This window comes from Nannobrachium achirus (assembly GCF_963921795.1).
Source record: "Nannobrachium achirus genome assembly, chromosome: 6".
Classification (NCBI taxonomy): domain Eukaryota; kingdom Metazoa; phylum Chordata; class Actinopteri; order Myctophiformes; family Myctophidae; genus Nannobrachium; species Nannobrachium achirus.
This window is the reverse complement of record NC_137815.1, coordinates 34,623,804-34,685,550: the sequence shown is the minus strand read 5'-3', so window position 1 is coordinate 34,685,550 and position 61,747 is coordinate 34,623,804. Positions and strand designations below refer to the sequence as shown.

Here is a 61,747-nt window from a genome sequence, read left to right as displayed (position 1 = left end):
CCAAGATGACAGTGAAGTGACAATTTAAGGACTTTTAAGACCTTCTTAATACCTAAAAGGGGGGGGGGGATAACCATTACTTAATCAGGAGTAATCAACAAACTATAACAAAAAACTATCAAAATGTCAGATAATATAACCGGCGGGGCCCATCATGTGCACCACTCTCATCTTAAGGAATGGACTTGGAGAGCGATGATGACAGATGGGACCCATGATTTACTTGGGTGACACTCAGCAGCTGTGACAGGCGGTTTAGAATGGGTTGCAGGGACACCCACCAGAGGGAACAGAGTGACAGCAGGATGGATTCTGCTCTTTTGTTTACCTCAAAGAAGTGTCCCCGTCCGTCCCCCCCGCATCACATCCTCCAGCTTCTCATCCACCGTCTCAGGGGAGAACCCTGGGAAACTATGACTTCACTGTTTTTTAGAGGCACAAAGATTCCATTGTGAGCTCTCTTTACGATTCATGAAAGAATGAGAGTGGGAGTCGTTACACTTAAAAGATCTCGAGTGTTCCTTTAACTCTTGAGAGTGTACAAATGGACCCTTTGGGTACATGTGTACACTCTGAGTCAGGCACGTGCACACATTTAGACATCAAAGGGGGCTTGAGCCCCTGCCCTTTTATCCATCTGTAAAAAGTGCCCTCTCCACCACAAAGACCACAAATGCAATTTTGAAAAGAAATGCAAATGGTGAAAGAAATGCAAATGCTCCCTTTCCATGCCATACCTGAAGGCAGCATTCAAGAGAATTGCCTTGTCCAAACAATCCTGAACTTGAAGGCAGCATCTTATGTTAAAAGAATTGCCCTCACTGTGTAGAAATCCATGCCGTTACGCCACATCTCCATTATTGATTTGATTATGCTTAGTTCAGTGTGGTATCAAGCACCGAAAATAGACGACCTCCGAGCTCACAACGCATCGCAGATTCGCAGCGCGACGCATTGTGAGCTTGGAGGTCTGCTATTTTCGATACTTCCACTAAAAGGCCCTTTTAGATATTTCAGCCCCTGCCTCTCTAACATTCTCTGCACGTCGAGTTAAATGAACACTCAGGGGTTTTACAGTGTATTATCTACAGAACACTGAGACAGAACGAATGTCCAGTCAGGGCCAGGTTACAGAAAATGTGTACTTTACCTGAGAAAGAAAAGGTTTGTGGTAGCCAATAAAAGAGAAACATTTGAGTTAGTAGCCTACACAGCTGAGTTGTTTTCATGGACCAAATGAAACACTCTGGCCGTGACCCCCCAAAAGAATCAAATTTGAACTGGGGACTGGGACCCCCCAACCTGACAAGCACTTGGAATGTCATTAGGCCTACATGTGACTTTGTTCCACAGATAATAAATATTGTGAAATAACCGATCTACAAGCTTGTTAATCAGCTATTTAAAAAAAGTGCATCTTTCATATAGTCTATTCTTTGACAATTAGGCCAATGTTTGATCGTTTTTTATACTATAGACAGTTTGTTGATTATTGTTGATGCAGTAATGGCATTTTTTCTTTCATTCTTTTTTTAGATATTAAAAAGGAAAAATGTTCACTTCCCTGTCATCTGGGAAATCTGTGGGGACCCCTGTGGGGTCCAAGTTACCAACACACTTGAGAACCACTGATCTAGGCCAATGGGTTCTCAACCAGTGGTCCTTGGGGGGGGGGGGGGGGGGGGGGGGGGGCTTTACTATTTATGTTGGCTTAATGTGTAAGATTAAACATAGCAGCGCCAATACCCAGAGATGTAAAAGAGTCTTTGATCTCGAGTCGAGTCCGAGTCACAAGGTAGTTCCAGATGGGCCCTCATCGATCTTTAACTCTTGAGTGTAAAATGCAACAGTCCTATAGAACATCAATACAGCATGGAATTGTGGACAAAATCGTATCCAACGACAACAAAATATTATACACATAATAATGCACTGATATGAAAAAGGTTGAAAACCACAAAGGTCATTTTGTTTTGTCCTTAGTTTTGGTTGAAGCCTCCCATGCAGAGTTCTAGCAAAAGTTGTATCCTGACGCCCTCTATCGGTCGCTTGCTGTAAATGTAAACATGTACCCGGAAGTAGTATGCAGGGATTGCAAGCAGCTTGTCAAACTGTTGCCTCGTGTTTGACAGTCTGAGCGGTGTGTGTTTATATCTGCGATGCACTGCATACTGACAACCGTTATCAAACTGAAAGGAACTGGTACCCAACAATAACATCAGCTGCATCTTCTCCAAGTCAACCGGTGGGTTTTGAATGACTATTATGGACATATAGGGCTGTTGCTACCTTTAATTCAATACTAACTTTTCAGCTCCTTAAACAGCTAACGTTAGCAGGGTACAAAATAATGCAAGCGTCAGTATGGTCTTCTTAAGTAATATTTATCGATATCCCACGACTATAATAAAACGCCTGAAACCGTGGAATGAACAGATACTGTGTTTGGCTTTGGAAAGGCAAAAGCCTTGACAGACTTGTCTGTCATTTAATGTTGTATGAATTGAAAGGGACCCCAATTTAAACAAGCTTTTTCTTGAGGTCTTTATCCTTTTAGTTGACCTTGTATCAGTGAACTGTAGCTACTGTCCTGTATCTTTTCCTTTACAAACTTCTAATAAAGTGTTCAATTAATCAATATTGACTAAGTTGAATGTCCTCTCTTACCTCCTCCAGCCTCCCCAGGTAACAGTTACTGCAGGTGTTTGGCAGCAGTGTCCAGTAGAGGCAGCCAACATTCCAACAACCATGTCATCATCCCAGGACTTGGAGGAGGACGCTCCCCAGAGCCCCATGGCAGTGGAACCTATCTCTCTCACCACTGACATTGACAACGAGGCCACCAGCACCAGCCGCAGTGACACCTTCATCACAGCAATGATCGGTGCCACAGTTCCAACCGGGTTCGAACACACCGCAGCAGAGGAGGTCCAGGAGAAGATCGGCGTCGAGGCACGAATCAGCAAGGACAGGGGTCGCATCTACTTTCAGATAACTACTGACAAGCTTTTCCAGGTAAGCTGTGACTGTATATTCCTGTCAAGTTATTGTAATTACTTGCGCCAGCAGAGTGCGCAAGTACTGCGTTCGGCTGTGTATGTACGTATGTCGGTGTCTGCCCGTGTTTAAGCCCGTAGCCCAATCAGGGACCAGCATTTCTGGCAACGTCATCATTAACAGCCAACGAGGGACCTGCATTCCTGGTGATGCCAGTGGTGATGTCACTGACATCGCCAGTGCTGATGCCAGTGGTGAGCACACTTCATTGCGCGCTATCATTAATAATGATTAACGCCCACTTAAGTGGCGAGGTCGCTTGTCGCCCTGAGGTGTTTTACTAGTAGTTGGACCTAAAAGGCCACCCTAAGAGTGCTCTCCAGTGTGCGTAGATTTTTTTCTTAACATAAGAACAAATCACCCAAAACATTTGTCTATGCCAAATTTTCTTTAAAAACGTCTTAAGAGGGTCTAAGAAGAGATTTCTTCGTAAGAACGTTCGTAAGTAAGTTGGTGAATCAGGCCCAATCATTGTAAAGCGCCTTGGATAAAGGTCAGCGTTTCCGGCAGCACTTTACAAGCCAGGCGCTGCGCCTGGTCTGAAATCTTTAGCGCCCGGCCAAGACGCATAGCGAAAAGCCCTAAACGTCACCAGTGCATGCTTGTTTTCATCACATGCACACGTCCAGAGCAGCCCACCGTCACAAATGTTCACCGGGGCTTTAACGGTGCAAGGAAGAGATGTAGATTTCTTTTAAAACCACTATAGTACATTTTGCGATTTTGGACTAATACAGTAGATGGACTTCACATTTCGCCTACACCGCGCAGCGCTGCGCCGCTGCCCGCGAGCATGTTTCATATCACGGAGGAGAGGAGGAGAGGGTGGCTGGCACAATGCAGCCCTGCCCAGTGCCCTGAGCGGCTCAGGGCTGAGCCTTTACCTCCGCGGTGGAAATCCTGGCTGTTACCCGCGACTCACGTAGAAAAACTTGCAAAAGTATTTAACTCCAGCACGGGAGGGATGTGTTACGTGTGTAGGCTACTGCATGAGAATCACGCACCACTCCGTGAGTTAGTTTCACAGGACTTTGTGCGGGTGCTCATTGCTCAATAAAGCCTTCCGTGTGAAAAGCTTTACTATTTATGTTGGCTTAATGTGTAAGATTAAACATAGCAGCGCCAATACCCAGAGATGTAAAAGAGTCTTTGATCTCGAGTCGAGTCCGAGTCACAAGTCTTTGATCTCGAGTCACGAGTCGAGTCGAGTCTTTAGTGGGTCAGCCCGAGTCGAGTCCGAGTCTTCATCACAAGTCGAGTCACGAGTCACACACACACACACATATATATATATATATATATATATATATATTAAAGGTGGGCCGTTATCGGCGTTATCGTGCTGCGTTATCGCGAGACTCTTGTCGGCGGTAAAAAAAAATATCGTCGTTAATCGCGGATCAAAGTTGGGTCTGGGAGCTGCATGCGCAATGACATCACACACAGGACAGCGCAGGCAGTCTGCTGCCATCTTACCTGACTTAAACATCTCTGAATCAGAGACGTCTTCTGATTGGCTGTCACTGTGTCACAGCACTGTGCTTTACTTGTACACTCTTTGGGAACCCGCCCCTCTTTCAGAATGCAGGCTCACAGCTGTGACGTGACAGTGTGTTTGTTTCGGTTTTAGCGACTTAGCGTTTGACACGTATTGAAGCGCGTTTATCTATCTGGATATGAAAAAATGAACTGCAGGCAGCAGCAATCAGGTAAATAAAGATTCAACTTGCACTGTGTGTTGTTTAACTTGTTGTGTTGTGCGTTTCAGCCACGCTGTTGCGTGCTGGTGTTTGTTGTGTAATCTGATCTCTCTCATCATCCCTTGCTGCGGCTGCCTGTCTGACTCGCTGCAGTCAGCGACTACAGTTGTGATTTTGTTTCTGATTTTGTTTGGTTGGTTTTTTAGGTCCAGTTTGTTTGTTGTTGGTGCTGCCTGCAGCTGCTGCTGCTGGTTCTTAGTTGTTAATTTGAGATTTTGCAAAAACGAGACAGAGTACACTGTCAAAAATATTTTGTTCACCAACATTTTTTTTCTTTTTTTTTAATTAAATAAATAGGCTACAAATAAAATAAACATGCAGCTGTTAATATGGGCTCATTGGGCTGTTTGCAGACAAATACATTTACTGCACCCAGCATTTAGCTTGTCAGAGTGGTCTTGTTGGAGCGCCTTAGTGAAGCTGCAGAGTTCATGTGCAACTTCTTCCAGAGAGATTGATTGATTGATTGATTGATTGATTGACTGATTGATTGATTGATTGTAGTTTCATGACAGTACAGTTCACTGGTACAAGATCAACTCAAAGGAGATCCTAGTAAGCTTTTCGCCTTATTTACACAGGAAACCTTTATGTATCTCATATAACATTGAATGACAGACGGATAGAACTCCATTATCATTTGCAAAAGGGCTCCTGCCCCCATCCTTGCAGGGGGGCCCGCGATTTTCAGGGACGCCACTAATTTTGAATGCCTTCGGCAGACTTAAAATGAGCCATTTTAATCGCGATTAATCGCGATTAACTCCAGGATTGAGTGCGATTAATCGCGATTAAAAAAAAATAATCGTTGCCCACCTCTAATATATATATATATATATATATATATATATATATATATATATATATATATATATATTTTTATTTTTATTTTTTATGTAGCCTCCGGTTGAAATACAGTTATATTACGCATCACAAATCACCCGGTACGACTCACACTGTCACACAGATACAGCAGCAGCAGCCATGGCAGGCTAAATTAAGACACATGAAATTCAATTCATGAATGTATGTACTCACAGTCACGCTACGGAGGCTGTTAAAAGTTCCACGATTAATAATAATGGATCCATTTCCCCCAGAAAACATCTCTGAAGTAGACCTCCTGCCTCTCCTTCCTCGGTGAAAGTTCCTTGGAAGCAACGCAGTTATGTCCAATAGTAGCAGGGTCCCCGGCCGTCCCGATCATCATCCGACGACTTTCTTTGTGAATAAAATAATCCCAAAACCAGCCACACTTGCTTCAGTTGCTTGACTTTTTTGAATCCAGTACGAAAGGACCCCAATGACAATGTAAACCAGCCATTGTGCTTTCTTGTGTTTAAATCCTTTTTGTAGACCTTTGTAGCTATCTGTACTGACATTTTCCTAAGAGAGCTTGAGCTATAGACCTACAATTCAAATGTTGTTTTAAATACGAATTGCGAAGCAATCATAATTTCTCTATTTGAAGAAGCCGCCAGCTGAGCTGGACAGTAAGCAACATAACACTTTACGGTAGTTACTGCCGTAAAACGTATCGCTACTGGTTACCATAGCGACGTGTACTCTTAGTGGGGATTGGACTGGGAATACATTTTACATCACTGTCGTAAACGTTTGTTGCCGGCGTATATTAATTAAATTATGTACTGGCAAGTGCATGATTGTATTCATGATCACTCCTTTACTGTATTAATATAAACAGACAGTATGTCAGGATTGATACATTACTTAGTCATTGATACAGCAACATTTTCAACAGCAGTTTTAGTTAAGAATCTTGAATCACAGGAAAAGGGTAGGCCTACAGTAATTCATTTCTTTGCTTGATACTATAAATCTCCTTATTTGGGGGTTTTACAGTATTTAGTCCCTTGTATTAATCTATGTGCGACGGTTATCAAATGTCGGGTGGCTGTTTGATTGACACAGTGTCACCGTGACATGCTGCTGCGCTGAAAATCACTTGTGCTTGATTACCTCTTCTCTGGTTAGTTATTTTAGTGAAATGGCAGTTCCAATGTTCTATAAGACAAGTGATGATGATACATTTTGATGATGATATTGCTTATAGGCCTATTGTTTAGCCTATACGGCTCCCAAAAAATCAGAGTTGCAAGCTATTAATCCACCGTGTCATGGCGCGTCGGCATCTAGATATAGATTGGAAAGACGCACTATATAGCCTACGCGCGAGCGCAACAGATAAAAAAACAATTTAATAATCCTCTAGCAGTGTAAGAGTAGGGCTACTGGGCATGGTAACCTCACGTTAATGCTTTAAACAATAAGTTACGAGGGGTTAATGAGCTCAGCTGTTATAGCTGCAGCTGGTGGAAGTTGGAACATTATCAAGAGAGGAGGATGCGCTCGCCGGGAAGAAACCCGACATTAGATAAGCAGGCTCTCACAGATAATCCTATCATTTTATCAAATTATTAAACAAATGCCAAGTTAGCTGAAGTAAAATAGCTGATGATGAGCTAAATATGTTTGTTTTATTTTGCCGTTTTAATATTTAAATCTTACAATGAAAGGTCCATGCAGACGGCTGTGTCTGCCACGCTTTGCGAGACAGACTGCGGTTTTCCCAACGGCCCTGAGCGCAACGGTGGGGCCGCTCTGCACGGTCCAAGTGAACACAGCAAAGCGCTCCTGGCCCCCACCATTGTACCGGAGTACGTTGGGGAAAACAACGCGGTCGCCGCTGTGTCCGTGCGCAGCGCTCAGACGCACAGGGCAGGCACAGCAGCGCTCAGCCGCGCACCAGAGAAAGAAAGAAGAAAGGAGAAGGAAAGGACAATATGTGTCGGGCTTGTCATGCATTATAGTGCTTAAAATAAAGATTGTTCACGAGTCTTATGAGCTCGAGTCGAGTCGAGTCTGGAGTCTTTGAGGGGCGAGTCCGAGTCGAGTCTGGAGTCTTTGAGGGGCGAGTCCGAGTCGAGTGACGAGTCTCCAAAAACGTCACTCGAGTGGCCGCGAGTCGCAAGTCTTTAACTCGAGTCCCCATCTCTTCCAATTAGGCGTGGGGCGGTATCGACATTTTGTTACCGCGATTACCGTCTTCCCATTTACCGCCGGTATTGCGGTAATTACCACCTGTATCTATTAATTAAGGTTCGGCGATAAGCCAAAATATTGCAATCGTCTTCCCAAAAGCCGCCTCTCCACAGCCTGACTGCCCGAGTTATACTTCCCCGTACAGCACAGCAGGTTTGGCTTTGAAAGGAGCAGATCTACAAGCTCACAACACGTCGCATCCGCGACGCGTTCTGAGCTTTTAGATCTGCACTGTCGGGTTACCATAGTAACGGTAGCTACTTGGGCTTTTAAGACACAGACTGCTGTGTGTGAACAAACCAGAAGAGAGACGGAGACGGGTAATCAGATCGTGTACAGTGATTAACTCACGTCTGAAATCGCAGCGATTGAGTGCTGATATATACAGGTTTTAGTGACAAGACTTGACAGAAAAGGTTATAAAATCGGCGACGGGGCACAACGGGCGAGTCGGCGGCTCGGCGCGACACGGTGGGAAAAGTAAAAGATAGTTTAATTTTCGCTTTTAGTCCACGCGGTCCGTGCTCCGCCTGTAATCCGTATGAATAAAAAACAAAATGCCACAAGGTACTACTGCCACAACACAAGGTATGTATTAACATACTTGTGTTGTGTGGATTACAGTCAGAGAAAGTTTACGCTTCTCCGTGCTCCCTACTACGAGGCTGCTGCTGTGTCTGTGTAGAGTCTCCGAGTCGAGTGACGTATGTGGCTTCCAAACCATAGACGTTCCAAACCTGTGGTACGCGGCCCAGAGCAGAGCGGCATGGAGCGCATGCGGTCCTCGCCTCTCCCCCGTTTTAAAACTCGCTTGTTTTCAATAAAAAAATAGACTATTTTGACCGCGGTAAGGACCCTGACACCGCGGTAGGCCTCGGTATACCGCGGTACGGCGGTACGGCGGTTACCGCCCCCAACCCTACTGCCAATACCACGTTACCTAACCCTACGACGATAGTATAGCGTCCGATCACTGGTCATCACTCATCACCAGCACACAGAAGCACTAGCAAGCTAGGTAGCTATGTTATTGTTCGTCATGTCAGACCAACGTAAACCTGTTACCCCGGTCAATACATAGGCTTCAAAATAAGAGCCTATCGGTGGACTTCAAAACAAAAATAAGAACGATTGGTACTTAACACTTTGCCGTCCGAAATAGAATGGTTGTTGGTAGTTTAGCCGTGAAATTTCTATTATTATATTATGATCTGAACCGCATTCATTTTACCAGACATCCAGCGCTATATCACGTGGTCTTCATCCCCCATTACCATTCCGCGATCCCCCGTTGTTTTACTCACCCCAGTTCCCAGTGAAATTCTCAATCTGCATTGGCTTAGAGTGGGAGATTCGGCTGACGCATCATGTCCCCGTGCGTTTCGCGTGCGTGATCCGTTCACGTAAATGTCCCCTCAAATAATCCACGTGTGACTCAAGAGTAGAACTGAAAAGTATCGCTAGCATAGCCACCAGCACGGCTGCAGTAGAAGCACTCGTGTACAGACAGTAACCGAATGGGGAAAGGTGCCTTGGAGAAGGAAAGGGCCATGACATCACTTCTGCTTCATGTCAGACCAGCCATGAGCTATCAATGCACGAGTGGTGACTAGGGAAGGTTAGACGATCGCCGATTTTCGGATGAAAATCATTTATTTCTGTAAATACGGGAAACTACAGGAAAAGACGATTGGCTGCCCCTCCCCCCCTAGGAAGTCCGATATAGTACGGTTTTAATATTAAGGGGCTCCCCGTGGCTTGGAAAGGGTTAAATGTAAAGTAGCCTATAAACAACCTCGCCAACGTTTGGTTTAGCTGTGTGATGCTGTGAGCTTGTAGATCAGCTATTTTCAAATAGCAGATGTACAGGGTCAAAGTAGCTAAACTGGTTTTGCTACACAATGTTAAATAAATGTGAATAATGATAGCATATTGTAGTTGCATTTTCCTTTTTCACACCAACTCATTAATATTTTGAGGGCAAAAATGATAACTGATTTAATCAAAAATCGAAATATGTTTTGATTTGTTTGTTATAAGCAACTTCTCTCTCTTATTTAACTTCACTTAATATTTTGAGGGCAAACATAAGAATTAATATAATAAAAATTAATCAAGAAATGCATTTTAATTAAGCAAATTAATTAATTAATTAAGCAAAATTTTCCTTGCCTATGCTTCTCCCCTGGTCAAGACTTTTTCCTGCAGGAAACCCTGAGTAGGTGCTATATACAGTAAATGCATCATTTACCATTTGTTTTCTTATGTGTCTTTCTCTCTCTCATTTATAACATACCACAGGTCCATCTTCTGAAATCTGTAGACAACCTGTTTGTTGTGGTTGAAGAGTATGACAATTACCAGTTCAAAGACTCCAAGGTAGGCATCATATTCACACACAATTCAACCCTCCCATTGTACCAATATCATTAATCATTAATAACATAATCTACTATGTTCTACTTATACTCCTGCTAAAAATAATGATTAACTCCCAATTAAGAATATAATTCTCTTTATTAACCACATAAATGCTAGCTCAGTTAAGACACAACTTCTCTGTCCTGTTTTAGGAGGAGACACTGAAGGATCTGATGCAGCTGGCCTCCGAACTCCCGTGGACCGATGCTTTGGCGGTGTGGAAACTGAACAACAACCTGAAAAAGAAAAAAGGTTTTCGAAGAGGAAAGAAGGGCACAAAGGTCAAAGCTAACGGCAGCGAGGCCACAGGTGCAGCAGACCTGAGTGAGACGTTGCAGCAACAACTGGTGCTGGAGACGACCGCTGAAGGTGGGCATGGGACAATGATAAAAACTGATTACAATAATCGTATCGCAGAGGTTTACATTTATATTGAAATCGTCCTCTGTCATACACTAGGATTAATTAGCTTTTGTTGAGCTTCAGATTCAGTACTACTTACTTAACCCCTCTATATTTGATAAAAGATACCTATATAGAGTACATTTGGTACGCTCTTATTTCACTCTGCACAAATCACTCTGCCAAAAATAGCTGATCCACGTTGTGAGCTTGTAGATCGGCTATTTTTGGCAAACATTCCCACCAGAATAGGGATGTTGGGGACTCAAGTGGTTAACCAAAGTGTACTTTTTAAGTTTTAAGCATAATTTTGCCTTTGCATTTATATCTGCCACTATAATCGCGTAGGGCTGTCACGATGTGACATTTTACATGACGATTAATTGTCACTCAAATAATTGGCGATTAACGATTTAATTGTGTTTTTGACGTTGATAATTACATTTCTGTTTGGCTTTTAGGCTTTGAAGCTGCACATGGCAATCATGACACATAACCTAAATATACAAAAAAATTACTGGCATATTTGACAACTTTATACTTAAAAAATAACATTGATAGTGGAAATAGCAGATCTACAAGCTCACAACGCGTTTTTTTTAAAAATATATGAACATTTTTCAACATGGAAACGATTATGACGATTATGAAAAATAATCACGATTATTTAAAAAAATCACGATTAGACGATTATGTAGTAATTGTGACAGCCCTATAATCATGACATGTCATCGTTATATAGTCTCATCCCTAGCTGAAGGCCAGGCAGAGGGCGAAGAAGACACTCCTGATGTGTTAGACGCCAACAACAGCCAGGACTCGGGGGACGCGACGCCGGCAGAGGAGACCAAGCTGATCAAATTCCGTGTGACGTGCAACAGGGCTGGGGACAAGCACAGCTTTTCCTCCAACGAGGCTGCCAGGGACTTTGGCGGTGCCGTGCAAGAGTTCTTCCAGTGGAAAGCAGACATGACAAAGTTTGATATCGAGGTGGGCGCGGTGCTGGTTTCAACTTGAGACATGTAGTGTTGCCAGCCAAAACAAATGTCTGCGTCTGCGATTTCTTTTGTTGGGAATTCCTTACTGATTACTTTTTTAGGGGAAACACAAGAAGGAATAACACATTCTGGGTGTCAGTAATGCCAGTTAAAATAAGGCGAGGCCAAGTTCTGATTACATTTGATAGTACTGTGAATAAGGTGGAGCTGTTATTTCAATCATGTCATCTCATAACTTACCGTAACAAAGAGTTGTCGATGTATTTACGGTGTGGCTCTGTAGGAGGCGAGCCATCTAGAAGAGGGTCGAATAATAGGAAACCTTGATGTATGGCGTCATACGTCATAGATGATTAAAGCAGTGGTTCTCCAACCTTTTTGACTCGGGGCACCCCTGTAAATAACCTTTTCACCCACGGCAACCCTGGATTACATTCCTACTTTTTCGAATGTCATATTACGCTACGAAAATATGCAAAAAATGATTGAGTCTTTCAGCAATACAGTATTGTTATGCTTAATTTATGACCTTTGTCGTATGAATGTGGTGCCTGCCAAAAAGAACAGATATTCTGCAAGAATATACGATAAAGCATAAATTAGGTAATAAGATCCTTGCTTGGAAGTGTTATTACTATGCACTACCCAAAGCACTGATTTATGCTGGGGGTTTTCTTTTCTTTTTATGTCCAATTCTGCTGCAGGTCCTTCTGAACATACATGGTCAAGAGGTGGTGATAGGCATTGCACTGACAGAAGAGAGTCTTCACCGAAGAAACATCACTCACTTTGGGCCTACTACCCTGCGCTCCACACTGTGCTATGGCATGCTCAGGTGGGTCACAAAAAATACAGCAACACCAAAGTTACTGTTATTGCTGGCAGTTTAAACACTATGATTCCTTTAAAGGGGAAGACCACCCATTTTCAATATTGAACTATGTCATTAATATACCTTAGAGGAGTTGTGTGGAAATAAAAAAAAAAGTTCCCCCTCTTCTGTGTTGCCTAGAACTGGAGGATTGATTTTGGGGTTTGTATTGCAAATTACAACTTGATGACATCACACATTGTACTTTACAATACAAACCCCAAAATCAATCCTCCAGTTCTAGGCAACACAGAAGAGGGGGAACTTTTTTTTTTATTTCCACACAACTCCTCTAAGGTATATTAATGACATAGTTCAATATTGAAAATGGGTGGTCTTCCCCTTTAATCTTCAGATTTCTTTGTGTAATAATAAGTCTCACTATGTTAAGCTTTAGGCTTAGTTTTGCAATGAAGCATTTTATTGCAGTAGCTCTTGAATATTGCTTAACAATGCAGCTGTTGAAATGAGTTTTAATTGAATATTATTTGATTTGATTTGACAAGCCAGTTCACCATTTGGGCTACAGGGGGCACTGATGGCATGCAGGGAAGTCATATTAACTATTAACTACTACATTTTGAATGTGATTATAATTTTCAGATTGTGTAAACCTCAGCCTTCGGATATAATCCTTGATCCCATGTGTGGAACTGGTGCTATACCCCTGGAGGTAAGAGGCATTTTAACTAAATGTAGCTGAAACAGGTCCAATGTGTATGCAAGTAGTAATGATATGTTAACTACTTATATGGGATGGCAGGGGGGTTCCCCCAGATTTAGTGTCGAAGTGTCCTTGAGCAAGACACTGAACCCCTAATTGCTTCCGATGTGCTGGTTGGGGTCTTGCATGGTTTGCTCCGCAATCTGTGTATGAATGTGTGTGTGAATTGGTGAATGTAATGCACAATCTATGTAAAGCGCTTTGGATAAAAGTACAATTTATCACGATTTTTCTTTCATTAGGGAGCCATAGAATTTCAAAATTCCTTCTACATAGCCGGTGACAACAACGACATGGCAGTGAGCCGCACAGTCCATAACATATGCCACGTCCAGAAGAAAAGGCACGACAAGGGCAGGTGAGAAGCTGGAGCAAAAACATTTCTATCCTCTAAACATTAAATATGGAGTTTGCTTGGATGTGCCAAACGTCATGCCATTATGACTTAGAAACCACTATGTTGAAACAGTGCACCTGGATTGCCCATTGACACGCTGCAGTGGGACCTGTGCCATTTACCAATAAGAACCAGCTCCGTTGACATCATCATCACAGACATGCCCTTCGGCAAGAGGTAACACCTACGTACCTGGAGCAATATTGAGTGATTACACCTAGCAACTTATTGTTGCCCCGAGGTTATTTCCTCTAATCTATTTATAAACAATACCGTGACATAATTCTATATAAACATTAACCGCTCCTTAAAGTTCTCAGTCGCCGCAACTTATTTCAGTCATTTTTTGATTCCTTTGAAGCCGGTATGTCTTCTATGGAAGCGTGCAAAAATAGCCGATCTACAAGCTCTCAATGTGTCTACACTTGTAATGTAGATAGGCTATTATCGGTTATTATTGCTAGGAAAGCAACAATGAATATTATCCGATGCTGCAATTCTAGACAAATTAAGATACCGTATTAATGAGAAAGTACACCTGTTCTCTGGAATCTGGGAGAAACCACTGAACCTGTTGGGCATAAAGCTCAAAGAGGTTAGAGTCTACTGGTTGTCACTGTCATGGTCATGGTTAAAAGGTTTGTCTATTGCCCTAAAACCACTGTTTTAGGACAATAGACAACATGTACAGTAACGACTATAACTATCTGCAACTCTATGCAAACTCCTAGTTCCACTGAATGCTGTATATACCCCTATGAACCAAATATGTGAAAATGCAAACATTGTAGTTAAGAACCTGAGCTGTGTGTGTGTGTGTGTGTGTGTACTGTACGTATGTACTTTTTGTAAAAAAAAGAGAAAACAAAAAAAAAGTCACATGCTTTCTCTTGAAGAATGGGCTCGAGGAAGAAGAACTGGGACCTTTACCCCTCGTGTCTCAGAGAGATGGCCCGTGTGTGCAGACCAGGCTCGGGGACGGCTGTGCTGTTGACTCAGGACAAGAAATGCTTTGGAAAGGTAAAGAGCGACGTGAATGACTTGCTGTACATGACCTACTGTGTCTAACCCATTCAATCCGGGAAAGCATCTGTGTAATTTTAGATTTTAACTGTATACATTTAGCACATTGTTTGGCTATTCCAAAAATAGTAGATCTACAAGCTCATAGCGTGGCACGAAGCAACAAGCTACAGTATGAGCTTATGGAAGGTGCTGATAATGTTTAGGTGCCGACTCGACCTGCATGCCAGGCTTTTAGTTTTTTCATACAGTCATGGTAAGGTGTCAAGTGCACAGGGCATGTGTCCAAGATAATTATGTTGGAATAAAGTACCGTAATAACAAGCTGTGTGATTTTCCACAAAGTTTTCATAATATTCCTCACTGTTAACACTTATGTTGCAATGATTTTTTCTCTTCAATGTCCCGCGATGCCATGGTCTCCATAGACCTCCATGTAATTTATAGTGCACGGATTGTGCACGCCCATGCCTAGATGATGCACCACGTGTGTAGATGCTGTTCACAGCTTTCAAACAAATAAATCCGCTTGGAAATCCGTTCAGGCATTCATGATTTATGAGCCATTATGTTTTCTTCAGATGTAAACAAACATGGCTGTCATGTTTGAAAGAATGGGTTGGTATGGGGGTTAAACATGCAATTTCGCGATCGCGATCATGCCTAACACATTTCTGGAGGTCAAAAAAATATTTTTGAAAAAAATAAATAAATAAAAAAACGGCCCAAACTCGGGAAACTCTGGGTTGGCACAGCGGTAGTACCAATACAAACTCGGGAAACTCGGGGTTGGCACCATATGTGTTAATGTTGAGTCACAATCCACAATAATACTGTAACCTAGAGCATTTGCATATCAAAGTAAAATTAGAGATGAAATCAAGAAATGAACCTGATCTCTATTCTCTATGAACACAAAGCCTGATGTTGTCTTGGCGGTCACAAGCATTCCCAGATTTCCTAATCCATTGTGGAGCCAGCTTCCTCGGAAATCAACTCGCATCTGAACAATGTAGTATTGAATCAGTACTGCTATTGTGACAGAAGCTTTTATCGTCTTAATGTCTCTGAGTAGACTACTTATATCACTTAGAACAGATGTTTCACCATCCTGTTTATGTTCTGAGAAGGTTTGTGTTTGTTGCTTCCAGGCCATCTCCAGAATGGGAGGACTGTGGAAGAGGTCCCACACTGTGTGGGTGAATGTTGGAGGTCTCCACGCTGGGGTGTTCCTCCTCAGACGGACCGGGGCGACGTTTGGCCAAACTCCAGAAGATGTCTACGAATCGCCAACAGGAAATGCCAACAACGTGGTTGTTGGAGAAGAGAAGGACAAGTAGCACTCCAACGCTTCCATGTTTCGTTGTGACGTTTTGAAGCTTTAACACACAGTTTAGATCCATTTTGCTACTTGACAGTTTTACAGACTCTGTTTTCTAAACTCAGGTCTCGTTTTAAGTTATTTGTCATTGTTATTTTTAAGTTTTAACTAAACACGGTTTAGAATACATTTTTGTTTCAGTTTTGCCAGTTTTACAGACTTTTTCTTTTCTTTTCTGGGCTTGGGCCTCATTTTAAGTTATTTGGTGCAGTTTGCTGCCAAAATGTGCCAAGCATATTTTGCTTCCCATCTTTAGGTTGTTGTTTTTTGGCCACTGGTTAATTGAACTATACTAACTGGAAAGAAAGAAGTGTTGATTATTTTGAGTGTATTATCTTCAGCAGTGTCATAATTACAACGGTTTAGAGTGAAGCTGTTTATATTGGAGAAATCTGCTTATTGCTGTCTGAGCGAGCTTACCAATGAGTATACTGTTCTTTGTTCTGATTAATAAATGTTATTTCCAAAATGATGTAATCCTTCAGATTAATGAGTGTGACACACGCCAAAACATGTCGTGATGATGACACCATGTGCGCACACACTTGGCAGAACAGGAAATTCGATCCTTAGTTTCAAAATAAACGTTTGTGTTTTCAAGAAAATAATGAAGTCATGGAAGTGTGTGCATGTCATGCAGCATGCGCAGTTTATGGCTGCTGATGAAATAAGAAGTGTGAGTCATGAGCAAAGGAATACATCTCGTATACAAGTGGCCGTAATGAGTTTTCTCAGACGGGTGGGTGGCATCTCCCTTGGGTGAGATGTTCAGTCATCCAAGAGAGATTCGGAATAGAGCCGTTGCTCCTTAGGTGATTTGAGCATCTAGTACGGATGCCTCCCGAGGGTCTCCCTATGGAGGTCCTCGCTGCTCGTCCCACTGGGAGGAGACCCCAAGGCAGACCAAGGACCAGATGATGGGGGATTACATCTCCCCACTGGCCTGGGAACAGACCCGGCGGCACGAGGGGGGCGGCTGGGGTCGAGCCCCATCATGCAGACCACCCAGCCCCAACAGTGAAACCGGCAAATACTCGAAAACAAAGGCGAAACACTAATATCTATGCATATTAGTGTTTGGTTGCAACCTTAAGCTCACAGAGTCCTACCGCCGGCTCTGCCTGGGAACGCGAGGATTCACCAGGAGGAAGTGGCTAATGTTGCTCAGGAGAGGGAAGTCTGGAGCACTCTGCTGAAACTACTGTCCCCATGACCCGACGGTTGAAGATGGATGGATGGAAATAAAATCGCACTACATACTGTACAGATATGGGTTACTTTATAGGGTTATAATTTGTTCTTGTTACAAAGATTTATATAGATTTGTTTTTTTTTACTTAACTGGAATATTAGCATTTTTGTACTTCTACTCCACTATATCTCAGAGGCAAATATTATACTTTAACTCCACTATAATTATTTGAAAACTTAAGTACCTGTAACTAGATACTTTGTGTAGATTTTTATTATTATTACAAAACATACATTAACAAAAACATTTGGGCCATTTGACAATAGAAATGTGAAATGGGACATTCTGCATAATGAGTACTATCTACTTTTGGTACTTTAAGTACATTTTGATACCAATACTTTTTAACTTTAAGATATTTTGACTTCCAGACTTACTAACAGAGTAGCCCATTTCAACATTGCAGCAATGATACGTATTAGGCCTATACTAGTACTTTTTCCACCACTTGTTGTTTTTGTCACCTTATTGGTGTGGTATCATGGTCAGTTAGGCCAGGTTGAATATGTGTAAATCAGGAGAGTATAGTCCCAATTTCACACTCTTTTGAACAAACACTGTAATTATAATAATTAACAAACCTGCCATACTTTTATATTTTTTTGAACAAATACACCATAACTAACAAACCTGTTCTGCAGTCTTAGATGTGTTAGCAATTTAACATGCTTGAACAACCTGCACATTTTTTACACACACACACACACACACACACACACACACACACACACACACGTGACATGTGCGCATACACACACACACACACACAGGCTGATACATTCTTTCCATCACAAGCAATGTATTCAATTGTAAATCTGCAGTTTTAAACTCATTTCATAATGTACCTAAAAATAATTTACCCTTAGCCTATATGCAAGTAGGCTATAGGCATTACATTCTTAATTTTGCAGAATTTGCTAAATTATTTGACATAGATTTTTCTGACTGACTTGTACAGTTGATGTGGACAATTTTCTTTTTGTAATCACCCTGATTGTGGGGTCTGAATGTGGATTTTCTTTTTAATCACAAGAAGCCAAAAGTAGCCTATTGATAAAACAGTCTGCAGAGTGTATTCATCTATTTTGACAGAGAGGGTTCTTGTTGTGTTGTGTTCAGGGGCGTCACAACAAGGGGGGGGGGGCGGTAGGACTGAGTTACTATAGGGCCCAAGTTGGAGGGGCCTTAACTATTTTATTTTATACTTTGCTATTGAAAAATAGCAGATAGGCATATACAAGCTCACATGGGGGGAAATTGGTGAAATTCTGCTTCTGGGGGGTCCCTGGAACTAAATATTGAGATGGGGGTCTGTGGCCAATACATATTTAATATTTTTCACATGAAAAGGTTTGAGCACCACTGACAATTCTGACATAGAAACAGGTTTTTCAAAAAAGGAGGGGGACAAAGATAGCATATCTACAAGCTCGCAGCTGAGCTTGTATGTCTGCTAGTTTTAAATATTTAAAGCACACAATAATGCGTCTAATTAATACATTTTGAATTCCAGTACTTTTTCCACCACTGTAGAACAGATATGGGTTAAACCCCCTCCCCCTATGAGGGGGGGACCTATTGCAGATTTTTTTTTTTTTCACCCCTGGTTGTGTTGTGCCATGACGTCATGTGCATGTGGCAGTCAGTGTATAAAGCAGCACTCTCCGGGCAGGTTGCTGCACACATCATCAGTCAGACTGCCTCTGTGTGGGAGTCACTCAACAGCCACAGCACAGCGACACACAAACATGATTTGGACTGTATTTCTCCTCGTGCAGGCTGTCCTTCTCTACTTTATTCTGGCAAAGAGGTCGAGGTGAGTGATGTCCGGAATTATTGCGCACAGCTGCAGACCATTCTGTTAGGACACGAGGAGGTAAAATGAAATTTAAACTAGGCCTATCGCTCTTTTTATTAACTTGGAGGATATGTAGGCTTTATGTTTACTTGTACTTTCATGTTATTAAATACCACAATATGGAGCACAGCTCGAGCTACTATTTAAATTGGCATTCCAATTCTAAGCCAATAGAAACATTAGGCTACCTTTGAAAATAGAGAGCAAGTTAATTGCATGGTCATTAACTAGGGTCAGGTCAGCATTGCTACCAATGAGGATAGAAGCAGCAGATAGAACAATCAATATCTAATGCTGTACACAATATTCTGTTTTAATGAATTGAAGTGAGGAGGATTTTGTATGGACTTAAATGTATTTGTCTGCCATGAGGGAATGACGTTTCTGCATTCTCAAATGCATCCTAAAATTTGAGGCAAATTGACTCGCATTTTGTTAATTTGAAGTTTTGAACACTTTCTATCCATATTATGGTACATATTAGAATAAACGTAATGACAAAAACTCAGAGAGAGAGAGAGAGAGATAGGTCTGGCTCTCTTTACTTTAAAAAATTAAATATTACCAGCATTTACTTTTACTCCAGAGTCTTGATATTTACTGTAAAGTATCTTTTTTTTTATAGCAGATAATGTTTTTTCTTTTACTTTTTTTTTTAATTATCCTTGTACAGGTAATAGACTTTTACTTGAGAGTTATTCTAAAGGGTGCCAGAGTCATTTGGTCTGCTGTGTCTAGGCCTACTTGGCCTACTACTACTTTTTTTAAGATTTGTTTTTGGGCTTTTATGCCTTTATTGATAGGATATTGTGGCAATGCCTAAGTGCTATGGCCTGGACCAGTAGGGTGCCCAGCTCACCCCTTCAAGTGCTTCTTTACACTAAAATGGAACTATCTGGGGGAATGCCACATTTGTGTTTCACATGTTTCTATTTTTTGTTTTAATTTTATTTTCTTTAGACCCATCTTACCATTTTAGAGACCAATTGGCATTGATTTTAGTTATAGTTCTTATATTAATTTGTGGCTGTGGTGTCTTGATTTTAGATAGATAGATAGATAGATAGATAGATAGATAGATAGATAGAGAGACAGTGTTATCAGAGGTTTTAATATGCTGTTCCAAATCAATTTAACCTCCTAATCAATGTTCGGAATGTAATAAAACTACTAGACCAATAAAGATGCATTACAGTAAACTTTGAATCTTAAAAATATAAGATGCTCTCGTGTGGAACCTCAAGTGAACTGTGTGTGATCTTTGACAATATCTTTAAGAAGTGCTTACGGTATGTGTGTGCTGCTACAGACAGTAGTCTGCTCACGGTAAATTAGTTTATGATTAATCTATCATCATGTTAGTAATGTGTAATGTATGTATACCGTAATTCTAAATACTTGCTATGGATCATTATGGTACTTTATTTACTGTAAACTCAACCATCATTTGTTTTGTGTATACCCTTTTCTTTTAGGTGTAAGAGTGATCCGCCTTTAGACAGAGGAGTCATTCCATGGTTAGGACATGCACTTGAATTTGGAAAAGATGCTGCCAAGTTCTTAAATCGAATGAAGATGAAGCATGGTGACATTTTCACGGTGAGAACTTAAATCTTGTTTGACACTTAAACAAAGTGTAATAGTCATGTAGGCAGAAGCTTAAGAGTGTTTAGGGCACGATTTAGCAATTGTTTGCTTTAGAAATTCAGTCAATGGTGATGCTAGAATCAAGATGAAAAAATGTCACTGACATGACATTATTTCCTATGACTTCTTGCCTCTTCACTTGATCACATAACGAAATATTGTCGGGATTCGGGAAGAGCATCAATATCGGCAATTAGCACAATAGCACCATCCCAGTTTTAGATGGCCTGCACTCTAGAACAGGGGTGTTCAAAGTTTTCAGGCCAAGGACCCCTTAGTTGAGAGAGAGATGAAGCAGGGACCCCCACAACCTTGTCATAGATTCCGTATAGTTTAATTGTTTGACAGCACAATCATCAGTGTATTTTGATTTCATGCCAATTTGTGTTTTCAGATATTTAACTACTTGAGCCATCATTACCTAATAAACTTAACCTTTCACTCTGTACTTACTTTTCTCTTTTTCCCCTCTACACCAAACCTCTTTGCCGAAAATAGCCGATCTACAAACTCACAACGCCTCGCTTCTAGATCTGCTATTTTTGTTTACAGTTCTCAGAATATGGACACTTGGGTTCAAGTTGTTAATATAAAAAGGATTGGAAGATTTGGAGGACCCCCTGTAGTAACTCTGAGGACCCCCTAGGGGTCCCGGTTGAATGACCCCCTGCTCTAGAATGAAGCTTAGAGATGAGTAACTCAACATTAATTATATGCTGTGAAAATGATCCTGGTAGCACAGTTGGTAGCAACTCTGTCTTTTATCTGTCCTCCAGGGTTCAAAGGTGTGTTATTTTGTCTGTTCAAGGGTATTTAATGGTTGTAGAACATTTCAGGAGATGTCAGAAATGCGGTTAATTGTAATGCTTTGTAGTTCTTTGTAGTGGAGCAGGCCTAAACATTTCTCAATTACACAGTTGAGCTCAATAAGCATTTTCAAAGCATCCTTTACAATTGGGTAAGTGCTTTAACTAGCACTAATCTATACACCCCCCATTAAAACCTGAGGCTGAAGAAATGCATTCCAAATCAGTAGTTCTCACACTTTAGAGATTTTTTTCAAAAAATGTTCAAAAATAGCAGATGTACAAGCTTGCAGCGCGGCACAAAGTGACACCCTGAGCTTTTGAATCTGCTATTTTTTGAAAACGCAAAAAAAATAAAATAAAAGGTTTGTATTACATTCATTACTAGATGGTTTACTAAACAAAATAAACGAATCAAATGGTATAAAATCGAAAATTTCAACACACTTCAACTCGTTTTCACCTCTGTATTATCGGTTACATTTTTATTATTATTAATTATTATGCATCTATGAATTTACAGGTGCGTGTTGCCGGACGTTACGTGACCGTGCTGTTGGACCCTCATTCGTACGATAGCGTCATCGAAGACGCCGTGTCCCTGGACTTCACGCGCTACGTGCAGGTTCTTATGGACAGGATCTTCAGCTTGCAGCTCCCCCACCACAACCCTGACAAAGAAAAAGCCATGATGAAACAGTATGTCCTCATGCCATTGTTGTAATAATAATAATAATAATGTTTATTGTCCCTGAGGGGATATTTGTCTTCACAAGTCTAACCATATAACACTAAACAACATATCACCAAGACAATACATGAGGTCCCCACTGTACACAGAAAACCATCCTATCGACGGGCCATTTAGTTTAGTGCCGCAATGGCTGAGGGGACAAAACTCCTGCTAAAACGAACCTTTTCCCACTTCAAGGTTATGTGTCTTTGCCCAGATGGCATGGAGGTCGAAGTAGCATTTCAGGATGATCGGTGTAATTTGTTATTGAAAGTGGCAAGCATGTGATGGCCATATTGTTCATATCAGAAAGTGTTGGTGTCGGGAAGTCCCATGATCTTGTAAGCAATACGGGTAATCCTGTGTAGAGTTTGACAGTAATAGCCGTTGTTGTTGTAACACTCTGAACACCACCACAAGCATGCGGGAAATTCATGCAGTTCTCACAAAGGCTTCACAGTTTCCTTGATCTGAACACTTTGAATGCAGGGTATTCTTTTCTGTGACAGGGATGGAACCTGATATCCTAAGCATTCATTAGCCCGTTCTCGGATTAAATGTAGGGCAATGCTGGTCCTCAACAGTTGTTCGTTGCACAATGTCGACCCACCTCTGCACTATAGATCGTATCTGTGAAGGTTTTTGCTATAAAGCATGTAAGAAGAAGTAGAAGGGGAATGCTTCTGCTGTGAGTCAGTGTGGGTCGCTTACATTGTATTTCACAATCACCATCAGCAACAGTATCAATGAATTTTGCATTATTACCCAACTGCAGTGTTAATTTTGACAGCGAATTTAGTCATAGTCTTTTGAATAAAATTACACTGTGTTTTGGTCGTATTTCAGTAATCTGAAATGTTTTAGTTTTAGTCTACCGTAGTTTTAGTCAACTAAATATCTCAACTAAATCTACAGTTGATTTTGTTGACAAAAATGCATTTTGGCGGGCCTTGATGGTGTCATAATGTCTGATTTTACATTTGGTTGCATGCTGAAAATAGCCGATTTGTGAGGTTGTACATCTGCATTTTTCATTTTTTGACAAATTGGTCAATATATTTAGTCTTAGTTTTATAGCTTAGGTTTATTTAGTTTTCGTCAGTGAAAAAGGGTAGTCAACAAACTTAGTTTTAGTCTGCGAAATGAACACTGCCCAACTGTTGTAACTTTTGTATAAACCTCTTTAACCTTTGTGTGTCTCCTCTAGGCACTTCCAGGGGGCGAGCTCATCCCGCCTTCATGGCACCATGCATAGACACCTACAGGAGTTGCTGAGAGCCAGTATGCCTCAGAACCAGACAGACTGGAAAGTGGACGGGCTCTTCAGCTTCTGCTACAGCTTACTGTTTAGGTATGGAAGACCTCCCCCGCACCCTGAGAACCCTGCACGAGTGCACGTCACACGAGTTCACGTCAAATGCCTTTTAGCTAAACAATTTACAACTCTCATTCCTTTACATGATCCTCTTTTTGTAAACGCCGCGGGAAAAAATACACAACAAGGCTTTAAATAAATACATTAGCTCACCCATCCCATTTAACCACCCCCACCTTCTTTTGGTGGCAAGGGAATGGACGTGGCTAGCTTTTTGTTTTGTTTATGATGTGACGCATCATTTGTCAGAGAGCAGGAAAGAGTGCAAACTGTTCGGATGACATCTGGACTGGAGTACTATTGCAACGTTCATTATAAATCTTGACGTCCTCCTTGGGGAGATGTACTGCAAGTTGGGTGGGCCAGAGTAAACTACCTGTTGACTTGAAGTGGTTGTTTATGTTTAATGGCTTTTAAATGGGGCCGGAGGCTTGTATCCTGCTAGAGGGACATCTCGACCTCACCATGAGTCATTCTGTGTCCAGTAAATCACTTTTAGCAGGTAACTGGAAGGCTCTCCGCCAACACACACGTGCCCTCATTTCTTCTGCAGACCAGCGGTTCTTGTATTCTTGTATTTGTTTTACTGAGGATAAGTTTAGAAATAAGTTTAGGGTTAGGTTTAGGAATAAGGTTGGGTTTTGGCACCGTTTTCCTGAGGTCATGTTTAGGAATACCAGGTGAATACCGACGGATTTGCCCCGGGGCGACTGTGTTTTGGGGCCAACCGTTTTGGTATTCCTTTAAGCATGGTAAGTTAACCTTTTTCTCCACCCCAACATACTTCAACCTCTTCTTTCTCTTTCCCAGGGCAGGGTACCTTACACTTTTTGGGGGGGAACAGAACAACAACCCCGCAGACCCTTCAGAAGTCTACCAGGAGTACCGCAAGTTTGATGCTCTCTTGACAAAGTTGGCAAGGAGCACGCTCAAAGCAGGTAACTGTGCACCAAAACCTCTTCTTGTACAATGGCTGGCAACGTACGTTTGGCCTCAGGACAGTTCTTTTATCCTAAGTCATTAGATGGTGTGAACAATCAATGGTTAATTTAAGAACCTGAACTTTGACCGACCATCGTTATGCAAAATGCTGTTGCTATAAAAGTTAATAAAGATTTGTGTGGTAGTCCTATTTATAACTACATACTGATAGAACTGGGTGTGATCAAAGGTTACAGGTGCAGAAAGAAATGCGTGGGGTGATAATTTTGCGTTGGCCTCATCCTTGAATGTTTACAAAGGGTATAATTAGTTTCCTTTAAAAAGTTCAAAAAGAATATCTGGAGACAGACAGACTCCCGTTCAAACTGAGAACTTTTATAGTATAGGAGCTCAAGGTCTCTTCTTAGATATGGAGAGAAACTGTATGAAACAGCTGCCTGTTATTGACTTTAACATGGATAAAGTATGACGGTGTGTCTTTGTGAAATTCACAACTTATGTTGTATATTCTTCGGTCTGTGACAATTTACTATCTAGGCATTTAGCAGACACTCGTCGCCAGAGCGACTTTATGTAATTTTTCATAAGCAAAGGCAAAGGTCATCGAGGATAGGCAAGTGCCACGGCAAGATTTAGCGATGTTGACAAACTATGAGTCACGGTGATGTCGCGTTGATTGAGTTCATTCACGTTGCAGGTCATGACTTGGCAGAGGCAGACTGTAATGTCACCGATCACATCATTCTCGCTCTGTGTAGACATTTTGTCATTGTGCAATGACATCATCAGGGGAAGTTTATGTATTTAGATTTTCCTGGTTGCCATGGTTAGCTTTAAACGCGTTGTGTCTTGTGTACTGTTAGTAGTTTATCAGGGTTCAACATTTCATACAACAATATTTCTACCATAGTTTTCCTTTTCGAATATCTTGATTGTGCAAGCGCAGGATAAAGAGACGCACAGTTATGATCCAAATGGTTTTGAGTTGATTCTCCTTTTTCCAAAACCAAACATAAACACATACACACAAAATAAACAGGTACAAGGAAATAAAAATAAAGACAAACTGTACATATGGGGTGAATTCCCATAATTGGTTCACAAGCAAGGCTGCCTTCATACTGTAACTGTAGTCACCACGGTTTTCTACTGAATGCACGTCCCTGTCTCTGATAGCATCTGCTCCACCCATGCCATATACTGTATTGTCACTTGCACAAAGCATATTTGTTGATCTAATCCTGCCTGTCACAGCAGTGTTTTGTTTATTTGTGTTTTGCTATCACACCTCTCTTACTCACTGCGTTTCATCTTGTATCTGTATCGATATATCAGACATTGCAGTCATCAATGTGTCTGTGTGTGACTGTCAGAGTGAAGAGTGCCGTAGCACTTGCCCTGGCCTTGATGACCTTGCAGGCTTATGCAAAGGCTAAAATGTAATTTAGATAGCTTGTTATGTATTCTGATTCCATGTCATTACATGACCTGGCATCCTATAGACCATTCCATTCCAGAGCATGTAGTCATGTAGCTGAGGTGTCGGCTCAGCACTCAGCCACACACACACACTAGGTGCCGCTTGACACCGCAGTTATGGTTGCCGCTCTGAGAAATCGGTCTATAGTGTGTATCGTTTCAATGTACAGATTATTGGTTATTCTTTTTTTTAAACACTTTATTTTGAATTTTTAACAAATAAACACACATACATCACTGTTAGACTGATGAGAGGTTCTTGGTTTTCCGATGATCGTAGTCGATTGCTAATTCTATGCATTTGTTGTACTAATTTATTGTAAAACGCTCTGGATTAAGAACGTCTGCTAAATGCCTAAATTGTAATTGTAAATTGTAATTGTCTGTGTCTGTGTTTGTGCGTCACTCAGATGAGAAGAGAACAGCCCACAGTGTGCGTACCAGACTCTGGGAGTTATTGGCTTCAGCGGGACAAACTGGGGAGAAGTCGGGGTCCTCCTCCAGCCCCTGGCTGCACGGCTACAGGCAGCTCCTCCAGGAGGAAGGAGCCGACGAGGAGATGCAGAGGAAAGCTGCACTGCTGCAACTCTGGGCCACACAGGTGAGTGAGTCATGATCCCCGAGAGAGAGGAGGAGGAGGAGCCTACATTCATACAAAACCTGTATTTTCCATGTACTGTAGTAGGAAGGAAGATTATATTATGCTTCATAAGAATAAGGCAAGGCAGGGCACCTTGCAAAGGGGACTGAGCATTGGTTCGACCTCCCGTTGGTCTGACCAGGTTAACATTCACCAGGTTAGCATTCACCAGCGCCGGCAGGTTAGCATTACACAAGGTTCGCATTCACCAGCGTTTGTTTTACTGAGGTTAGAGTTAAGGTTAAGGTGGTCAGAAAATTGGGTGGTCGGAGAAATGACATGGCACCCCTTGCAAAAATATATATATGAAGACCAAAATAATGCTAAAAACATAAAACAATCAATCAGAAATCATTCTACTTGGAATCATTGCTTAGTTCGACAACTCTAGACATTTCAGGTAACCGATAGATACAGTAGATAGATAACCGGTAGATATGTGTTTTTTGATATTTCTTTGCGGCGGCTATTCAAACTAGAAATACTGTTCCTTCGAAACAGTGTGGGCTCGATTCCAACCCAACAAATAGGATACTTTAAGGTACTGTAAGGTACAGTACCCTACAGTATTGTACTGTACCTTACTATACTGTACTGCACCTTACTGTACTGTACTGTACTGTACTGTACTGTACTGTACTGTAACTTACTGTACTTTACTGTACTCTACTGTACTTTACCTTACTGTACTTTACTGTACTCTACTGTAACTTACTGTACTTTACTGTACTCTACTGTACCTTACTGTACTGTACTTTACTGTACTCTACTGTACCTTACTGTACTGTACTGTACCTTACTGTACTGTACCTTACTGTACTGTACTTAACTGTACTCTACTGTACCTTACTGTACTATACTGTACTGTACTCTACTATGCCGTACTGTAACTTACTGTACTGTACTCTACTGTACCTTACTATACTGTACTCTACTGTACCTTACTGTACTCTACTGTACTTTACTGTACTCTACTGTACCTTACTGTACTGTATTGTACTTTACTGTACTGTACTTTACTGTACACTACTGTATCTTGCTGTACCTTACTGTGCTGTACGTTACTGTACTTTACTGTACTTTACTGTACACTACTGTACTGTACTGTACCTTACAGTACTGTACTTTACTGTACTCTGCTGCACCTTACTGTACTTTACTGTACTCTACTGTAACTTACTGTACCTTACTGTACTGTACTTTACTCTACTCTACTGTACTGTACCTTACTGTACTTTACTGTACTCTACTGTACCTTACTGTACTGTACCTTACTGTACTGTACTTTACTGTACTCTACTGTACCTTACTGTACTATACTGTACTGTACTCTACTGTGCCGTACTGTACCTTACTGTACTGTACTCTACTGTACCTTACTATACTGTACTTTACTGTACTCTACTGTACCTTACTGTACTCTACTGTACTTTACTGTACTCTACTGTACCTTACTGTACTGTATTGTACTTTACTGTACCTTACTGTACTGTACTCTACTGTACCTTTCTGTACTGTACCTTTCTGTACCTTACTGTACTTTACTGTACTCTACTGAACCTTACTGTACTTTTACTGTACTCTACTGAACCTTACTGTACTGTACATATTCTATGTGTTCTAGATCTACATTTTTGATTCTGTGTTTGGGAACCAGCAACTGTCAAATGGACTCCAACTGTAGTGGAGTATATTGAGTGCATATACATATTGGCTAACAATCCCAGATCACATCTGTCCTCCACTATGTCTATAACCAAGGCGTTCTTCTATGTGGCCACTCCAGACTGAGGAGTGGAGCATGGCTTTTATTGTGTTTGTGGATCTGACTTGGAAATGCATTGGTTTTGATATCTCCCTGACAACCAACAACAACCACTAATATGGCTGACTGTCCCTGCGGGCTCTAGGATATATGGCTATGGGATTTACATCCCATCGCCCGGACTTGATTCTTGATCACAGCTGTGTAATCAGTAGAGTGGAGAGGGACATTTATTTATAGTTTTAACTATAACTATAGTTTTATACATCACACAGCTTAGATATTTGGATCAAATCAGAGAGCAGACCTGTGTGAACGCATTGATATAAATAGCATATCTGAAGTGTGAATATTGCAGCCACAGCGCCTTAATATAAACATGGGTCCCTTTCCTCACTAAACCCATTGGAAATGCATTGGGTGCTTAAAGTTAAACATTTTTATTTTTTTATAATTATACTACAAAACATTTCAAAAAGAAAAATACACGCACACTTGTCCTCAGTAAGCTGAACACATAAAAATTTGAATGGTGTTGAAAGGTGTAAGCGTTTAAGAGATGAAGCGCGCCAAAGTTTTGAGGATACTGACTAGTATAGAAATAAATAATGAAGATAACATACGTGTGCTCGCCTTCCAGGCGAGCCCACAATTAACAGATATACAAGCTCACAGCGTGTCACTTCGTGCCGTGCCGCCAGCTTGTACATCTGCTATTTTTGAAAGTATTTGAAAATGTGAGAACTACTGATTTAGAAGGCATTTGTAGTATCGGCCTTAGGTCTTTAAGTGGGTTCAAATAGGGGGTTCACTGTGGGTCAGAGAGAATCTGAAAACACTCCCCACTGATCCAGAGTCCTCTTTCAATGCAAAACATATTCCAAGAGGATGTTTTTCTTGTCCCACGTTATTATACAAGAACCACGAGGCCAGGTCAACATGCAAACCACATGAATGGATTTGTGGCTGACCTCCACCACTATAAAACAGTACATTCCAGTAGTAAACGCCAGGGACACTTTGTGGATGGAGCCATACATCATGTGTCCTTATAGTGCAGGCTTGTCTAAACAAGCAGAATTTTGGGCATTGTAAAAAGCCTTTGGGGCATTGTACAATATAGGCTGAGTTGGCTCAGGGTATACAGTATAGGACATCCACGTGAATGTATTTTATCTTGGTGAATGTCTTTTGAAGTATAACTTGTATTTTGTCAAATAGAGTATGCTGGATTTATACTCTCTGTTACAATAAAAGGTAATTGGTGCATTTTTATCCAAAGCACTTTACCTAGAGACTGCATTACATCCCATTCACACACCGATGGCACAGGAGCAATTAGGGATTCGGTGTCTTGCTCAAGGACACTTCGACACTAACTCTGGGGGAGCCCAGGATCTCTACCAGCCACTCTACTCTCCACTTGTGCTGCCCCACAATGAGCCATTAATCTCGTGGTTGTGTCCCATTCTATGGCATTGAAACCAAATGGATCAGTTCTGTAGCAAGAAGCGGCCAACCTTTCAGATGTTTAGGATAGTTGCTAGTGGCATCGTGTATAACCTGATACCTCAGGGTACAATCTGTGCAATCTGCCAGCCTTAAATTCCTCATCAGATGTAGAGGTTAATGAAGCAACTCCTACATATACCATGCTCTTCATCAATGGGTCACATTTCATTTAAAGGTTGCAATTTACCATCTGGGAAGTCATTGAACAGTAATCATCACAAAAATGACAGTATGCCAAAGCGAACAAAATTAGGTATGACAGGGAGTGTATTCACATTCACGCAAGTCAAAAACATATTTTCTGCATCAGCATTTTGACCATTCTGATAAGAAAGCTGTCCCTTATTTTATTCACTCCATAGAAAGGGATAGTTTTCAACAACTCAATGGCTTCAGATGAACTGATATTGAATGATGAGAACTGTGTGTATTATATCTGTGCATGTCCCTGGTCTGTCTAGAGAAGTCTAGGACATTTTGAACCAGGGGACAAGTGAAGAGTCACTTCTGTGCTCTATTGCAGAGCTCTCTACAAACCTGTCTCCAACCTGCACAGTGCACATTTTAAAGGACGAAACATCCTGTGGCTCTGGTTTGCTGTTCAGTTCAGATTGAGGTTTCCAACCAAACACTTCAAAAAACACTTCAAAAACAACTTTCAGACCAACACTAATACTACTGCTAATATTACTGTGTTACCTGGAAACTGCGGTACTTTGGCAAAACATCCTGTTGTTTTCAGTTAAAGATTTCAGTTAAAGATATCAAAACAACTTTCAGACCACCGTTTTCAGCTGAACTGAGGGACTGAAAAAAATAAAAAAAATACAACATGCAACACAGCAGAAATATGTCTGGCAAAACATCCTGTGGTTTTCACACTTTTAGACCAACACTTTTACTCATATTACTCTTACGAGTCTAAAGTTCTTTAGAAAGTGTCTACTTGTAAACTTGTTTTGACAGTCTTCATTCCGCTGTGTTGCATTTCAGTAGCTATAAAGGTATAGCTAAAGGTAAAGATAAAGGTGAATAGTGGATATCTGTGTTAGAGTTCCTGCCGGGTAGGGCCTAAAATATATGCTAATTAGTTGGGCCAGGCCAGGCCTCGGGCTCGATGCAAAAAAAATAATATATACATTTGTATTATTTTATTACTTTTACTCTGTGATAGAGTTCTCCAATTCTTCCCGAACCGGACCCTACTTGAACCGAGGCCCAGTTAGGGCCGGGCCTTCATTTTCAGGCCCGTTGAGAACTTTAATCTGTGTGATGAATGTCCTTTTGATTTTTGCTTGTACCCCTGCCCCCCAAACCATCTGTGCACGGCCCTAGACTGTAATCTGTCTGTCTATGGCTTTTCTAGTCTGCTGTATCAGCTATCAGATGAGTGCAGCCTCCTTTTGACCACATGAGTGCGCTGTTGCACCTTGCATTTATTTATTTTTGTCTTCAGTCATATCAATGGTCCTGATAAGTTTACAAGTCATGGTAACAGACCAGTAGGATATATATAATACCGTATGACATTAAACTAAACTCTCACTTGACTGTTGTTGCAGACTGTTTTCACTTTCACCATGATGGTTGAATTCTGGCTCAACTCTCAAGTTTAGTGTTTCTGTGGTCAAAAAGGTGTGTTGAAAATATTAACATACTTGTCATTGATTCATGATTAATAATCATTGGATACAGGTATTTAGATGCCACAATGAATACACATTATAATAGATACATTAGTATATACCTGATAGATTTCCAAAATGACAAACTCATTAATGGACTTCGTGGATGACTACACACAAGCTTTAGTTTCAAGAATTTCTAGATTTTCTGCGCTCCAATGAGTCTAGACATAATTTGAGACCGTCATCTGAGGTTTTTGTGATAATTTCTTCACTTTGACATTTCCACAATGTTCAGTTTTATATTTGTATGCGTATATCTGTAGTAAATCAGCAAAGATCTAAATTCAAATTTCCACACTTTGGTCTCAACTGGGCCTAACCTAATATAGCATGCAACCAAGCATGCAACCTAACGTTCAACCTGGCATGCAACTTAGCATTCAACCTCGCATGCAACCTAACATTCCACATAAGGTCCTCGGTGGGTTTCCAATGGCTTTCCCTTTTACGTAAACCATTACTGCACTGCACTTTGTACCGCTGAGAATATCCAGAGTAGAAGCTCTGCATCAGTCACAGACATGTGAAAAAGGAAACCCTTCTGTTTTCTCTCATCAGTGCCATCGGACTTAATAATTAATCAGGCTTTGTTATTTAATTGAACCTAAGTAGAAGATTGCCTTTTGTGTGAACTGTTAAAGCAAACTGATATGATGACACAATGATGTTCTTTGCTGTCAGTTATACATAGTGAGAGGTGAGAGTGAAAGGAAGGAGTAGCCTGATAGATCGCTCTGCGAAAATTTACGATCTACAAGCTCACAACAAGGCATCACATCTGCATCGACGATGCATTGTCTCTGTGTAGATCGGCTATTTTGCGTGTGTGTGTATAGTCTCGCATAGACAGACAACTATTCCACAATGTCCGAACGCTATATAGTATATATTATAGTCTGGAACTACACCTCCCGAATTCATAGCAACGGAAGCTGGCATTTCCGTTCTCAAAACTATATCTATATCTTTACATTTTATATTCCATTTCTGCTAAGCAGCAAGCTATATGCTTAAATGATTTTTATTTATATTTGGATAAGTTTGTGCAACTGTAAAGGCGAAACAGAAGTGGTGAAGAGGCCTCACATCCGCTTTATTTTAGTCATGATCAGAACTTCCGTGCTTCATTTTGAAAATGTGAAAATTGTGGGAGGCAACAGTCTGCTCTGGCCACGCAAGACTAGCGAGTGTGTGTGTGACACTGTTGCAGGACGGAGCATTACATTTAACGTATCACATCACATGACGTCCGTCTTCATTTTGTTTCCAGGGTAATGTTGGCCCCGCTGCTTTTTGGCTCCTGGGCTACCTGTTGACAAACCCTGATGCCCTGACCGCTGTGAAGTCAGAATTCATCAGATGCTCCAAAAAGGACACGTTATTGGACAAGGACGCACATACCCCTGTGTTTGGTGAGTTTGTAAATCTCTGTTCGTAATGAAGGTGCGATACACGGTAGAATGACTTAATCTATTTATTTATCAATTCATTTATTTTAAGTTACACATTTCCTCCCCTTCCCCAGATAGCGCATTGGAGGAGGCACTGAGACTCACTGCTGCCCCCTTCATCACCAGAGAGGTAGTGCAGGACAAGACCTTGCACATGGCAGACGGACAGGAGTACATGCTGAGGAAGGGAGACAGGGTGTGTTTGTTTCCGTTCATCAGCCCTCAGATGGACCCAGAGATTCACCACGAGCCACAGGTTAGTGTTCCCTCCTCTCTTCTTCTTTTCCTCTCGGCTGTTCCCTTTAGTCTGCCTCCATCATCTCACCCTGTCCTTCTTTCACATCAACTAACTTCATGTCCTCTTTCACTACATCCATAAATCTCCATAAATCTTCCTCTATGGCTTCTGCCTGGCAGTTCCAACCTCAGCATCCTTCTACCAATCCAACTATCCCTCCTCTGTACATGTCCAAAAAATATCTCAGTCTGGCCTCTCTGGCTTTATCTCCAAAACATCTAAGATGCACTGTCAAAGGACCCCAAGCCATTGTGCTTTCTTGGGTTTAAATCCTATTAGTATACCTTGTATCTGTACTGTACTGTCCTGTGCTGTGCTTTTTATTATAAAGTATTCAATCAGTCAATCAATCAATCAGTCAGTCACAGGCCCTGATGTACTCGTTCCTGATCCTATCCATCCTTGTTACTCCCAGCGACCTCCACATTTGTGTTCCTTCCTATGAAAGTGATAAATGGCTTGTTATTCCACTAGAGGTAATGGTGTTAGTGGCATGTTTTAAGCAGTCATTATACAGACGTATTGTCTTGGCAGTTTGTTTATGTAAGGAATCACGCCTACACTAAACTGACCCTGGATTACCCAGGGGGTGGGGGTGGAGGGGTGGAGGGGTTAAACCCAGGACGAGGATTAGCTGGGAAACAGAGACATATCTAATAGGCGTGGGAAGGGAGTAACTTCATTATACAAGTCTGTCCTCCAGGCAGCAATTAAAGGACAACTTTAGTTTTTTACAACAAGGGTTCATATTTTAGATTGTAATTAGAGAAAAGAAAAGATGTTTTCATTTACTGCTTTCTGTTGTTTTAGCGATTTTAGTATTTTGATTTCAATGGGTGGGGGCATGCATACAAGTGGCTAAATATGTCTTTTTAGACACAATAAGACGGCAATTTCTTTGTTACTATTTACACCAGCCCCCATACGTCACATCTGACCATGAAAGATTGCGGTGCATCTTGGGAATGGGCTTATTGCGTCTAAAAAGACATGTTTAGCCACTTGCATGCATAGCAAATGATAGAAAGAAGTAGATGAAAAGATTTTAACACTCTATTCTCTAGTAATGACTATCTAAAATATGAACCCTTGTTGTAAAGTTGATCTTTAAGTTCAAGTATGCCACCAGCCAGGAAATTTAAAGTAAAGAGTGAATACTAACATTTGATTTTGTTTGTCATGTTGTAAAAGTGTTTGTTGCCTAAAAAACGAAATGTTCCACCTCCACAGAAGTACAAATATGACCGCTTCCTGAATGAAGACGGATCACAGAAGAGAGCCTTCTATAAGAGAGGGAGGAGGCTGAAGTATTACACCATGCCGTGGGGCGCAGGAATCAACGGCTGTGTGGGGAAGCAGTTTGCCATCAACACTATCAGACAGTGAGTGTTCCTGACACAGAGATGGTGCTACCTAGAACTACAGCAGGGGTCTTCAACGTTTTTCTGGCCGGGGACTCCTTAACTCAGTGGTTCTCAACCTGCAGGTCGGGGGGTCCCCTAATTATTTTATTGTTATTTTTAACTTAATGTGCAACACCGTTTTGTCACTCAACAGTAAACAAACCAACATAACGTTTAAGTGTATAGCACATTTCTAAAGTGACAATTTAAGCACTTTTTAATACATCTGAAATGACAAATTAAACATTGGCAAACATTGTCAAATATTAAAGGCAGAAATTGAACCGTGTTATACAAAATGTAATGCCTCAACTCCCCAGTTAAAATATGATTATTTTGGGGGTTGTGGCCTGAAAAGGTTGAGAACCACTGGCTTAACTGAGACAGAGATGAAGCAGGGGTAGCAGATGAATCAGGAGTATACAATGTGGTGTACTACATGTAGTGTACTACATTGTATACACTTTTTCATAGATTTCATAGCTTAGAGATTTCATAGTTTATAGATTTCATTGACGATCTTCATTGTTGTGTAAATTAATGTTTTTGTTTTGTTTAATACTTATACTTGGTAAATGTTTCTACATTTGGCTCTGTACTTGATTTGCTCCTTTTTGCTTCTACACCAAACCTCGTTTTAGTCGATCTACAAGCTCACTGCGAGGCGTTTTGAGCTTGTGAATCTGCTATTTTCAGCTAATGTTCCTCGGAATAGGGATGCTAGGGTTCAAGTGGTTAATGTAAAAAAAGGTTCCTATCACACAAAGATTTGGTGGCCCCCCCTGTAGTAACTCTGAGGACCCCCCAGGGGACACGGACCCCCTGTTGAAATGCTAACTCTGATTACTTCAACTGCTGCCGAATGGACGACTTTCTTTGCTTCATTACATGCAGCACAGCTCTTTGTAATACCGAGTGTTCTTTTTTCCCCTTTCTTTTCCTTTCTTTTCCTGTGTGTGTGTGTGTGTGTGTGTGTGTGTGTGTGTGTGTGTGTGTGTGTGTGTGTGTGTGTGTGTGTGTGCGTGTGCGTATCTTTGTACGTACTTAAAATGCTCTTCAGGTTTGTCTTCATGGTGTGTTCTCATTACGACGTGGAGCTGTGTGACCCGTGTGCGCGGATTCCTGACGTGGACGCCAGTCGCTATGGCTTTGGAATGCTGCAGCCAGAGGGAGACCTCTCCATCCGATACAGACCCAAATGCTCACATTAACATGAATTAACATTAATTAAGGTGTATACAGTACCTTATGTTCTTATTGCACATTTCAAGATGTTTATAAGCTGTTGATATGGCTTAACTGTATTATACACTAAATTGTGTTTATTTATCTATATGTGTAAATACTATTTCATGTAAATGTAAATGTATGTATGTTAATATCCTTGTGGTAAACCACAAATTGAGTTCAGATAAGATGAGACAAGAGTTTTGTACTACTAGTGACTGTGTAGACACATATTTAAGCAATCTATACTTTTATACAGATTAGGCTACAAGGAATGTATTTTACAAATATTTATTTTTATGTTGTCTCAATAGCCTGAAAATATGCTTGATTATGATGTTTATGGAGGGTGTTGTAAAAAGAAGAGGAAAAAGCTGTTGATCTTGTTGTTATGCATAAATAAAGAGATGTTACTGTAAGTGTATTGAGGCTGATACTCTAAACACTGTGAGACACTCATCTGTCTCCTCTGCTGTTTCCACAGAGAAGCTTAGTGGGAAGTTTAGATGTTGTTATGTTTGGAAAACAACTGTTCACTTACCAGAAGGAGGAAATGTGCTTTCTAGCACAACAAGTGTTGACCACTGAATGGAGGCATTATTGGGAACTGAGTGCCTTACAATTAATCATCTCCTTTTAACATTATGCTACTAATGAGTTGTGGTGCATGATAACAAGACATTGATGCAAAGGGGGAAATTGACGCTTTAATAGCCAATAGCCACAAAATGTCACCCTGCTTTCAGATTGTTTATTTATGTTTTATTTATTTATTTGTTGTGTTCATTAATGAACAACTGGTATTGAAGTAGAACCAAGCAGGTCCATAATGGACTGTCCATTGCCAAGCGTATGCTGCTTTACATATTGAGTTTATTAAGAGGATCCCGTTAGCTTATGCATAGCATCAGCTAATCTTCCTGCATGGGATCCACACACATGACCTAAAAACAAACATGACAACAAACAAGACAAAAACAAAAGGCAAACTTTGATCAAAATAACAATTATTCTACATTCTCTAATTGTGTAGACTTGTAAATTAAAGTTATACCATGTAACTTTTTTTATAAAACAAATCTTAAAATTGTCCTAACTGTTAAATCGCTAAAGTTTTAGAACCCCCACTCCGTTATTTTCAGCTTCTAAAGCCTTCTCTTTATATGTTTTCTATGATCCCTACCAGGGACCGGTTTTCGCGGCAAAATTGCGTCATCACACTACCGGCCAATCACAGCGAGGGTTATACACTGCCGGCCAATCACAGCGCATCTTGGAGTGGGGTCGCTAGGGCGGCCATATTTGTAGTCTTCCGTGTGTCTCTATACTCGGGTGCACGGTGAAGCATGGGTGAAGGAGTGTATCTCCGGAATGGCTGAACGCACAGCAACCAGGGACCCCTCAAAAGATAGATCTCGGCGAGGTGGAGGCAGACGCGGGGATGTGAGAACCGAAAAACGGCCGAAAGACGCGGACGCGACCGAGGTTTGCTATAGAGCTACTGACCACAAGTTGAGCAACTTACACAGTATAGCTTTAAGTGATGCAGATGTAATAATGTAACTCTTGAGTGTAAAATGAAACAAAATAATTGGTTTCATTGAGCGGTGGTAAACCGCTCCATAGAGTGGCTGTGCGTGTGTCTGTAGCCTTTTTCCTTAGCGTTTTGCCATAGCAAAACGTGTGTGTGTAGCATAGCGTGTAGCATAGCCTGTATACTAAATCCTAGTCTGAAGACGTTATGCAAGCACGACCACCGCTCACTTCACATTGGGTGTGATTTTTTTACACTCAAGAATTAAAGATATTTTAAGGTCTATTTGGTTACCAACTCTCCATCATTTAGCTGGGGACCACCTGGAAGTTGGAACCCCCTCAAGGACCACGGGTGGTCCCCGGACCACTGGTTGAAAACCACTGCCCTGATACTAGTGTATCTCATAATAACACAGTCTTTAGCCTATACGCCTAATAGTATGGATTGAGAGTTCCATCAGCATGCATAGCCTACGGAGGGTAAAGGGTTACATCCATTCTCTGGGCTGCATGCTGGAGTCTAGAGAGGAGCATCATTCCACGGAATCAGAATCCCTGCAGAAAGATCGTTGGAGCCACGGTGCTGCCGGTGCCTTGCAGCCAGGTACCGGCCACTCTACAAGCCTAGAACCAGCCACTATGACCATGGCCTTACCCTTAAAAAAAACTACTTGTTGATCTATGCATGATGCCTCAGTCAGGACTGGAGTGGAGGAGAGAGCAGGGTGGACGCCGGGACGCAGCAGTGTCTTCTTGAGAGCGGTGTCAATCATTATTAAAACATGTGATGTGTCACAGCAGCTTTCAACAGACCGCCGGAGGGACAACTGGACAGGACTGGGACTAACAAGTTTTTGTGGCGTGCAGGCGTTAAAACGTTGGAGATTAATGTGTTTTCTTTAAGCGGAATAACCTATACTGCAAAACATGTGAGTATCTCGATTCTCGATACTTTATTTTACATTTTCGCGAAGTTTGGGGGATTGCTCTCGTTTGATAACTTCGTTTCATATCCCTCTTCAGTCCGGTAGGTTGTGAGTCTGTTTAGCCTTATATATTTGTGTTATTTAGGCTATCTCCTGTGAAATGCCTATGTAAGCAAATCACTACAAGAACGATTCTGCGGAGTGGTTTAATTCAGGTTTTCATGTGTCAGAGGTGGACTAATTTGGCTGTCGATCTCAATATTACTGAACATTATCTTAATATTGTATTAATAGTTGTCAAGTTATAGGCTACATAAATAGACTACATTATTATCGCGCTTGATCAGAACTTGTATTGAAATGGTTGCCATCATTTATTATGTGAATCACTCTGGCTAATCGGCGTTAGTAGAGGCTATATTAATCGTCTTCAGAGACACTTCAGGAACAACCATCAAAATGTCTGATTCACAGACTGCTATGCTTCCAAACTGATCGTTTTGTCCCACTCAAGTTGAAAAACATTTTCAGCACCAAAAAGAGTTGGACAGCGACAATCCTGATCGTTTCGAGAGAGACTGACAGATAGGCGTTGTTTCAGCACTGGACAGCGCTTCACGAAGTGAAGTGGAGTTTATCATTGCCTTGGCTTAACCACCACACCCTTGTCAGTTACTAGGAAAGCGGTTATCCGTCTCAAAGCTGATTAAAATGATCTGTTTGGCTATCTGATGAGTGGATAAACCACCTGACGTGTGTTAGAGAGAGAGAGAGAGAGAGGGAGGGAGGGAGGGAGAGAGAGAGAGAGAGAGAGAGAGAGAGAGAGAGAGAGGGAGGGAGAGAGAAAGAGAGAGAGAAAAAGAGAGCGCGCGCGCGTGTGTGTGTGTGTGTGTGTGTGTGTGTGTGTGTGTGTGTCAGTGGTGTAAAGTAACAAAGTACATTTACTTAAATACTCTACTTAAGTACACATTTGAGGTATTTGTACAATTGTACTTTACTTTATTTCCAATACTTTTAATTCTAGGCTACATCTCGGATCCAGATATTGTAGGCTACTTTTACTCCACTACATTTATTTGAAAACGTTAGTTACTATAGTTAGTCTACTTTGTAGATTATTTTGATTATTATTATAAAATAATAAACATACATTAACCAACCACTTCAGCCCTATTTGGCCATTTGAAAATAGAAGATCTACAAGCTCACTTGAGCTTGTAGATCTGCTATTTTCAAAAGATTTTTATACATTTGAAAACTTGAATTATGGATAATGAGTACTATGCACTCCCCTCTAGGAAGTGTGTGTGTGTGTGTGTGTGTGTGTGTGTGTGTGTGTGTGTGTGTGTGTGTGTGTGTGTATGTGCGCGCGTTCGTGCGCATGCGTGCGCGTGCGGGCACAGGTACAAGTTGTACTGTACAACCCATTTTTATTGACCCTTGAAGTAAAGATTGTTGTTCTTTTTTTTTTTTTACAGCGACAAGAAAGGACGGACCCTGATGCGGTCATCGGACAATGTCCTCTTTTTAACCCAGCGTTGATAGTTTCTTCAAAGTCTTTGGAAGTGGCAGTGGAACAGTTGCTGCTGACTGACCGAAGGAGAAGATGACCAAAGAGGTGTCCCGCTCCACCACCACGGTGCCTCCCGAGGCGGTGGACATCATCCGCAGCAAGTCGCTGTCGCGCCGCGTCAGGCTCAACGTGGGCGGCCTCCTCCACGAGGTGCTGTGGAGGACCCTGGACCGGCTGCCACGCACGCGGCTCGGCAAGCTGCGCGAGTGCAACACGCACGACTCGGTCATGGAGATCTGCGACGACTACAGCCTGGAGAGCAACGAGTACTTCTTCGACCGGCACCCGGGCGCCTTCACGTCCATCCTGAACTTCTACCGCACGGGCAAGCTGCACATGATGGAGGAGATGTGCGCGCTCTCCTTCAGCCAGGAGCTGGACTACTGGGGCATCGACGAGATCTACCTGGAGTCCTGCTGCCAGGCCCGCTACCACCAGAAGAAGGAGCAGATGAACGACGAGCTGAAGCGCGAGGCCGAGAGTCTGAGGACCAGAGAGGGCGACGACTTTGACATGGGATGTTGTTCTGAGAAGAGGAGGAAACTCTGGGACCTCCTGGAGAAGCCCAGCTCTTCCTTACCTGCCAAGGTATTAACTCAACTAAACTCCACGCTGTGTCTTTTCCCTCTACTTTGGGGATGTGGAGGGTTTTCTTTTTTTGGGTCTGGTTTTATCTGAAGCTTGGTGATCTGTCTTTATAAATACTATACTATATTTAGATACAGAGCGAGAGAGAGAAAGAAAGTAAGAGAGAGAGAGCAAGAGGGACAGACAGACAGACAGACAGACAGACAGACAGACAGACAGACAGACAGAGATATTAGTCCATGGGCCATACGAGTTGTCGGTATCAAAAAGGTGGCAAAGGTTACCATGCATTTTTGAAGATCTCTATATCTGTAGATTATATTTTGGTATGATAACCCTTTCTTAGGCACAGCTAAATTGGTGTTATCAGCCGCTAGAGTTGGTGTCCCATTAACTTTACATTACAGGAAAAAAAAGCTAAAAAATAATCTGCTTTAAGTAGCATAAGAGGGGCCAAACTAGGGGGTTTTCATGATGCTGAATCCATTGCAAGCATCTGTTTTGCACGAAAAACATTCCTGGGGCTAAAACAGCCCCAACAAAAGTGTGAAAAGTGATGACTCATCACTTTTCATCACTAAACCATAGTCTTGTGGGACAGTTGTTAGCCCAAGGAATGTTTTTTGTGCAAAACAGATGCTTGCAATGGATTCAGCATCATGAAAACCCCCTAGTTTGACCCCTCATATGCTACTTAAAGCAGATTAATTTTTAGCTTTTTTTCCCTGTAATGTAAAGTTAATGGGACACCAACTCTAGCGGCTGATAACACCAATTTAGCTGTGCCTAAGAAAGGGTTATCATACCAAAATATAATCTACAGATATAGAGCTTTTCAAAAATGCATGTTAACCTTTGCCACCTTTTTGATACCGACAACTCGTATGGCCCATGGACTATATATAGTGTACTGTACTAGAACACCTTGGGGTCCATAGAGAAATGCATTTTACAACTTGAAAAAGCAATTGAATCACTTCACCAGATAAATATCAAAGGGATTGTGTGCTGGGCTGCTAAAAAAACCTGTATGTGGCAACTTATTAGACGAAGACAAGAGGATTCTCATTATATGTGCAGTACTTCTGTTTTTAAAGCAGAATGCAGGTCTCTTGGGTTAAAACAAAAGAGTATAGTGTGATATGGTTTGGTGGTCTCTGGCCTAAGAGGAGAGGAAGAAGCGAATTCCTAGAGGTTGATTGAGCATGAGGATTAAAGGAAACAAGATCACAATTTTTTCAGTGATTTGGTGTTTGGGTAGCATGTGCGCACGCACGCACGCACGCACGCACGCACGCACGCACGCACGCACGCACGCACGCACGCACGCACGCACGCACGCACGCACGCACGCACGCACGCACGCACGCACGCACGCACGCACGCACGCACGCACGCACGCACGCACGCACGCACGCACGCACGCACACACACACACACACACACACACACACACACACACACACACACACACACACACACACACACACACTAAATGTCCTCAGAAGCATTTGACTACAATCTTTAAGTATGACATTTAAATGATTAAAACTACTAGTACCACACATAGAGGGATTCCATGACAATTCTCTTTTGTCTCACTTTTGAATAGTTTCAATAACTGTCTATTCTTTTGAATAATACATTCAGAATATACTGTTACACCACAGGTATACATTACTATACTGTGCATTTACATGCGTACACACATATCTAGAGAGACAGGAGCCCTTCCCCATGGAATATTGCTAAAGTACGATCTATTGTGGAATGATTTGCCCTGTCAGTCACAGAGATCATAATGATGTGAGAGGAAGAGAGTTGATGGGAGACATGAATAAAACATTGACAGAGCTTTCTTTGCAACAGCTTATCCAGCTTAGACAAAGTGGTGAGGCGTTCTTTACAGCATCACTTAGCTGCATGTTGGGCCTACAGCATTTCTCTGGAAATGACTTCAAATCAGAAAATAAATAAGAATAGGAACAGAACGTATTCCATTATGCTGTTGTCTCTATCTATGAATTCTAGTTCTACATCAGAATATTCCCAAATGGATGTTGTGTGTGGCGTGGCAATTTAGTCGATCGACCATCCCGTTTGTCTGTGTCAGAACAATAGAAACAAGACAGGTCATTGGATGCTCATGGAAACTCCCAAAAATTGTTAACAAACTTTGTGGAAAGTAATGAAGATTCAGCAACTGGCGTATAGCCTATTTCTTGCATAAAATGCAACGTTTTCCTTTGACTGTACAGGCAAAATAGTAATCGTTTCCAGACAGGACGCATGTTTGTTGTTTCAGCATGTGTTTTTTGGAGAGACGATTGCTCTGTAACTGTCTATCCAAAGATAGACTATATCCCGAAAGCTCCACTGGCTGTCAGTCAGTCAGTCTGTCGTTGCCCCAATCCATGCCAAACATTGCACACACACTCCTTGGCTGGCATACCACAACCTCCGCCCCTGATTTCTCACATGCCCCTCTTCAAGCGCCACCATGAGGTTGCCGACCTGACGGTCGCTTATCTCCCGATTAGGGAGTCTTATTGGTAGACTACATCCCATAGCTTGGAGGGACAATTGATCTGTGATTGCTAAAGTAGTCTAGTTTGTTGTTAGTCCAACTGTGGATTGAGTACATCCCATAACCTCGAGGGACGACTAGTGATGTAATTTCATCACTCAGTGTCTGACTGACTCAGTCAGCCAACCAGCGAGTCAGCAACATTCGCTTGTAGTGTGCTGGCCCACGGCCATCGGTCAAGCCAAAAAAAAAAAAACGCCAAAACACAGATTCCTCCTCATTTATTTTTCAGCGTTGATGAATTTTTAATTTAGCACATTAATAACGCTTGACTTTGTGGCAGAGAGGGAAGGTGCAATCCAGAATGTATCTATAGCTCCAGATGTCACCTCGTGCTGTGTGCTCTGGAGTTATGGCCTCCCCAAAATACACATAGGCACCAGGGCTCTCGGAGGGAGACAAGCCATTCCTCATAGTCAGAACGGTACAGTGAAGGACACTGTGTGCAAGCCCTTGATAGTCTGTCTTCTGCTCCAGAATGTGTTACAGTACATTTGCTGTGCTCGCTAGTAAGTTGTAGACCCCTCTCGTCACGGCATTTCCAACAGTGTCTGCCCCCTAAATTATTCATGGCAGCAATGTAGACACCTGGATACGTAAACATCGGAGTAGATAATGAATGAATCCCAGAAAGACAAACCCTTGCTAATAATACGATGCATTGTGCAAGTCTGTGGTGTCTACAGTAACAAGGACAATAAGGACATACTGTACGTGGTAGGTGGGCCCCAGTGTGAGAAAAGACTAAGTAGATAAATATATAACTCGTGTGTGATACAGCATGTCTGTCTCAGCGTGACTCTATTGTTCAACTCTCTATAGGCCACAGTTCACTCTCACAGGGATTACTAACACCCTGGCAGGTACACTAATGTCCTGGCAGACTGGCTTTAGAGCGTAGTCATCATCACCATGAGTTGTAAAATATAGTTATATTCTATCCACGAGTTTCCAATGTCCCATTGTGCATTGCGCAGAAGGTGTCCGGCATTTCCGGTGTCGCAGCCGAGTGTGATCTACAAGTTCACAGCGGTTGCAACTGCGACGCGACGTGAGCTTTTATGTCTGCTGTTAACCGGATGTATCCCACAGATAATTCTACGTACATTCTTGCGGAAACAGGTTAATAGCTTGTAAAGGAAGTGTTGCTCAGTTTCATTACAAATTTAACATTTTTACAGAAGCTGATCTTACAACAGTCAGGACTCAGGATTGATGTGTTAAACATTCTGCTTTTGTGTATTATATTTCAACACAGTAAAGCTATAAAAGATTACTTTATTTTGATGTATTATTATAAAATAATACATTACTGTATTTTTTACTCCACTACAATTTGTTTAAACTTTAGTTACAGGTAAGACTCCCTAATCGGGAGATAAGCGACCGTCAGGTCGCATGTATACACGCAGCCTCATGGTGGCGCTAGAACAGGGGCATGTGAGAAATCAGCGGCAGAGGTTGTGGTTTGCCAGCCAGGAGGTGTGTGTGCAAAGTTTGGCATGGATAGGGGCCACGGTGCCGGAGATAAGAGTAGGGCCAAAAGTGTGACGTGACGTGATGTGACGTGACGGAGAGACGGAGGGACTGACTGACAAACAGCCGGTGGAGGTTTTCATAGTAATTTGCGACCGTCTGGTCGCAACTAGTTACTTTGTAGATGAGCTTGTAAATCTGCTAATTTCAAAAAATCTTTTATACATTTTAGACATAAATACTTTTAAAGTACTTTTATTCAAGTAAATCTTTATTGCGGGACTTGAACAGTGACAATCGATCATCAAGGGTTTCACTTCAATTCACTGTTCTTGGAACTATGTTACACAGTTACAGCTACAATCTTTAAGCTTCATTTCAGTTGTCTCTCCCAATGAATGTCCAAACTACAATAAGTAAGGGATAACGAATGGCTCCGCGGTGAATGACGCTAGATAACATCCCTTCGGTTTGATATCTCCCTCGGCTAGCGCCTCGGGAGATATCAAACCGAAGGGATGTTATCTAGCGTCATTCACCAAGGAGCCATTCATTATCCCGCTTATTACCCGGCTACTAAATAAAATTAATAATTCGACTCAAAACTAAAAACAAAACAAAGTATTTCCTTGTTTACAGACGGCTGCAAGTGTTCCACAAGTGTCGCGCTGGGCGTCCCCCCAGCGCGACACGGTCGCCTTGGAAAACAAGGAAGTGCTGATTAGATAGAATCCATTTTCTGATACTACGTCGTCTATTTCTCGCTTAAAATATTTTAAAAAACATTCTTGAGAGCAACGTTTAGTTGTAAATGTCGCTGTGTGTTTGTCTACATGGTAGACATGTTGCATACAGCACTAAATTCACGCAGTGCAGCCTGAATGCAGCAGCTGCTCTGAGCCGTTGATTAGGCAGCGGTCTGTTATAGAGCGGAGCGGTCTGTTATCGTGGGATATCAGACCTCTGATTTCAGCGCTCGACCAATCAGAATCAAGAATCCAAACAGGCCGGGTAATAAAGATCTATTAACGTTATTGGCATTGTCAAACAGTAAGGTGTCCTCCCCAACACCAGAGTTTTTTTTCAAGTGATAAACCTTTAAAGTTTGTAAAGCTTAACTGATTTAACTCTGCAAGGCTATACACTATAGGTGAGTGATAGGCTGAACAAGTGCATGGTGTTACATGCATGCATGGTGACTTTCAAGGAGGTTGTGAAATGTGACACACTTTCCACGGGCTGCTGTTTCAGACGATTCTGTAACCTCCTCTTTCATGCATGCAGTACATCTCATCCCAGCTTTGGCTGCTGTTGTTTTACTGTCAGTTATAGCTCTTTTGTCTTGATATGCTGTAAATCCTTGAGTCTTAAATTAACTCACTCTCAGTGTTAAAGAAACACTCATGTCTGCCTCTGTGAGGGGAGACAGAGAGACAGACAGCTGCTGACTGCCTCAAGTCATATCAGATCTTTATTTTCAACAGCCCTGTAACAACTGCACTGTGTGTGCTTGGATCTGAAGTTTGAAATAGCTGGTCCTGAAAGTGTGGTCTGTCTGTGAGCGGGTTCCCCAGCAAAATGATGAACAGTTTTATCACTTAACCCTATTTTATACTTATGCTATTCAAAAATAGCCAATCTACGAGCTAACAGAATTTAAATGTATATTTTGCGATTAGACGAGCTTGTTTAAAATTGTCAAATTGTACAGAGTTGGGAAATTTGAAAGGTTTTAACAACACAAATGTTAATGGGGTTCCCTGGCACAAAATCCTTTCAAATGTATCTGTGGTCAAACATACATTTTGGGAAACTCTATGCAAACAGCATCCTTGGACAATGGCCATGGCTCTGCGTGTTGTCAGAATGGAGTGACAGTAGTCTTTATCGTGGCATATCTAACAGAGCCAAGCTCCAAAGCAGAGATGACAACAAGGGCCATTTCTCAATACCAAGAATGCAAAGAACAGACTTGCGTACCGGTACTTGGGAATAAGACGCACTCTTGGCAAGTTAACTTGGGGATGAAGAGAACACTCTCTCAAGTTCATGAGAACAGAAAGAACGCATATTTATAGTATGAGACAGACTTGTACTATAAGAAGTGTGAGCTTCTGGGGCCATCCGAGGTGGTACAGGGGTACATTTCATTGCATGGGGTTCGATTCTTCTGCCTCTGCCTATCCCGGGCTCTCCAGTGAACACAATTGGCAGTGTTTCGCAAGGTGGAAATCTGGCGTTCTCTGTTTCTCTGTACTAGTGACTCCTACAGGTTGGCCTGGGTGCCTGTTCAGCAGGCGAACTCAGACGTATGTGTTCCTTCCCGCTCCCCGTGGAACTCCTTACTGTCAGGTGAAGGGAAGCGGCTGCTGACTCCATGTGTATGAGAGGAGACAGGTGGTTGTTAATTCCAGCTACGACAGTATGGCTTGAGAAGTGGATAGGACAGATACACAACGTGTAGATCAGTGGTTCTCAAGCTTGGGGTTGCCAGATGATTAGCTTAATGTAAAAAGAATGTCTCACTCAACGGTAAATAAACCTACATAAGTGTATACAGGGTATCTGCACATTTATAAAGTGTCAATTTAAGGATTTTCAAGACCGTTTTAATATATAAGTAAGCAAATATTAAGTAAGCAAGAGGCGAACATTATGAAAATAGCCGATCTACATGCTCACAACGCCTCGCGTTGAGAGGCGTTGTGAGCATGTAGATTTTCACAATATTTTCACAATATTTATCTGTGGAACCGAGTCACATTAAATGTAATACCTACAATTCCAATTGCTTGTCAGGGTGGGGGTCCCCAGTTCAAATATGTTTATTTTGTGGCTTTGTGGGTCACGTCTGAAAAGGTTTGAGAACCCCTGGTGTAGATGTACGGTAATAACCTGGGCTGTGATGTTGTTTTTAAAAGGTTGTTGCTGGGTGACAGACAGTGACTGCAGTGTTTAGATGTGTTTTGAACGGTTATAAATCTACTGTATGGCAGAAGCATTCCTTTGCTTCCCAACTGAATTCAGAGCCATATATCAACCCAGTGGGTCTAAGGTACACAGGATACTGTTATGCAGATGGACTTGTGGCTCTGGCTCTTATTCTCTCTCTTTGTCATACTCCCACCTAATTATTCATCCTTCCATCTTCAACCGCTTATCCAAAATCGGGTTGTGGGGGTAACAGATTTCCAGTAGTCTTCCCTCTCCTGAGCAACATTAGCCACTTCCTCCTGGGGAAGTGGCAACCATACAGCTGCTAAAGAAGTTCCAATTTCTCCACCGGTTGCACACACATTTGCATTATTGATCCGTGGCATGTCTTTGATAGTGTTTGATCAGTGTGTGCATGGGGGCACATGGGGTGGAAACTCACAGAAAGGAAAATCCCATCACAGAGGTCGCCGATCGATAAAGAAAATCTGCCTGTCTGTGAGCTGCCGAGATGGGGATTAAATTGTTTGTGTTGTAGCCAGTGTGTGTTCCATACGTGTCATATCTGCTAAGCCTGAATGATTTTTCCGAGGCTTCAAAGTCTCACAACCACAGCTGTGGAAATGTTGAGGTGGAGCCAGGTTACACTACTCCTCAGGGACGTGCTGGCCATTGGGAAAAGCGGGACAACTCCCGAACGGCCGGTTCATTCCCGGCCGGTCATTAGGAAAAAAATAAAAATAAAATGTCGGCCTTCGTTCCATTTTGGCGGCCAACAAAGAAAATCGTCACTGTCGGGCAAAAACCTTGTGTCTCCAAGTTTCAAATTTGTACATTTTTTCGCAAAGCAAAGCCCTGCTTCATCATACAAAGCCGTCGCACAAACGTAGTAAAAACAGCAGATCTACAAGCACACAACGCCTCGCGGTGCGAGGCGTTGTGTGCTTGTAGATCAGCTGTTTTCACTAGTTTAAATCATTTTTAAAATGATAAATACAAAACAAACGGTTTTGGACATACGAGGTTTCCACCCGACAACGACGAAATATAACTCATGTAATTGGCCCACTGGCTTGTCACTTGTCATGATCTGAAATGGCAAAGTAGCAGCAGCGCTACAGAGTGAGATCTCTCTCTATAGCGCGCAATGAGGGCCTCTCCAACTCTTTTTTCCGGGCTGAATCAGGGGCCCAGCATGTCCCTGCTACTCCTCTGTATTTAATAAAGATGGACTTTTACCCCTTGAAACCTACTGTAGTGTCCCTATGCTGGGGTGAACATTCAGGGGGAAATAGTAGATCTACAAGCTCACAACACGTCACATACTGTATGTGACGTGTTGTAGAGACCTGTGCTCGGCCGGCGAGAGAGGGGGAATGACAGAGAGGGAGGGGGATAAACAGAGAGAGAGAGAGAGAGAGAGGAGAATGACTGAGAGCGAGAGAGAGAGAGAGAGAGGGACAGTGGTGTAAAGTAACTAAGTACTTTTACTTAAGTACTGTACTTAAGTACAGTTTTGAGGTATTTGTACTTTACTTGAGTATTTCCAAATTCCAATACTTTTACTTCGACTCCACTACATCTCGGATTCAAATTTAGTTACTAGTTACAGAGATGAATGATTATTTTATTAAACATACATTAATCCACTTTAGACCTATTTTATACATATATGCGACGCGTTGTGAGCTTGTAGATCTGCTATTTTCAATCATTTTGTACTTTTACTTTTGGTACTTTACATTTTGATGCCAATACTTTCGTACTTTTACTCAAGTACATTTTGAATTCTGGACATTTACTTGTAACGGAGTACATCTACATTGCAATATTGATAATTTTACTTAGGTAAAGATGAGTACTTTTTCCACCACTGGACAAAAGTACAGTACAAGTACAGTTGGAGCATCCCAAATAAGTCCTTTTACAGTCTTTTTGCCAGACCCAGGGGGTCGGCCTACATAAGGCTTTGTCGGTCGGTCTGTCGGTCGGTCTGTCGGTCGGTCTGTCGGTCCCTCTTTTCCTCAGTGTGCCTGTCCCTTTTTTCCTCAGTGTGCCTGCTCATCTGCCCCTCCCTTCCCTTGCTGGGCTGATTGCCTTGAGTGCCGTCACCTGTACAGGACCAGCTGAGTTGAGTTGGCTGACGAGCTGCTGACACTATAAATTCCTCAGCCCATCTACAAGCTCACAAACATTTCCAGCTGCTCAGCCTATACAATCCTGTGTGTTCATGTGTTAGTTCAGTGCCATACTAGTGAAAACAGCCGATCTACAAGCTCACTACACTTTGTTGCTGAGACTATAAAATCCTGTGTGTTCATGTGTTAGTTCAGTGCCATACTAGTTTTCATTGCGGGTCTGGCACGACCAGGTGACCTGGTCTAGTTTTATGTCGGAAGTCCTTGGAAGAGGGAGAGGGAGAGGGAGAGGGAAATAGGGAGAGGAGGGATTCTCTCTAGACCTGATAAAACACCCAATGAGTGTCAAGCATTTCATGTAGTTTAGAAAATGTTCCCGTGGGTGTCTGTAAAAAGGCTCCTTGGCAGGTACATACTGTATGTATGACTTCTTATTTAGGCTTTTTACCGTCCCGAGGTGAAGATGTAAGCTAGTGTGCTAGATGCAGTTTGACCCATTTAGTTGCAGGCAGAAGTCGATAAGAGTCAGGGCTCTGTGTCTCTCTCTCTCCCAGGGGCGTCAATTGGGTATGGCAGGGGTATGCAGCTGCCATACCCTGGGTCCAGGGGGGAGAATACAAGTTACTTTAAAATATAAATCCATGAATGTCTCTTTGTCTATCTGTGCTGGTTATGTTGTTAAATTACATTAAAATAACTACAAATGCAAAATTTAACAAGGTATTATAATTATATTCTCCACACTTTTACTCTCCCCATCTTGACAGAATAGTATATTCCCAGGTTACGCAGGTCAGCTGCACAGGTGCAATGCATTATTGTTAATTGTGGCACGTTTACTATATTATGCCAAGTTTAGCCGCACTTGAACAACTGTTCCAGACTGCCACATCCAGCCCAAGAAACCATAGAAATGTTGTGGGGAAAAAATAGAATGTACTTCTTAAAATAAATGTGCCCGTTGCTAAGGTATGGCAACATGACTGGTGTCTTGCACGCGCGCGAACACCAGTCATGTTGCCATACCTTACCTTTTTCTGAACTGACGCCACTGCTCTCTCCAGAGTCTTTTCTACAGTGTTTGCCCAAGCAGGGTTTCCATGGGGAGAGGTGATCTAGTAGGCTCCATTAGCTTATCCCCTTGGCCAGCTGGGACCAAACCCTACTTCTCAACCTTTTCAGGCCGTGACCCCCCCCCCCCCCCCCCCCCCCCCCCCAAATAATCCTATTTTAACTGGGGACCCCCCACCCTGCACAATCACTTGGAGTTGTAGGAGTTGGCATTACATTTAGTTTGACTTGATCCAATCCATTGTAAAAATAGCCGATCTACATGCTCACAACGCCTCGCAACGTGAGGCTTATGTCAAATATTACATAAGAAAGAGGCAAACATTGTGAAAATAGCTGATCTACAAGCTCACAATGCCTCCCAACTCGCAGTGCGAGCCGTTGTGAGCTTATACGGTATACTGTATATTTATCTGTGGAACTGGGTCAAAATGAATAATGCCTACAATTCCAAGTGTTTGTCAGGGTGGGTGGTCCACAGTTCAAATCTGATTATTTTGGGGGGTTGTGACCTTAATGGTTTGGGAACCCTTGCCCTACACTACACTACATACACACACACACACACACACACACACACACACACACACACACACACACACACACACACACACACACACACACACACACACACACACACACACACACACACACACACACACACACACACACACACACACGCGTACGCATGCACAACGATACATACAGTAAACACCCTTGCACGTGTACATGCATAAATGCACAAAATACTTCATATTGCATGTGTCCTCCTATAATCCTACTGGTGGATGCTGTGTGGCTGCATAGAGATCTCCAGCCATGCTGTCATTTTAAAAGGTCAGAGGTCAAGCAGGAGAGGGGATGGAAGAGGCGGTTACTTTGCGCTAAGACCCTCATTCATTATTCAGACAGGCCTGTCAGCTCAGAGTGGAATCATCATTCAAGCAGACATGGCCAGGTGTATGGAGCACACAGCTCGTCAGCCACCGTCCGCGTAAGCTGAGTAAAACAGAAGTTTCCAGAGAGTCAGACAATGGAAACTGAAGCTGTTGTGCAGTGGTGTAAAGTAACTAAGTACTTTTTCCTAAGGTCTGTACATAAGTACAGTTTTGAGGTATTTGTACTCCACTTCTCCACTGGAGTATTTCCTCCACTACACTATTTTACTTTATTTGAAAACTATAGTTAGTTACTTTGCTGATATAAATTATAATAGGCCTATGTTAAAACATTTGTACTTTTACTCAAGTAAATGTTGAATTCTGGACTTCTACTTGTAACAGAGTACTTCTACAATGCAGTATTGATAGTCTACTTTTACTTAAAGGACAACTTTAGTTTTTTACAACAAGGGTTCATATTTTAGATTGTAATTAAAGAATATAAAAGATGAGTGTTAAATTGATTTCATTTACTTCTTTCTATTGTTTTAGGGATTCTTATTTCAGTGTTTGGGGGCATGCGTACAAGTGGCTAAATATGTCATTTTACACAGAATAAGCCCATTCCCAAGTTACAACGCAACCTTTCATGGTTGGATGTGACTTATAGGGGCTAGAAGTGTTACTGTAAATAGCAATAAAGAAACTGCTGGCTTATTGTGTCTAAAAATACATATTTAGCCACTTGTACGCATGCCCCCATGCGTACGCATGCCCCACATTTTAGCACGGTAAACGTGATAAAACAATAGAACGAAGCAAATGAAAACATTTTAACACTCACTTTTTCTTTTCTCTAATTACAATCTAAAATATGAACCCTTGTTGTAAAAACCCAAAGTTGTCCTTTAAGTAGAAAATGTGAGTTTTTTTTATAACTTTTTCCACCACTGCTGTTGTGTGTAGCCTACACTGCACATACAGCACACCACGCCATGATCCCATCACTTATAGTGTCAGATCCAGAGCTGACAGACAGTAGGCTACAGGAGTAGGACTGACAAGGCGTGATTGAAGAATGAAATCATTATTCAGCAATCTGATAGCGAATGCTAATTCTTTATTAGGGCATCATCATCACGGCCACACAATCCACCGCTGGAACAACACGTCTAATGGATGGATGACGCAGGCTTCTTGCCGCTCTGCCCCTTCGTTTTCCTACGCGTGCCAAAGTATTACACAGGCTCTGGGAACGACCTGTCATCAGTCACTGACAGAAGAACAAAAGGACGGCTGATGCATTCTTAACATAACCGTCCAAGCCCATCGTGTACGCTACGCCACAACCCATGCAGTGCTCAGCCCAGATTGTTAGCAAATCCCGCAGTGACATAATAATGAACAATGGACGCCTTATTTAAAGAAATTCTGAGCTTATTGTTTGGCGTCAGTAGCCATGGCTTCACTGTCATTACACCTTCACCACACCTTAAGCCGCTTGACATCCTCTGGTCACACTGGATGATACTGTACAGTATATAGAAGAGGACAGTGTATAGCAGGGGTGCCCACACTTTTTTTTTTTTTTTACAAATCTCTTTATTCATTTTTTTGGCAGGAATAGTAGAAGGCATCATAATAGGTAATATCACAAATGTAAACTGCACTTATTTTACATATTCAACATCAAAAGTCAGTGTATAAAGATTCAATAAAATAAAGAGAACACACAAAACATGAAACAAAAACATACAGTCGCAAAATCCCATTCACACTTTCAACCAAGACAGGACAAAAGACAGAGGGAAACACGAGGATGGGAGGGGGGGAGTCTCTGCTCAGGCTAATTGTTAAGTTAGTTTGTGATCGTGAGCGTGCCGATGTAATCCAGCACGGGCTGCCACGTTTTGTGGAAGGATTCCAAGGAACCTCTGAGGGAGAATCTAAGTCTTTCAAGTTTGATACAGTATAGAATTTCGTGAATCCATCTGTTGTGTGATGGGGGAGATGGATGTATCCAATTGAGGAGTATCAATCTCCTTGCTAACAGGGTTGTAAAGGCTATTACTCGTCGTAGATAGGAAGGTTAGAGATTAGAGATTAAAGTTAGAGATTCCGAAAAGGGCAATAATGGGGTCAGGAACAATTTGCATGTTTAATGCCCTTCCCAAGGTATTAAATATTGCTGTCCAAAACCCTGACAGTTTGGGGCAGGACCAAAACATATGCATGAAATCTGCAGGCGACTGTTTGCATCTATTACATGTGCCCACACTTTTTTGACGTGAGATATACTTTTAAAATGACTAGCTCAACATGATCTACCCATCCAAAATGTTTTAGCTGAGGGCCTGATGGGGGCTTTGGAATAGCAGCACTGGCATTACATTTTTAGACAAACATTTTTAGACAAACATACTAAATACTAATACTAAATACTAAATCAATTGGAAATACTGAGGGAAATGTCTTCATCCCATTCTGTATGGAAGTGGTAGGTTTTGGGGTTCTTTGTAATGCTACTGACTCTTGAACAAAGCATTGCATTGGAGGTTTTCCTACTTTAGAAGCCATGAAGGGAGCTGACAGGCCCTTCTTGATGTCATATTGACATAATATTTTTATATTTTAATTATATATTTTTAGAGGCTTGTCATGAGGTCTACCTGCACACCCTTGGTGATCTACTGGTAGATCACGATCTACCTTTTGGGCACCCCTGGTGTATAGTAACATTTGAAACGTGACATAACTACAGTACAGTACAGTACAGTACAGTACAGTACAGTACAGTACAGTACAGTAGTGGTTTTCAACCTTTTTCATATCAAGGTCCATTATTTATTCTGCATTTGAGGCACCATTTGATGAGATTTAGCCTCTCAGACCCAAAACGTACAACATTTTGTTATCGTTTTATAAAGAATTTGTCCACAATTTCATGCTGTATTGATGTGGTGCCATAGCAGAGATAACAGGCAAACGTTGATCAAAATAACAATTCTTGTGTAGACTTCGTGTAAATTAAGTAATGCACATGTTTACAATCATTGAATGAAACATTTTTAGTTAAAGATTAAAGATCTATTTGGTTACCAACTCTCCATCATTTAGCTGGGGACCACCTGGACCACTGGTGGTCCTAGGACCACTGGTTGAGAACCAGTGCAGTGAACCAGTGCACTGTACTGTACTGTACTGCAGTACTGTACTGCAGTACAGTACAGTACAGGGTGAGAAGAACAGGGTGAAAAGAACAGCATTCTATACAGTAATACCGTGTTGTTCACTCTCTTCTGAAGATCATCTCAAGGACAGCGCTGTTGTTCTCCTCGAGGAGAGGAAGTGTGAAATATAATTTCACCTCCATCTCTGTGCTGGTGATGCTTGAGCAGAATGCTCTCTTTGACTGATGGACTATACTGTACAGTATACTGTGTATGGCACCGTTTAGCGAGACGGGGGAAAAGGCAGAGAAAGATGCGAGGCTCTATATTTCACTATTTCGGTCTGATGCGTGCAGTGCAGGACTCTCTTTGTCAATGCCACACAATGGCAACCCTTGAGTGTTAATTTAACTTGTACATTTGACAGTGGTGCATATGCGTATGTATGGCCGAACACGTGAATAGTGTCAAGGAAATTTAGTATGATGTGAATATTAAAATGAACTCAAATGTATTATACTGGTTATAGTTATAGGTTATAGAGTGCTACAACATTTGCTGTGTGATCTGCATATAATCCTCAGTAGATTTACAATTCAATGACGTCTGTTGAAACAGGGTGTCTGTAAGATCTCTTTCCTGCCTCTCAGCAAGACACCAACACCTTTTGTATTCAGAGCGTCTGTAAATGTATCGTTCTCTTTGTCTTCTTATGTTGTGAGTGGGGGTTTAACATAACCATTTGATTCTTTAATGAAGACTTGTTGTGATCATATTCTGTCTGGTCATGTGATCACCCTCCTTCTTTGACACATGACATCTTTCACCCCACCTCTCTCCTGTGAGTGTATAAATGCTTTGTGTTGGCAGTAAGTCTGGGAGCCAGTCTGATGGCTTCACTATACCCGGATATTTTTAATGTCAATTATACTTCAAGAATCTGAGTTGTTGTTTGTCTCATTATTGTTTGCGATGTCTAATCCATATTCCTCCAGAAATTGCTTTAACAATAGGTCCTTTAGATCCAAGTAAGTAGGTCGGGAGTGGCTTATTGTCGGTATCAGCCGGTAACACGCGGGAGTCTGTCTCCGTTACAATGCGCTAGACCCCTGGGAGATGGACTGCTGAGGTGGAGCGCCACACCTACCATCAGCTCCCAGTACTTGCCGCACGACTTGCCAAGCCGTGCTACTCATACGCTGAGTTGGCGATGCCCGGAATCGAACCCATGACCTTGCGGTTCAAAGGCGAGAGCTCTACCGACTAAGCTAACCGGGCACTTTAGATCCTGGTCTTCAAAAACGTCCAGTCACTCTTTCCTAGCGGCGCAGGGTGAGCCCCATTATGTTACGTCCAGTCACTCTTTCCTAGCGGCGCAGGGTGAGCCCCATTGCCTCCCTTCATGGAGCTTGTCTTCTGTTTTTATGGTTGCAAGTCTGTGAAACAGTACTAATTACCCGAACTTGATATAGAACCCTACACCTGGAAGCTCCATGGACGAACACTCAACAACAGGGTTCAATTAACGCAAGATCTCCTCCAGTCTCCAGTCTCCTAGGCTGTGTCAGGCATCGTGTCTGACACAGTAGACACGTTGGATTAAGCAAAGACTCGAATTACACCAGAATCTGAGCTGTATCCTCTTGCCTACACTTTGGCTGATATCGGGGACTTAACGTTTGAGCGTGTATTGGGCCATTCGTGTGCCCTCCCCCCGCAAAAGACCCTCAAAACAAAAAACATCCATCAATCTAAAATTAATATTGCTATCTAAGTATGTACTGTATGCATGAAATGCAGAACCTGCAATGAGAGAAAAGGAAAGCCACTCTCTTGGACAGCAGACAGATGGATGAGAGAGTAAGCCCCAACTCTCTCTCTCTCTCTCTCTCTCTCTCTCTCTCTCTCTCTCTCTCCCTCTCTCCCCCAGCTGCTACCTCATATAGCTGCAGCTCCTACGCAAACAGAGAGAACAAAAAGAGTACAGTAGACAAACACACACACAACGCTATATATATCAGTAACCCTGAATCTGTCATCCGCACCTCTCCATTTACAACTCAAACCGAGGGGGAGTGTCTACGTGTGGAGAGGCAAATCCACCAAACAAGCTCCAGACATCCCAGTAGTAGTAGTACCGTACGTACGTTGACGACACCGAACAAATAAATAATAACTTGATCCTTTCCATCCGAGTGAGGCTGCATAATTAAATAATGTAAGCCACAGAGTGAACTAGTGATAGCCTGGTATAGCCCTAAGGGCAGTCCTCCCCACAAGATGGTTCACAGAGATAATGATGTTCCAGAGAATGGCTGTGATGTGTGAGGTCAGGGGTTTTTCGTGGAAGTCCCTTCTCTAATGACCGGCACTAATCCAGAGATAAGGCCAGGTGAATGAGGTCCAGCCTCGTCCCTGTTGTCCCTCTCATTGATTTTGTTGATTTTTTCCCCGTCACCTGCATGGGACCCTGGAAGACCAGCTGTTGCCTATTGCGCACGTTGTCCATCAGTGGCTGGTGAAAGAGAACACATCCTCTATTCTCTTTAAACACGTGGACCCTATAGCCTCCATATTCTGGCAAAAATAGAAGAACATAACGTCGTTGTCGGGTGGAAACCTCGTATCTCCAAGTTTCACATTTGTATGTTCTTTCACAAAGTATAAAGCCCTGCTTCATCATACAAGGCCGTCGCACAAAAGTAGTGAAAACAGCCGATCTACAAGCACACAACGCCTCGCAGTGCGAGGCGTTGTGTGCTTGTAGATCGGCTGTTTTCACTAGTTTAAATCATTTTTAAAATGATAAATGCAAAACGAACGGTTTTGGACATACAAGGTTTTCACCCGACAAAGACGATAAATAATGTGGTAAACGTTGCAACGTGTTGTGAGCTTGTAGAGGTTTTGTTATTTGACATTTAAGTGGTTAATCGAATGATGAATTGATAAAGATGAACAGTAAAAGAAAAAACATACAAAAACAGAAAAACACAATAGACATGTTTTGGTCATGTCTTTGCTTGATATCTGTATGAAACAACAACGGAATGCACTATTCTACCAAGGGACCTCTGATGTTGTCAAGGTCTTCCTCCCTCCCATGCACTGACTGGTTGTGGGGTGTATTATTGATGATGTGTGTGTGGAGAGGTTCAGGGGGTCCTAGAGGTGAGAGCAGCGTGATGGTGGATAATATACCATACGTACTGCACAGTAAAATCCTCAGTGTTTATTGAACCCCGAGAGTGCAGAAATGTGTCCACATGTTTACACTGTCAGGGTGAGATGAACGCCCAGGATTTTACTGTGTGGGCAAAGCACTACCAGTGGTGTAAAGTAACTAAGTACATTTACGTAAGTACTGTACTTGAGTACAATTTGAGGTATTTGTACCTATGAGAGTGGAATCCCCATTCCGCCAATGCATTTCAATGGGAAGGTGGCGGTTTCATGCCAGTAGAGGATTTCAGCAAAAAAAAAAAAAAAAAGAGGAAGAAAAAAAGAAGAAGAAAAAACTCTCCAATCTCATTGGCGGAATGGGGAATCCACTCTCATAGGTACTTTGGTGTGGCTGCAGCCCATTTCCAATTTGCAATGCTTTTACTTTTATGCCACTACATCTCAGATCAGAAACAGAGTATTTCTACATTGCAGTATTGATACTTTTACTTCCTCCACCACTGAGCACTACTGATCTATAATGAGGCATGATGCAGGACCCGTGGTGGAAAAGTACTGCAATGAAGAAATACTCTGTTACAAGTAATCAAAATGTACCCGAGTACAAAAGTATTGGCATTTACTTAAAGCAGTGGTTCTCAACCTTTACAGGCCGCGACCCTCCAAATAATCATATTTTAACTGGGGACCCCCTACCCTGTAGAGCACTAAGAGTTGAGGCATTACATTTTGTAACACAGTTCTATTGTGAAAATAGCAGATCTACATGCTCACAACGCCTCGCGCTGTGAGCATGTAGATCGGCTATTTTCACAATTTCTGCATCTAATATTTGACAATTTGGCCAATGTTTAATTTGTCTTTTTACAGGTATTAAAAAGTCCTTAAATTGTCATTTAGAAATGTGCAGATACCCTATATACACTTAAACCTTATGTTGGTTTGTTTACTGTTGAGAGAGAAAAGAATGTTTCACATTAAGCTAATCATCTGGGGACCTCCCAAAATAATTTGGGGACCCCCTGGTTGAGAACCACTGACTTAAAGTAAAAGTATTCATTATGCAGAATGTCCTATTTCACAACTTATCATCATGAGTAAAATGTATTTAAAAGCACACGCATCGCGACGTGTTGTGAGCATTTAGATCGTATATTTTCAAATGGACAAAGTTTAATTATAGGGCTGTTAGTTAATTAGTGGTTAATCTGTGTTTTGTAACAATAATCAAAAATCTACAAAGTAACTAGTAATTAAAGTTTTCATATAATTGTAGTACAGTATTGGCACCAGTATTTGTCTATGAGATGTTGAGTAGAATTGGAAATACTCCAGTAAAGTAAAAGCACCTCAGAATTGTACTTAAGTACAGTGCTTAAGTAAATGTACTTAGTTACTTTACATCAGACCACCATCATGTGATAACTGTCACAACTCGCCAGCTTCACTACCTGGAGAACTAATGGCTCTCTCTCTCTCTCTCTCTCTCTCTCTCTCTCTCTCTCTCTCTCTCTCTCTCTCTCTCTCTCTCTCTAAGGGACTCTAAATACACATGCACGCACACGAGCAAACACACACACACACACACACACACACACACACACACACACACACACACGTGCGGAGGATGTGCATTCAAATATTACCTCTCACTTAATTGCAGTCCTTTCGCTCCCATTTTCCATTCCCCGCACGCACGCACGCACGCACGCACGCACGCACACACGCACACACGCACACACGCACACACGCACACACACACACACACACACACACACACACACACACACACACACACACACAAAACGAAATACTAATAGTCAAACTAATGTTATAATGTAGTTATTTCCTTGTGAAAGGTTGAAAGCATTTATTTCACTTAGGCTACTGTACATCAAGCTCTTCTGCAGTCGTACGAGAGCACATGGCGGAGCAGAAAGACAGAAAAGCAGCAGATCGGCATCTAATTGACAATTAAGACGCTCTAATGTACGCAGTTACAAAGAAGACGCTCAGACATTATGAAATCATGTCCTTACAGGAACCAGAACTCATACATTATAGCTTGTATTCATAATATTCAACGGGCAAAAGGATGTTTACAGTATATGCTAATCAGATCTTCCACCCTCTCTCTTTGATTTTATTCCATCTATGTTCATCTGTTCAAGTCAGTTCATTCATATTCAGAAGACATATAGTATCTGTGTTATGCTGGTGCCACGCTATAGTGATTATAGGGTTGGGACGACAATCGTTATTATCGTTTATCGCAATAAAAAACGCTCACAATTAAAAAAAAAAAAACGTTGAGGACATTTGATTTTATTGTGACATTGTCTGTCATACACTGAACATGAATTGGCTCTGTACTTTGGCGCTTTTCCCCCATCCACACCAAATCTCTTCACCAAACACAAATAGCAGATACCGGTATACAAGCTATAGATCTGCTATTTATGGCTAATGTTCCTGCCAGAATATGGATGCTGGGGTGCACGTGGTTAAAAAAAGTGACATATACGTAATGGGAAATAAAGAAAATCAATTATTCCTTACCCATGAAAAATCTTTCCTCGAAGTTACGCGCTTTTTTTTATGTATGTCATGCCACTTTTGGCCTCACAGCTAGCAGATGTACAAGTTCACAAAGCATAGCAATGCTACTTTCAGCAGAGAGATTTAATGTAGAGGGGGAAAAAGGAGTGGGCCTACTGTAGAAATGGACCCCTGAGGGACTCTGGCCCATGGATTTAAGTGGTCAAACGACTGTGCAGTGAAACAAGCTCCGCTGAGTTAGAGGGGAACCAAGAACCACCACACATTGTCTGACAGCGTTTACTCTTCATTACAGCTGCACTCAGAGAGCAGACTTTCAAATGTCAGCTGGGACAATGTGTGCAGCCTGTTGTCATCTCTAACTGGTGTTGAGACACTCAAGCTAAACAGGAAGAATAGCAGAGAACACAGAATTAGAGACATTATGAAGTGAAGTGAAGTGAAGACATAATGTTAAAGAGGGTCAAAGATTGTGTTTTTTTAGCATCTGTAGCATAGCGACCAGGCACTTCATATAAATGATAAATGGTGCATTTATATCCACAGGTTTCCTGTGTCCCATGAGCCCTTGCGTGAAAGTGGGCATCACTTCCTGTTCCCCTTAGCCGTTTCATTCTGACTGTTTGCTGTGCTACAGTCACACCCTATATGTTCACACCCAAATCTCTGCACGGTGATTACATGGTGCTTGTTCAGTGATTTGAATCAGCTGTGAAGAGGAAGTGAAGCACACATTTTTCCCCAGTAAGCTTATTGGGAATCTTGTGGATAGCACTTGTATCCATAGCACATAGACTGTGCATTACATTCATGCAAGGCACCAACCTGCACATCGGGAGAAATTAAGGGTTCAGAGTCTTGCTCAAGGACACTTCGACCCTAACTCTGGGGGAGCCCGGGATCGAACTGGGAACCTTCGCATCTGGCCGCTCTACCGGCCACTCTACCCCTG

At 41.9% G+C, this 61,747-nt stretch overlaps 3 protein-coding genes across 3 annotated transcripts in view; all 3 read left to right on the top strand.

The window, feature by feature from the left end:
- Positions 1–2,137: 2,137 nt before the first annotated feature.
- thumpd3 (THUMP domain containing 3) lies at positions 2,138–16,449 on the top strand. Its single transcript, XM_080727893.1, has 11 exons — positions 2,138–2,245; positions 2,677–3,015; positions 10,182–10,259; positions 10,454–10,670; positions 11,446–11,693; positions 12,406–12,536; positions 13,176–13,245; positions 13,539–13,654; positions 13,766–13,870; positions 14,590–14,713; positions 15,868–16,449. Exons 2-11 carry the CDS (start codon positions 2,749–2,751, stop codon positions 16,054–16,056), a joined length of 1,545 nt encoding a protein of 514 aa, XP_080584019.1. The 5' UTR covers positions 2,138–2,245; positions 2,677–2,748; the 3' UTR covers positions 16,057–16,449.
- Positions 16,450–19,097: 2,648 nt separating this feature from the next.
- Positions 19,098–36,157, top strand: LOC308286296 (prostacyclin synthase-like; the record flags this gene model as incomplete). The annotated part of the gene is made up of 10 exons (XM_080727294.1): positions 19,098–19,165; positions 20,683–20,806; positions 22,184–22,359; positions 23,601–23,744; positions 24,579–24,706; positions 26,600–26,790; positions 33,065–33,206; positions 33,320–33,501; positions 34,774–34,925; positions 36,007–36,157. 10 exons carry the CDS (start codon positions 19,098–19,100, stop codon positions 36,155–36,157), a joined length of 1,458 nt encoding a protein of 485 aa, XP_080583420.1.
- A 4,084-nt stretch (positions 36,158–40,241) lies between these two features.
- Positions 40,242–61,747, top strand: part of LOC308287047 (potassium voltage-gated channel subfamily B member 1-like) — a gene marked incomplete at both ends in the record, with an annotated part of 69,326 nt that continues 47,820 nt past the window's right edge. The window contains one exon of the mRNA XM_080728168.1: positions 40,242–40,796. Coding sequence (XP_080584294.1) covers positions 40,242–40,796 — 555 coding nt within the window. The remainder of the gene's footprint in view (positions 40,797–61,747) is intronic.

What these genes read in the sequence shown, in the direction of transcription:
- thumpd3 (XM_080727893.1), top strand. Translation starts at nt 2,749, where the DNA reads ATGTCATCATCCCAGGACTTGGAGGAGGACGCTCCCCAGAGCCCCATG. An exon ending in CTGTGCTATGGCATGCTCAG is followed by an intron (nt 12,537 to 13,175) that starts GTGGGTCACAAA and finishes TATAATTTTCAG; the next exon opens with ATTGTGTAAACCTCAGCCTT. An exon ending in GACATGCCCTTCGGCAAGAG is followed by an intron (nt 13,871 to 14,589) that starts GTAACACCTACG and finishes TTTCTCTTGAAG; the next exon opens with AATGGGCTCGAGGAAGAAGA.